The 72,089-nt window shown below is 39.4% G+C and overlaps 2 protein-coding genes across 3 annotated transcripts; one reads left to right on the plus strand and one right to left on the minus strand.

Annotated features, from left to right (window-relative positions):
• The first annotated feature begins 29,588 nt into the window (after positions 1 to 29,588).
• On the plus strand, positions 29,589 to 41,570 carry EMC7 (ER membrane protein complex subunit 7). Of its 2 annotated transcripts, XM_024755799.1 has the most exons (5): positions 29,589 to 29,902; positions 33,462 to 33,581; positions 37,393 to 37,531; positions 38,827 to 38,907; positions 41,102 to 41,570. In XM_024755799.1, exons 1-5 carry the CDS (start codon positions 29,670 to 29,672, stop codon positions 41,252 to 41,254), a joined length of 726 nt encoding a protein of 241 aa, XP_024611567.1. In that variant the 5' UTR covers positions 29,589 to 29,669; the 3' UTR covers positions 41,255 to 41,570. The 2 variants fall into 2 exon arrangements, with proteins under 2 accessions (XP_024611567.1, XP_024611568.1); XM_024755800.1 differs by lacking the exon at positions 33,462 to 33,581 and having other exon boundaries at positions 29,617 to 29,902.
• Positions 41,571 to 56,858: 15,288 nt separating this feature from the next.
• On the minus strand, positions 56,859 to 58,460 carry CHRM5 (cholinergic receptor muscarinic 5). Its single transcript, XM_024755791.1, has one exon. It carries the CDS (start codon positions 58,458 to 58,460, stop codon positions 56,859 to 56,861), a length of 1,602 nt encoding a protein of 533 aa, XP_024611559.1.
• Positions 58,461 to 72,089: the final 13,629 nt, after the last annotated feature.

Below are 72,089 nucleotides of genomic sequence, written 5' to 3' on the forward strand. Positions count from 1 at the left end.
TTTAAGAACAAAATGGTAATGTCAATTGCCTTTGTTGAAATAGAATCACAAGCAGCTGACTCAACTGGAGTGATCTATTTGGATACACTACTTATCTTTCAACACAGACTTTTATTTTCTAGATTATTTTCAGATGAAAATAGTATTGCTGGACATTTATTGGTAGGTATTTACTCCTATGTTATTCTTTCTCCCTTAATTTTTAATTCTTCTAGCTATGGAAATTGTCATAGAACTTTGTGACACACTCTTCCCCCTCCTTTTTCATTCTGTAACAGGCACATAGAATAAAAAGTTCATCCTTAAACACTGTATGGTTCTAATTTGTAATATAATTTGATTGATTCAATAACAGCACCAAGTATAACAATAAAAATAAATACTGCATATCATAAAACCAGGATACTGAGTACATTTTCCAATGCTGTACTTAATATATAGAATATTGTAGTCATCATAATTTTCTCTGGGTCAGATCATTGACTTAACAGTAAATGCTAAAATCAAACTTCAGTAAAAATTAAGTACAAATACAAATATATGCCACAGTATTTTCTCTTATAGACTATAATTAATCATAAAACATGAAAAGACATAGTTACTGTGTACCAGTAGTTCTGTGAAAGGGCAGCCCCACAGCTGCCAGTATTTTTTATAGCAATGCTTATTATATATTCTTTGATATACAGAATTACTATTCTCTGAACTACGAAGAAGTTTTCTGTTGGTAGATGCCATGAGTCTAGATAAGGAGTCAGCCCCCAAATGTATGTTGTGTTCAAGTTCTGTGCTTTATAGTATTCTGTATTTTCATTCAGATTTAAACCAGGATTTTTTTTTTTAAAGGTCCGGGACCTGGCCAAGACGGTTGTGACACTATGGATTTATACAAAAGCTCAGAAGAGTTGATCCAGCTAGAGTGAGAGTCCTGGGATACACTGAATTGCTACAATTACTAGCTTCTAGAATTACTGTATTGCATTTATTAACCAAACTTGCAACATGGGGCCTGGATTGGAATTAGACTTCACTTTCCAGAAGTCAGGAGCAGAATTTGCATCCATTTACTTTTCTACTTTCATTTGAAAAAGAAAGGGGAAGGAGGAGAAAGAGAGAGAAATGTAAAAACTTCATTAGACCTCTGCATGAATTAGTTGAACCAGTGAATGAGGACCTGCATCACCTCTCATTTGCCCTGCAGTAGCCTGCTGGTTCCTCTGTACACATGTAGCTTAGGCCCAACGACAGCAAGAGAAATGCAAGTTAACAACCTTCCTTTTAGGTAGGTTCCAAAGCTTACAAAAGGTTTAGAAGATGCTTATCTTCCCCCCCTTTGCCATCCAGATTCCTTTCCCCTTACTTAGAATATAGATGACAAGAAATCAGTGAAGGGGAGAAACCAGTTCACTTTTCAATCTCTTGAAAGCCCCCCCCACACCGCCTCTCCCTTAGACATAGGTATTCTTCAAGGTTCTTTCTTAGGTTCTTTTCTCCCTCTACCATTTCCCTGAAAAAAACATTGTTTATTCCCATGGCGTCCTTTGTCATCCACATTAATTGTTCTCATTTGGGGAACAGAAGGGAGGTCATTTTTTGACTGATCAAATAGGCATGGATCTTTTTTTTTTTAAGGTTGAGAAAACACTGAATTGTATGTTTATCATTCTCAAATGTATATCTTGCTCTAAACCCAACTCAGCGCATACACTATATATCCAATTGCCTACTGGAAACATCCACTGGGATTATCTTGTAGACATCCTAAATAAAGTGTATCCAGAATTGACCTCATTCTCCACCTCCACTCCCTTGCCCCGAACCTGCCACCAACCCCCTCTCCTGCCACCACTCAGGGAGATAAAAGTGTTGTGTCTGGGTGTTGGATTTCCATTCTCATTGAGTATTCCTAATATCAACAATTATCAAGCCACAACCCCATGAGTCATCTTTGAATCATCTCCAAATCGCTCATCACATCCTGTTGGTACAGCCCCCTAAATTTCTCTCATTTTGCCGTATCCCTCCACTTCTGCCATTACTTAGTCCACATTATTCCAGCAGCCTCCTGACTTCCCTCTCTGGCATTCGTCCCACATCCCTACAACCTATTCTCCACACGTGCTCCCCCAGAATAGTCTATAGAGCACAAATTTTTACCGTGTCACTCCTTAAGGCCACTTAGGAGAGAGTCTAAACAGTATCGTTTACAATCTCGACTGCCACCTTTCTCCCTTCCCCTCCCAATGCTCTAGCTAGAATGAACTTGTTTCAGTTTCTGAAAAACATTACACTTCCTCTGCAAGGGTTGTTTGCCTGAACACTCTTCTCCCAAAGTTCACCCATTTATCATGTTCTTAGCCTTCAGGTCTTAGCTTAAACACAGTATTTCTCGGAGACTTCTCTGAAGCCTCTTCAGCTGTTAGAGGACTCTGCCACAAGTCTTTCACCTCAACCCTGTTTTTAACTCTATGTAGTGTATTGTAATTGCTTACCATCTGTCTTCCCAGGTAGACTGATAGCTTTATGAGGCCAGGGTCTGTGTTCTCTGTCATATCCCCAGTACCTAGCATTTACCTAGCCTACCAGTAGTAGGCATTTAATTCTTAGGAATAAAAATGCAAGGGTGTGGCATCTTTGGGCATACACTGTGGGAGGAAGTAATTTAGTAGTCCAAAGCTATTGTGCGATAGCATAGCAGCTAAAAATGAGTAGTTATAGAATCAAAATATCCAATTTTCTTCTCTTGCTTTTTTGTTTTATGAAATTGGTTTATAAATGTTCATGCTGCAACAAAATACAACCTTAGCTAAAATGTGTTTCTTTTTTTAATTTATTTTTGGCTGTGTTGGGTCTCGTTTCTGTGCAAGGGCTTTCTCTAGTTGTGGTGAGCGGGGGCTACTCTTCATCGCGGTGCGCGGGCCTCTCACTGTCGCGGCCTCTCTTGTTACGGAGCACAGGCTCCAGAAGCGGAGGCTCAGTAATTGTGGCTCACGGGCCCAGTTGCTGCACGGCATATGGGATCCTCCCAGACCAGGGCTCGAACCCGTGTCCCCTGCATTGGCAGGCAGACTCTCAACCACTGCACCACCAGGGAAGACCCATGGTTGATTCTTAAAAGACGTTACATTTATTTCTCTATGGTATGGTTTTACACTCCACACAAGACCCACGCAAGTAAGGACCATCTATAAAGTTCAAAATTAAGGTATTTTCATGTAATGCGTAAAATACATTAATTTTCCTGGAATTGATGTTTTGTGTTTCTCTTCTGCTTTTATCTTAAAACAGCTGAGAATCATGTGAGGTTTTTTTTCTATTAGTTCCTTTTTAAATTACAATGGTAGTTCATACTTACTTTTGAAAATAGAATAAGAAAAAGAAGAAAATTAAATACCCATAATCTCATCCACCTAGAGAGGAACCACTGTGTCTATCTTTCCAGATTTTATTCCATATGTATGCATATTTTTAATGCAAATGGATTCATACTCTACATACTGATGTTTGGTATATTGTTTCCTACTTTCCATATCCTGGAAAAGCTTGAAGGTAACTGAAAAACTTTTTTTGCCTATTAAAGCTATGTGTTAAAAGCTATTAATTTCTTTGGGGAAATTGGAAGAGGTGAAAAAATATTTGAGAATTACCTTTGAAGAATTTTTACTATAAGATTCTGTTTTGTTTGACCATTACTAATCATTATGTACTTTTTAAAAAATTTTATTTTAGGAAGGGAGCTTATAAGGAAAAAGAATATAATTTTCTGTATTTTGAAAAGAAACATAGGTTTGTTTAAATGATTCTAAGTATTTTGGAACAAAATTTCAAAATTTCAACTTCTACTGTAGTGTATTTCCCCTAGCCATCAAACTTAATTTTCTGAATAAATAGTAGTTTAGTCCTTATTTATGAAACTGACATAACATTAAGCAGTACTATAAATGTTGAGTCAGTATAGAACTAAGATTTGATATTTAAGATTCAGCCCTATCCAAATAAATCAATTCCAAATAACCTGACTCTCTCTTAAAACATTTTTGACAAAGAGTCCATCTAATGAGGTGCTTCTAAGTGAATAATTTTCTCTTCTGCCTAAATAATTGTTCGTTAGATTCTGTATTCTTAAATAAAAAGTAATCATTGCACTCTGTCCAGGAAGAAAATCACTTAATGCTGGAAATGGAGAAAAAATTAATGGTGAGTAGGAACAGAGGTAGGTAAAGCTAGTTAATTATACATACACACATATATATATATAATGTGAATATTACCCTATGCCTAGGATCAACCTATTATCCTATGCTGTGATCAACCATAAAGATTATTATATCTTTATGCAGAGTAAAGGGAGGGAGGGTTTCTTACAAATGGACACATAAATGACTTTTATTGAATGAACAGTCTCCAGTAATGGTTTAGTGTGTTTACACTGCTAACTAGGTGAAATTCCTTAGTCTTCATCAACTCGCAAGATCACACTTTATATTGGCTTGCTTTCACAAAGAGCCATTTAAATGTTTGTTTTAAAGAACAGCAATAAAATTTTATTCTCCACATTATTTGAAAAGTTATTGGTGATTTAACCTAGTATAGTTTTGAAACGTTGTTGGTGATTTAACCTAGTATAGTTTTGTTTTCTTCGACTTGGCACTTTTAAAGCCAATTAACAGCAAAAGAGATCAATAGAAAATTATTTAGTACCCTTCTAATTAATAATTTTTGAACATTCGAATATAACATTTTGTCATTTATGAGCTTTTTAAAATAAAGACAATTTTTAAAGGTGACTGGATAGCAACTGAAACAAACCTAACATGTTAGGCTTTCAAGAATGTCTGATAATATTGATTCAGGGCCGGGCTTCCCTGGTGGCACAGTGGTTGAGAGTCCGCCTGTCGATGTAGGGGACACGGGTTCATGCCCCGGTCCGGGAGGATCCCACATGCCGCGGAGCGGCTGGGCCCGTGGAAAAAAAAAAAAAAAGGAATATTGATTCAGGTCCATGTTATTGTTGCCTTAGTCTAATAATTTAATCAGTAATTTCTGCTTAGTCAGAATGTAGTTAGATTATTGTGTATAATGACTTCATTCTACAAGTCTTCAAACTATGAAATAGCAAAAGTTTGCTTTAAAAGTTTCTCATGATAACTAGAAATTATAGATTGGTCAAATTATTTAAAGTAATTTTCTGTAAATTTTATTATTTAAATATTGACGTAAGTTTGGATTTAAATAGGGAAAACTATAGTTATAATAATCAACATGTGTTTGTGTAATCTTCAAGAGAGTAGCTAATGTTTTAGAAAAGTATGAAACCATATACTTAAGATTTTCTTGGACAAATGATACACTTTTGCAATTTGAACTAAATGAAAATAATGACTTTCTTTTTCCGCTTTTATGAGGTAGTAGGACCTATTAATTCCTTGCAAATACAAGTCGATACGGGAGGACTCAGTTATAAGATTTGTGTTTAAGTGACACAGCTTAGTGCTTTTTTTTTACATGTTAATTCAGCTGTTGACTAGTGTATTTGAGGAACTGCATTATATCTTTGAAATCAAATACTTTAATTAAAAGATATTTATAAAATATACACAGCTTCCATGAGCTGCTTGTAGCAGCTGGCCCACCCCCATTTGTCAAATCACATGTGTGAGTTTCATGTCTGCTACTTTTACCTCTTGATCATTCTTTTCCACCTCTTTTAAGTAAAAAGCAACAGCTGACTATATGGAAGGAATAGCTTCCTCAAATACATACTAGTAATATTTATTAGTAGTGATCTAAGTAAATTGTAACACTGATAGTTTAGAAATATATGTACACAACCACTATAAACAAAATGTTTACAAATACCAAAGAAACATTTGGTTCAACGTTCAACAATTAAGTTGTTAACAAGTGTTTAAATTTTTATAAAGTAGAATCTGTGGAATATTTTTTTCCTCAAGAAAGACTAATACAAATTTTTTTTCTCCTGTTACTCATTCTGATTAAACAGCTCCCTAAAAGTCATATTTCAAGTAAGTTTCCTAAAACTTCTATTGGAAAATTAAAAAGTTGGTTTTATGTCCCAATGGATGCTGACAGGTATGATTGAGGCTATGTCTAAACAATGACTATATGTCATTGTTTCCAGATGCTAAACAGAGGCTTTAAGCTGTCAGATACCCAGTGGGTAATAAGATGTCAGCTGATTGAGGTAGTGAGGCCATCCATAATCAACAGGTTACTTGCTGTATGCTTGTTGATGTTAAGCAGAAAGGTTAGATACAGTCCCTGTCCTCAAAGAGTTGTTTTAAAAATACTATATAAATGTACCATGATTCTAAAACCATACTATTGGGAAAGACTTTGAAAGATTTAGTTATTATCTATACGTTTTAGGGTGACTGACATGTAAGCAATTTCATACTCAAATGCATAAGGTAGTATATTGAACATTTTAGTGTTTTTTTCTTTATGTAGTGTCTGTTACTTTTTACTAGATGACTAGCTGCAGAAGAGGGAAGCTATTTGCCCTGGTGTCAATAGATGACTCAGACCTTTATAATCGAAACCCAAGTAATGATTAAGCTTAAAAGAGAGTTTTGTATACCATGGCCATTCCTGTTTATTTCTAAGTTAGATGTATGATATTTATACTTATGTATTATTCTGCTGCTTTCAGCTGAATGCTCTGTATATATCAGTTAAATCCATTTGGTCTAATGTATAATTTAAGGCCAGTGTTTCCTTATTGATTTTCTGTCTGGATGATCTGTCCATTGATGTAAGTTGGGTGTTAAAGTCCTCTACTGTTATTGTGTTACTATTGATTTCTCCTTTTATGTCAGTTAATATTTGCCTTATATATTTAAGTGCTTCTATGTTGGGTGCATATATATTTACAATTGTTATATCTTCTTGAATTGATCCCTTGCTCATTATTTAGTGCCCTTCTTTGTCTCTTGTAACAGTCTTTATTCTAAAGTCTATTTTGTCTGATATAAGTATTGCTACTCTGGCTTTCTTTTAATTTCCATTTGCATGGAATACCTTTTTCCATCCCCTTACTTTCAGTCTGTCTGTTTCTTTTGAGGTGAGTCTCTTGTAGGCAGCATATATATGGGTCTTGTTTTTGTATACATTCAGCCACTCTGTGTCTTTTAGCTGGAGCATTTAGTCCATTTACATTTAAGGCAATTATCAATATGTATGTTCTTACCACTGTTTGTTAATTCTTTTGGATTTGTTTTGTAGGTCTTTTTTCCCCCTTTTTTCTTCTTTTGTGATTCAATGACTATGTTTAGTGTTATAATTGATATATAGAGAGCATCTTATCCAAAACGCAACAGAATATACATGAAATGTCCTCCAGGATAGATCACATGCTAGGCCACAAAACAAGCCTCAGTAAATTTAAGAAAATGAAATTATATCAAGCATCTTTTCTGGCCACAATGATGTGAAACTAGAAATCAGCTACAGGGAAAAACTGCAAAAACATCCCCAAAACAAATATGTGTTGGCTAAGCAATATGCTACTAAAAAACCAATGGATCACTGAAGAAATCAAAGAGGAAATCAAAAAATCTAGAGACAAATGAAAACGAAAACACAACAATCCAAAACCTATGGGATGCAGCAGAAACAGTTCTATGAGGGAATTTTATAGCAGTACAAGCTTACCTCAGGAAACAAAATTTTCAAACCACCTAACCTTACACCTAAAGCATCTAGAGAAAGAAGAACAAAACCCAAAGTTAGTAGAAGGAAAGAAATCATAAAAATCAGAAATAAATGAAAGAGACTAAACAATAGAAAAGATCAATGAAACTAAAACCTGGTTCTTTGAAAAGATAAACAAAATTGATAAACCTTTAGCCAGACTCATCAAGAAAAAAAGGGAGAGGGCCCAAATGAATAAAATGAGAAATGAAAAAGAAGTTACAACTGACACAACAGAAGTACAAAGGATCTTAAGAGACTACTGTGAGCAACCATATGCCAATAAAATGGGCAACCTAGAAGAAATGGACAAATTCTTAGGCACAATCTCCCAATACTGAACCAATAAGAAATAGGAAATATGAACAGACCAATCACAAGTACTGAAATTGAATCAGTAATTTTAAAACTTACGTCAAACAAAAGTCCAGGGTCAGATGACTTCACAGGTGAATTCTACCAAACATTTAGAGAAGAGTTAACACCTATCCTTTTGAAACTATCCCCAAAAGTTGCAGAGGAAGGAACACTTCTGAACTCATTCTATGAGGCCAGCATGACCCTGATACCAAAACCTGACAAAGATATCACAGAAAAGAAAATTACAGGCCAATGTCACTGATGAACATAGATGCAAAAATCCTCAACAAAATACTAGCAAACTGACTCCAACAGTATATTAAAAGGATCATACACCATGATCGAGTGGGATTTATTCCAGAGCTGCAAGGATTTTTCAATATCTGCAAATTAACCAGTTTAACAAAAAATTAAAACCATATGATCATCTCAACAGATGCAGAAGAAGCTTTTGCTAAAATTCAACATCAATTTTTGATTAAAAAAAAAAACCTCTTCAGAAAATAGGCATACAGGGAACATACCTCAACTTAATAAAGGCCATATATGACAGACCCACAGCTAACATCATACTCAATGATGAAAAACTAAAAACATTTTCTCTAAGATAGGAACAAGAGAAGGATACCCACTCTCACTTTTATTCAACATAGTTTTGGAAGTCCTAGTCACAGCAATCAGAGAAGAAAAAGATAAAACAAGAATCCAAATAGGAAGGGAAGAAGTAAAACTGTCACTGTTTGCAGATGACACAATACCATACATAGAAAATCCTAAAGACACCACCCAGAAAACCACTAGATCTCATCAATGAATTTAGTAAAGTTACAGGGTACAAAAATAATATACAGAAATCTGTTGCATTTCTATATACTAACCATGAGATATCAGAAAGAGAAATTAAGGAAATAATCCTATTTACCATCACATCAAAAAGGATAAAATACCTAGGAACAAATCTACCTAAGGAGGAAAAAACCTGCACTCAGAAAATTATCAGACACTGATGAAAGAAACTGAGGGCAACACAAACAAATGGAAAGAGGTAACATGTTTTTGAATTTTAAAATGACCATCCTGGGACTTCCCTGGTGATGCAGGCAGTTAGGAATCCGCCTGCCAGTGCAGGGTTCAAGCCCTGGTCTGGGAAGATCCCACATGCCGCAGAGCAACTAAGCCTGTGTGCCACAGCTACTGAAGCCCGTGTGCCTAGAGCCTGTGCTCCGCAACAAGAGAAGCCACCGCAATGAGAAGCCTGCAAACCGCAATGAAGAGTTGTCCCCGCACACTGCAACTAGAGAAAGCCCGTGTGCAGCAACAAAGAGCCAACACAGCCATAAATAAATAAATAAAATAAATTTATATTTTAAAAAATGATCATACTACCCAAGACAACCTACAGATTCAATGTAATCCCTATCATAATACCAATGGCATTTTTAAATAGAACTAGAACAAATAATTTAAAGATGTGTATGGAAACACAAAAGACCCCAAGCAGCCAAAGCAATCGACAACAAAGAATAGAGCTGGAGGAATCACACTCCTTGACTTTGGACTATACTACAAAGCTACAGTAATCAAAACAGTATGTTATTGGCACAGAAGCAGGCACATAGATCAATGGAACAGAATAGAGAGCCCAGAAATGAACCCACCTTTATATGATCAGGTAATCTACAGGAAAGGAAGCAAGAACATACAATGGAGAAAAGACAGTCTCTTCAACAAGTTCTGGGAAAACTGGACAGCTACATGTAAAAGAATGAAATTAAAACATTCTCTAACACCATATACAAAAATAAAGTCAAAATGGATACTATAAAACTCCTTGAGAAAACATAGGCAGAACAATCTCACATAAATCACAGCAATGTAAAACCAGATAGTATAAAATTCCTATAGGAAAGCATGGGCAGATCACTCTTTGACATAAATCTCAGTGATATCTTTTTGGATCCATCTCCTAAAGCAAAGAAAATAAAAGCAAATAAACAAACGGACCTAATTAAACTTAAAATCTTTTGCACAGCAAAGGAAACCATCGACAAAATGAAAAGACAGTCTACTGAATGGGAGGAAATATTCGCAAATACTGTGACCTATAAAGGGATTAATATCCAACATATAAACAACTCACACAACTTAACATCAAAAAAACCCCACAATTAAAAAATGGGCAGAAGAACTGAATGGACATCTTTCCAAAGAGGAAATGCAGATGGCCAACAGGCACATGAAACAATGCTCAACGTTGCTGATCATAACAGAAATGCAAATCAAAACCATAATTAGATATCACCTCACACCTGTCAGAATGGCTGTCATCAAAAAGAACACAAATGACAAATGTTGGAGAGGATGTGAGAAAAGGAATCCCTCACACACTTCTGGTGGGAATGTAAATTAGTGCAGCCACTGTGGAAAACTATGGAGGTTTCTCAAAACACTAAAAATGGAACTACCATATGACCCAGCACTTCCACTCCTGGATATATTGTATATCTGAAAAAAAAAAAAACACTAATTTGAAACAATTCATGCAACCCAGTGTTTCTAGCAGCATTATTTGCAATTGCCAAGATATGGAAGTAACCTAAGTGTCTATCAACAGATAAAAGGATAAAGAAGATATGGCATATATATACACACACATACATACACACACAATGGAATACTACTCAGCTACAAAAAAGAACTAAATTTTGCCATTTGCAGCAACATGGATGAACTTGGAGGGTATTATGCTAAGTGGCGTAAGTCATACAGAGAAAGACAAATACTGTATGATATCACTTATGTGGAGTCTAAAAAATAAAACCAACTAGTGAATATAACAAAAAAGCAGACTCAGATATAGAGAACAAATTATTCGTTACCAGTGGGTAGAGGGAAGGAGGGAAGGGTAATGTAGGAGTAGGGGAGTAAGAGGTACAAACTATTGTGCATAAAATAAATTAGCTACAAGCATATATTGTATAACATGGAGAATATAGCTAATATTTTATAATAACTAAAGGAGTATAACCTTTAAAAATTGTGAATTGCTGTATTGTACACCTGTGACATACAATATTATTCAGCAAGTATACTTCAATTAAAATAACATATGCCTATGTATTAGTTAATTGTCCATATTGATGTTTTTGAGTACTGGCTTTGAGTACAGGTGAAGTACTGGCATTCAGTGGACTAAGGTACAACTTTAAAGGACATTTTGTCTTGGGTTCTTTCCACCCTTCCCTGCATACCATGACTTGTTTAATGAGTAGATGCTGGGACGTTTTCCTTACAAGAATTTGACCCAGAAGAACTCTTGGTTACATTTCCAGATCATTTTTAAACTTATTTTAATTTTTTACATCTTTATTGAGGTATAATTGATATACCAAAACTGCACATATTTAATGCATACAATTTGATGTTTATCATACCACAATCAAAAAATAAGCATCCATGGGATTTCCCTGGAAGTCCAGTGGTTAAGTCTTCACCTTCCAATGCATGGGGTGCAGGTTTGATCACTGGTCAGGGAGCTAAGATCCCACGTGCCTTGGGGCCAGAAAAACATAAAACAGAAGCAATATTGTAACAAACTCAATAAAGACTTTAAAAATCATCCACATCAAAAAAAAATCTTAAGAAAAGCATCCATCACCTCCAAAAATTTCCTTGTGTCCTTTGTGTGTGTGTGTGTGTGGCAAGAAATACACTCTTATCAAAATTTTAAGTGCACAGGACTTCCCTGGTGGTGCAGTGGTTAAGAATCTGCCTGCTAATGCAGGGGACACAGGTTCGAGCCCTGGTCTGGGAAGATCCCACATGCTGTGGAGCAACTAAGCCCGTGCGCCACAGTTGCTGAACCTGAGCTCTAGAGCCCACGAGCCGCAACTACTGAAGCCCGCACACCTAGAGCCCGTGCTCCACAACCAGAGAAGCCACCACAATGAGAAGCCAGCGCACTGCAACAAAGTGTAGCCCCCGTTCGGCACAACTAGAGAAAGCCCATGTGCAGCAATGAAGACCCAATGCAACCAAAATTAATTAATTTTAAAAATATTTGCAGTGCACAGTACAGCATTATTCACAATAGCCAAGATAAGGAAACAAGCCAAATGTGCACTGACAGATGAATTTGCTGTATACTTACAATGGAATATTAACTCAGCCTTAAAAAAGAAGAAAATCCTACCATTTGCAACAACATGGTTGGACCTGAAGACATGCTAGGTGAAATAACTCATTCTCAGAAAGACAAATACTACATGATGCCAGTTGTATGAGGTATTTAAAATAATCAAACTTAAAGAAGAAGAAAATAATGATGGTTACCAGGGGATGGGGGGAGGGAGAAAATGGAGACTAGTTGTTCAATGAGTGTAAAGTTACAGTTATACAAGATTAATATGTTCTAGAGGTCTGCTGTACAACATAGTGCCTATAGTTAACAATAATTGTCTCATTTAACCATTAATATCTTTGGAAGCTGAGGAGAATGCGCCCTTAAAGAAACTAATTCAAATTTTTGCTAAAAATATTCTTTTCACCTTCCTTTTTGATATTTTGCTTTTTAATTTTTTTTCCACATGTCATGAACATCCTTGTTCATATTCATTTAGATTGTAAATTGCTAGGCTCCATGTGCCCTCAGTGCTTGTGTCCTGTATCATCTGAGTAAATGGCTGCTTGGTAAATTCTAAGTATCTGTTTTTCGCTTTTTCTTTCCTGAATTGTTGTATCAACATTCTTTCTAAATGGCTACTTTTGGCTCTTCAGAGAATAGTCCCATTTTAATTATAAATGGTTTGTAAAAGCAAAACTGTAGCTCTCCTTTGGGTTTGTCATGCCATTATCTTTTATAGAAAGTTATGTATAAATTAGGCAAAATCATAGCCTTTAAGTATACCAACAACTCACCTCCTCCCTGAGATAACTATTTTAGCTAAAATACCATTGCCTCGTGAAACTGGCATTGTACAGTGGTTATGCAATGACTGCAGATTGCATTCCTAATGCACAAGATGAAGCCGTATGCCAAAAGCACTCCCTCTGCAGGGGTGTGGTTAGCCTGAAATAAATACATTCCCTGAACTACCTCAAATGAAATTGCTGAACTTTTCATTCCAAAGTTGCTTATGTTCTGGGGAATTTGAGTTTTTCCTTTTAAGGATTCAGAAGGAAGCTGTTCCTTAGCACATGCAGAGTCACAAGTAGTGTGGCAGAGGGGAAAGAGTACTGGATTAGGATCAGGGGACCCTGAGTTTTAAACACTTGAAAACAGGCTCAGAGAGATTATCAGGTGAAGTAGTTTTCATTTATGTGGATTAGGAGAAATGGGTCTGACTTTAGCTCAATACCCAAAATAATAATTAACTCTGGTCCATGACAATTAGTCCTCAGCATGCTATACAACTTCTGCTTTGGCTCCACAGAGAAAAAATATCTTGATAAAGCTATGTCAAATTTGGTTTGGAAAGGCAGATTTACACACCGTTTTATATCAACTGAGACTTCTTTTTTAATATTTCTGAATGCTGTGCCAGAAAATGAGCTAAATCCTTAATAAGCTTAGCTCCTTCACTGTAGCCTGATCTTCCCATTTTTTGTATGTTAAGATATTAAAGACCTCAATAAATACACAACAGCTAGCTGATTAGTTTTAAGTTTCTGTATTTATAGAAATATTACAACACTTTATTTGCAAGAGTACTCAATAAATGCATTGCCTTCTAACAGGATTTGCTGAGTCACTTGATTCGGTTTGTGATCCCTTCAGCCCTTTTAGGGACTGCGTTGGGTCACCGTTGCTGTGCATGGGCTTTCTCTAGTTGGGGTGAGCGGGGGCTACTCTTTGTTGTGCGCGGGCTTCTCATTGCGGTGGCTTCTCTTGTTGAGGAGCATGGGCTCTAGGCGTGCGGGCTTCTGTAGTAGTGGCACCTGGGCTCAGTAGTTGTGGCTTGCGGGCTCTAGAGCACAGGCTCAGTAGTTGTGGTGCATGGGCTTAGTTGCTCCGCGGCATGTGGGATCTTCCCAGACCAGGGCTTGAACCTGTGTCCCCTGCATTAGCAGGCAGGTTCTTAACCACTGTGCCACCAGGGAAGTCCCTTGCAGCTTTACCTTAATAAACATTTTTCTAATCATTTGACTTCTTGTTGATATTGTGCATATGTATGTCTTATTGAAGATCAGAAGTGATAATGCTAAGGAACACAAATATTTCACCCTTTTTAGAAGCCCTTGTTTTAATTGAAGGCCCTCAGAAGAAAAAGTTTCTGGAGATGATATCTAACACTTACTGACTACTAACTGTGTGCCAAGCAGTGATCTGAGCACTTTACATGTATTGATGTTAACTCATTTTGTCCTCACAGCCACCATATGGTAGGTTCTATAATTGTCCTTATCAGGAAATGGAGGTACAGAGAGTTTAACTGACTTGCCCAAGACTACACAGCTCATAAGTAGCAAAGCAGGCAACTAGACTCTAGAGTCTGTGCTCTTAACCATAGAACTATTTTCCTCTCCTAAAATAGTAAGAGAAAAGAGGTGGGGAAAAGGGGTGGAGGTGGGGCAGTCTAAGCAAAATTTGACATTTGAATATGACATTTAATTAGGTATTACTATCATGCCTGACATATGTGAATTTTGTGATTCTTCAAAGAATGTTTTATTCTCCCAAAATATGTGTCTAATATTTTTATGATACATATTAATTACAGATGTTTTTGATCAGTTTCTGCTGTTTCAGTTGTTCTTAATAGCAGTCATTTCTCTATAAGATCTAAAATATATCTGTGTGTTCATACCTGTTATGTGTACTTTTAACCATGTCTCTCTGCTACTGCAGCACTACACAACATCATTCCTATGGTGCTATGCCTTTTCAGTTATAGGTGGAGCAAGAAAATTTCCATTTAAAGTTTATTGTGCTAAATATAGCAAGAAATCAAAGGTGTTCCTGCTTATATTTTTCCTTAACTATGGAGGTTGTAGTAGATATCAAAACCTCCTTTGCATCAAAATTGGCAAGATCAGGTCTAATCTGTGGCTAAATTATAATCTACCAATACCCTAATAAATATAAGCAAAACTATTTAAGAAAATTGATGCTAAAATAACTCTAATAAGCCTGTGCGTTGAGTTAAGGCAGAGAAAAGGAACAATTATGTTGCTATTATATCTGAAGTACTTTGTTTTTACCACAGTTTAATTTAGATAACTTGTCTCATTGTACATTGCTTGTGTATGTGAAACATATTCATTATTCAAATACAGCCATAAAGCAGAAAATCTGTAAAGAGTAATATGGAAAGTCCTTTTATCATTCATTCTGTTTCTAACTAGGACGCTGTATAGTAAGGGTCACAAAACGAAAATAAGGCTCCTAATTTACGAGTTATATCAGCCTGGATGAACTAAGATAAAGTGTAAACAATCCAAATGCTCATCAACTAATAAATGAATAAATAAAAGGTGTATATCCATACAATGGAATATTATTTGATAATAAAAAAGAAATGACACACTAATATTTGCTATAACATTGATGAACCTTGAAAATATTACACTAAGTAAATTAAGCCAGTCACAAAAAGCCACACTGTATGATCCCATTTGTATGAAATGTCCAGAACAGGCAAATAAATAGAGACAGAAAATAGATGATTGGTTTCCTAGGGAAGGGTTTTGGGGAAGGATTGGGAAATGATAGCTAAAGAGGAAGGATTGGGGGGAGTGGTAATGAAAATGTTCTAAAATTGATTATGCTGATGGACACACAACTCTATGAATATGCTAAAAGCCACTGAATTGTACACTTTAAATGGGTGAATTTATATAGTATGTGAATTAGATCTCAAAGCTGTTTTAAAAAAAAACAGTGGCTTAAAACAAAACTATTTTATTACTCTCACAATTTGGGGAGTCAGGAATCTGGGCAGAGCACAGCAGGAACAGATTATATCTACTCTAACCATGACTGGATCATAAGTGGGGGTGAATCGACTGTCTTGAGTTAGTTGGCATGGCTCAACTGTGATCACATGCAATGGTATGCTGCAACCAGCTTGCACCAACTTCTGGAATAGCCAGTTGTGCACATCCCAACTCCACCTTCCCTTCAGTGGCATGACATAATAATTGTCATTGGTCATGGTGAGAGTATTTATACCACAAATATTAGAAAATACTACAAATTAGGATTTCTTAATTTGAGTATTAGAGCTAAGTACAAAGAAAAAATGAAATGGAATGATATCAGAAGCCTCTCTAAAAGAAGCTTGCAATCATTTTGTGCTTTGTTGTTTTTGTTTGTTTCTACCTAAGATTTTAACATAAGAAATAAGTTGTTAATGTGTATCTCTCCCTAAGATGGCAGAATGAAAATTAAGCCTAGAACATTCTCATGTTGCAGTAGGCAGCCTTTTGCCAACCTCTGTCTTAGGTTTTCCATGTGACCTGCTCTTTCAGAAAAGTAAAGGATAGTAGCCTAAGTCGGGAGTACCACAGAGCACCATGAAAAGCCCAGGAATCTATCATTTACTCTTCTTCAAGGACAGCAATTATCATTTTGTTACCGAGTCAAACTTGGGTCTGCTCACCCATGTGTAGTACAGCCAATTTACTGACACCAGATTGTGGTGAAGGAAAGTGCAGCATTTTATTGCGAGGCCAAGCAAGGAGTACCAGCGGCTTGTGCTCAAAAGACCCGAACTCCCTGATGGCTTTCAGGGAAAGGTTTTTAGAGACAGGGTGAGGGAGAGGGTTGCAGGATGTGTGACCAGCTTGTGGACATTCTTCTGATTGGTTGGTGGTGAGGTAGACGGGAGTCAACATTATCAACCTTCTAGTTCCAACCAGTCTGGGGTCTACGTGCTGGTGGTCAGCATGCAGTTAACTTTTTCCACCTCGTGAGGGTTTCAGTATTCGCAAAATATTCTGGATATGGCCCAGAATATTATCCATAGCCCTTGAGGAGGAACTAAAGGTCCTTGAGTTTGTTTAATGGCTTAAATATTATTTTGCCTTATTTGACTGTTTCCTTTGTTTCTGCATTTTCTCACTTCTCTGATTAAATTTGCTCTTTGGAACTCAGGGAAGGCCTAGGAGGCTAAAGTTTTTCTACTAACAGGAGGCAGGCAGAGGACATGGAAGCATCTTTCCCGGGAAGGCCCCACAGGGTCCGATTACTTTAGTTTGAAGGAATCTGGGAAACATGGTCTCTATACTCAAATTGGCAATTTCAAGCAGTACATACCAAATACCAAATTTGTTCAGATGAAACCTTTATCAACTTACTGTGGATAGAAATTCTTTATGTGCTAATTGGAATAGTTTTATTACTGATGTCAACCAAACTGCTGTGTTCTTCATATTTTACAGTTGATTGGGATAGATGGGCTTGAGAAAGGTAAGGGGTGAAAGCTTCAACAGCTACAGTGGAAACAAAAATGCCTAACCCCCTTCAGTCTGGCTCAGAATCTGCTCAGATTTAATCACTTCAACTCAATGCTGCAACTGACCTCACTGGACCTTCCTGGCACCTTCACATGATTTTAGTAAATTTGAAAATACTAAGGTAAAACTTTATGAACCTATTTGGCAAGTTGTCTTTGAGGGAGGAGATGAAGGAAATTACTAAATCTTCTCCCTTATCTTTTGTAGCAAATAGCTAGAGGGATCTTTCTAACATGCAAGAAGATCAAGATTTGAAATACTTCATAGTTGTCCATTGCCTCAGGATAAAATTCTTTGGCTTACTAGGTCCCTCATGTTCTTGGCTTTGCTTTCATCTCCAGCCTCATCTCATCTTGACATCATACCCCCACTGGGGGCCAGTGTTTTCTTCAGCTAGTTCATCTGACACACCCTGCAATTTCAATTCCAAGCCTTCAAACTCGCTGTTCCTTCAGCCAAGAACACTCCTCCCTCCCCCTCTGTTTTTTCCCTCCAACCACCCTCTCCACCTCCTCTGAAAATAACCCTTCCTTGAATCTTTGCTTCTTAGCTTACTCTTCACATTTTTGTTTGTTTGTTTGAGCCTTGTGGCTTGGGAGATCTTAGTTCCCCAACCAGGGATTGAACCCAGGCCCTCAGCAGTGAAAGCACAGAGTCCTAACCACTGGACCACTAGGGAATTTCCCCAATTTTTGTTTATGTCGGGTGATCCTCTGTCTGCTTGGAGGGTATTCTGCACTGCTCCTACCATGGTACATAAATATTGATATGATTGGCAATACTTCATTTTATTTACTTTCTTGTCAGTAGCTCTTAGGTAGTATCAGTCTGTTTAACTCACCATTGTATCCTCAGCGACCAGCTCCATGCATCCTAAATAAGAAGTGTGTAATACAAATCTGTTGACTAAATGAGTAAACAAGGAACAAAGGGCTACTGGGTGTTTTTTACTGAACCAGAATATTCAGATAAGATCCAGGTGTCTGCACTTATCAGTCATCCATTCTTGGCTGTAGCCGCCTAGCCGCCAACTCGCACCTGTTTTTTTATCGGGGACAATTCATTCAGTAATAGAATTCCTGTAACAGGACCCTGCCATGTTGTCATGAACACATCTGCAAACCTTCCTCTGTTACTGCCATTGGGATTTGCTGCCTAACACATGGATCATTAATTGTAAGACTGTATATTTTGTTGCAGAATTAATGTAAAGTGCTTGCTCAATAAGGTACCCAGCACATTACCCTTTACAGTTTCATTGTTTGGTAGATGTGTGCTGATAATTAGGATAAAACCCAGGGGACCTCCAGCAGCTCATCCGTACTTCTACTAGTAGATCAGGCACGAATGTTGTTGGTCCCACCCTATCTGTTTCTCCTCTGACCGGTTCCCACACAGGGATGGGAGCAGGGAGCTCAGTAATTCTATTGTCAACACTATCTACCTATGTTCAGGGACTTCACTGTTAGCTCCTGGGCCTTTTCTGGCCTCACCTCACACCCTCTTCTACCCATGCAAAATCATAGTGTCTGGAAATGAAAAGGTGTTCTTTTAGAAAAAGATTGGGGACCTTTGAGAACCAGAGTTGGGTAAGTCTGGGATAGGGGAATTGAACTGCTCTATTGGAAATCTAGTTGCTGAAGACTGTTTGTCTGAAAATTGTTCATATTCATTTTAATGTAATGGGTCAAAGTACTCCAGCTGAAAGAACAATGATTAATGCTGTTTGCTGATTACTGTTATCAGTTTTCTCTCTAGAATTAGGACATAAGCCTCTCACCACTGTAAGATTAGTTTATTTTTTGTTTTAGAAAAGCATTCTGAATCTATAAAAATATTGCATCACTATGTTGTACACTTGAAACTAATATAATATTGTAAGTCAACTATACTTCAATTTAAAAAAGAAATTAAATGCTTAATTTTTTTAAAAAAAATTCTGGTTTTGAGGGAGAACTTTGGTCTGGGATATAAAATTAGTCTTCCAAATCTTGGATTTTCATAGCTTATGTCTGCTGTGTGGCCTAGAATATCACACAGGTGGGCATTTTAGGATATTAATTTCTTTCTGTAAAATGATCTCCTTATGTGACTATAGGGGAGTTTATTTCTAAGTGACACAAACAAATGAAGAATGGAAGGGATCTGATAAAATTAGTTTAATATAGATAAAACATTTGATTGTACTGTGTATAATGGAAACACATGTATGTTTCACCCTTCCCTGGAACAAATATATGGTCACAGAAAGCTCATTAAATTGATTCTATTTCTTACCCTGCATTAATCACAGCAAGGTCACACTGAAATCATCTAGGATTGGTCACCATAATAATAAGAGTACTTCCAATTATTAACTAGCTGTCACTTCCATTATCTCATTTAATCCTCATAACAACCCTGTGAGACAAGTACCCTAATCCCTGTTTTTTCCACATGAAGAAATTGAGACTCAGCAAAGTGAAGCCACTCTAGCAAGGTCTCACTGTTCGTAATTGGAAGCCAATACTCAATCCCTACTTTGACTCTAAAGCCTGTGTGTGCATTTTTTTTTTTTTTTTTTTGCGGTACGCGGGCCTCTCAGTGGCCTCTCCCGTTGCAGAGCACAGGCTCCGGACACACAGGCTCAGCGGCCATGGCTCACAGGCCCAGCTGCTCCATGGCATGTGGGATCTTCCCGGACCGGGGCATGAACCCGTGTCCCCTGCATTGGCAGGCAGACTCTCAACCACTGCGCCACCAGGGAAGCCCTGTGTGTGCATTTTTAACCCCTAAAGTGTTTTTTTGTTTGTTTGTTTTTAACTTTATTTTTGGCTGCATTGGGTCTTCTTTGCTGCACGCAGGCTTTCTCTAGTTGTGGCAAGCGGGGGCTACTCTTTGTTGTGGTGCGCGGGCTTCTCATTGCAGTGGCTTCTCTTGTTACAGAGCACGGGCTCTAGGCGCGCGGGCTGCAGTAGTTGTGGCGCATGGGCTCAGTAGTTGTGGTTCACGGGCTCTAGAGTGCAGGCTCAGTAGTTGTGGTGTGTGGGCTTAGTTGCTCCGCAGCATGTGGGATCTTCCCAGACCAGGGCTCAAAGCCGTGTCCCCTGCATTGGCAGGTGGATTCTTAACCACTGCGCCACCAGGGAAGCAACCCTATGGTGTTGTGTTGAGTTGGAGCTGGAGAGAAATTAGTATCCTGATATATGGACATAATAATTTCTGCTTCTGGAAATTTGCTAATAATTAATAGCTGCATAGGAAGCATTCTGCTTAAAAGAATAAAGCTCAGCATTTATATTATACTTTGTTGTCTAAGAGCTTTACTAGACTACTTATTTAATGCAAATGCTTTCTCCTGAGATAGGTCAGCAGCTCTCAAACTTGAGGTGCATCAGAATCACCTGGGGAGCTTGTAAACGTGAAAATACCCAGGGTCCCATCCCAGACCCACTAAGTCAGAATCTCTGTGGGTAGGGACTAGGCATCTGTTGTTTAAAAAGCTTCCCAAGTGATTCTGACACACATAGAGGTTTGAAAATCACTGATGTCTGTGAACAGTGGGAAGATTTTTTTTAGGAATGATAATTCTCAAGTTTGTAAATTTACTTAGGGCCTCACAGTAGTTTGGGAATGGCTAAATTATAACTCATGAATTCCAAACCATCATCCTGTCTAAATTCAGATAATAATTGTTAATTGGCAATGTCTATGTTATGACCTATCATAATGGAACTGATTGTCATCTCATTCTTCTTTTTTCCTCTTTTCTTTTTTCCTGATTGTTTATTAGTGATAATAACTAGCACTCTGTTTTGTATGTGTTGAGTCTTTTTCACTTGGTATGTGAAAGATATTTCCAGTAACCACTATTAATAAAATCTCAAGCAGTTTAAAACAACAACTGTTCAGACTCCAAATAAAGAATCACAAAATCCCGAGATTAAAGCCATCGTGTACAGCCATATGTTACTTGAATTCTCCTTTACGGCATCTCCACCAAGTGGCTAAGTGGCTTATTTCTGCTAGATAGCTGGTTCTTCCTGGGAACAGCCTGCTCTGACTTAGAAAAATTTTCCCTATAATGAAGTGAAATCGATTTCTCTAGGGCTTCCTACATTGGTCCTAGTTCTAAACCCCTTATCAGAAATTCTTAGTCAAATCAAATCAGCCAAAACAAAACCTTTGCTCAAGAAAGTCACTCCCTGATTGCTATTTTCTGAAAGTTCACAGGATGCCTCTCTGAGACTGTGTTTGTTCCATGGTCAGGTCATCATCTGTCAGACTATTTTCTGTAGAGTTGTACTTAGAATTATAGGACTCATTACATTCATTGATTCATATTGGTTTTTTAAAAAATAAATTTTAGTAATTCTATATATGGCTATTTATTTATGGAAGTATAGTTGATTTACAATGTTGTGTTAGTTTTAGGTGTACAGCAAAGTGATTCAGTTAAATATATACATATACATATACATATATATATATATATACACACATATATATATGTATAATTTTTCAGATTCTTTTCCCATAGGTTATTACAAAATAATGAGTATAGTTCTCTGTGCTATACAGTAGGTCCTTGTTGGTTATCTATTTTATATATAGTAGTTTGTATTGGGGGTAGTTAAATATAGAGGCCCATATGACAGGAAAAGAAATGTGATCTTACATTTTGTTAAAGCATTTTAAGTGTTCCATTTTATGTTTATGTCATTAGCACGATATATTAGATGTAGTAGCCAGATTTAAAGTTTAACACGTTGTTTACTTTCTCTGTGAGTTGTTCAGAACCTTCTAAAAACCTGGTAGTTGTTAATACGTCTCTTCTAAACAAGAAGTATACTGTACATCAAGTTCCTATGATTCATTTGTTCCGTTGAAGCTCAAAAGAAAAAGAACGTTTGTGTCCTCACTGCCCAAGAACTTCTGATTCTAACATTCCTTCTTTGAGATATACGTTTCCTTTTCACCATCCTTTCCCATAGACCAGAACTTGATCTGGAGCCCAAGAGAAAAACAGCAAATGCGTCACTAGCCAGTGGTGCAGTTGCCACCAATGTTAACTTATAATGGTCTGGATTCAATGAGAGTCAAATACAGGTAGAAGCTAAGATAGTAAGTTAGGTCAGTGTTGGGAAGAGACATTTTCCTAGGACTTCCTTGCTGTAGGTACTCTTGGATATAAGGTCCAAATTTTAGGAGATAAGCAAGACAGATGTTAGTTACTAATATGACCATTCAGATGGGCTGGCCAGGGTGAAAGAAACTTTAATACACTAATCACAGATGGAAACAACACTCTATATTAGCATATACTAGCACAGAAAATCTGCAGTTCAATTACAATTTATGGTAAAGGTTAGCTGTGTCCAAGAGACAGTCCCTTCTCCAATATCCTTTTCCTGGGGCCAGAGTGAGAGGCCAGCATTCTCCTCTATCTCCCCTGATGCGTCCAGACTTTCGTCCTTCCATCATGGATCTTCTTTCCTGAAATTATTGTGATCTCTTTTTGTCACTTTTAACCAACCTATTCAAGATATTTTGCCACCACCTTTTTAGCATCTGGTTCTCTCTAGACTCCTACCATCATTGATGACATTTTCAACATTCAAGTTGATTCTTCAGATGTAAAACAAAGTACAAGAAAAACCATTTTGTCACTTGTATTTATTTTATGAGAGAAGAATATGAACTTATGGACAAGCTCTGACAACCGAAAATTATACCGTGGGAAACTATACACCTGTTTAGCAAAAAGGGACTGAACTACATTTGAACTATAATAATAGGTATCTTATCTTAAAGTCTGATTTTTGGAAAATTATAGGCAAAAATATATTGATTTGTATCATTAAACATTCTGGGGTTAATTCCCACACAAACTAACAGATAAAGTATACTAACAGTAATTTATTATAAGCAAAACGTAGGATGAGCAACAATTGAAAATTATGACGAACGCACAGCACTGATAATGTGTTTCAGACAGCATCCCGTCTGAAAATTGTAGGAATTCCAACTATCTGCCTCTGCTCATTAATTGTGGGAGCTCAACAATCTGCCAAGTATTGTATGGCTGCCAGTCTTCCTCATGGAATTCTAATTTAGAATCTATGGTAAACCAAGGCCAACTCATGTATTAGACACAGTAGACACAGTGCCTAGGGCCCAGGATACTCTTAAGAGCCCACAAAAGTCTTAATATCTTTTAAAATAGAAGAAAATAAATAAGATAATAATGATTCCACAATAATGAATCTTCCTGGATTATATCTGTCTTTATACCGATGCAGTCATAAAATAGAATTTAAAATTTTTTTATGGAGGAAGGGGTCTACAAAGGCAAGAGTGCCTAGGGTCCCCTAAAATCATGATAAGGCTCTGTTGTAAAGTCTAATACTCTGCTAATGTTGCTCACGGATCCACATTTTAATGGCTCTTAATAACTCACAAAACATAGCAATTAATGCTATATGAAATTCTATGGAACTGCTTGTCACATGATAAGAATTAAAGAAAGAACTTGTATTTCAGCATCTGAATTGGAAGATTGTCATAGACAACCCATGAACAGAGGGCCATACTTTGATGATCACAGCTCTCCCCCACACCTTCCTACTCAAAGTGTAGTCCATAGGACAGCAACTTAGGCCCTACCCAGGACTTGGTAATCAGAATGTTCATTTTACAAATCCTCAGGTGATATGTATGCATGGGAAAATTGAGAAGCACTGTTAGTTTTAGAAGATTCTGTACCTAGGAAATATTCTGCATTCTAACAGGGAGGACTTCTCCAGAAGTAACACAATTGAGTTTTAAAAAAAAATCCTTAATCAACAGCTCTACCCATCAAAAATGAGTAGTTTAGATTTTACAAGAAGCAGAGAAATCATCCAGAAAATGTGGAAGATGGTCAAAAAAGACAGTAATAAAACTCTTAGAAGAAAACACAAGGGAAAAGCTTCATGACATTGGATGAGGCAATGGTTTCTTAGAGACAACACCAAACGAAAGTAAAAATAAACAAATTGGACCACATCTAAATTAAAATCTTTTGTAATACATCAAAGGACACTATCAACAGAATGAAAAGGCAACTCATGGAATGGGAGAAAATATTTGTAAGTCATATATCTGATAAGGAGTTAATATCCAGTTATATGAAGAACGCCTACAACTCAACAACAAAAGAACAAGTCTCTTGAAAAATGGGCGAGGGATTTGAAAAAACTTTTCTCCAGAGAAGATATGCAGATGGCTAATAAGCACTTGAAAAGATATTCAACATCACTAGTTGTCTTAGTCCCGCTATAACAAAGTTGCACAGACTGGGTAGCTTATAAACAACAGAAATTTATTTCTCACAGTTCTGGAGACTGGTTAGTCCAAGATCAAGGCACCAGCATGGTCTTGCTCTGAGGCAGTCCTGCTTCCTGGTTCATAGATTGGCCATCTTCTCACTGAGTCTTCACATGGGGGGAAGGGTTAGAGATCTCTGTGGGGTGTCTGTTTTAAGTACACTAATCCCATTCATGATGGCTCTATCCTCATGGCCAGATCACCTCCCAAAGGCCCCACCTCCTAATACCATCACCTTTGGGAGTTAGGATTTCAACATATGAATTTTGAGGTGACATTAACATACAGACTATAGCACTAGTCAAATCAAACCCACAATGAGATACTGCTTTTCATCCACTAGGATGGCTATTTAAAACAACAAGGACAAAACAGAAAATAAGTGTTGTGGAGGATGCAGAGAAACTGGAACTTTTGTGCATTGCTAATGGGAATGTAAAATGATGCAGCTGCTAGGGAAAACCGTATTGTGCTTACTCAAAAAATTAAATGCATAATTACCATATAATCCATCAATCCTACTTCTGGGTATGTACTCAGAAGTGAAAGCAGGGACTTGAATACATATTTGTACACCCATGTTCATGGCACCACTATTCACAACAGCTAAAAGGTGGAAGCAATCCAAAAGTCCATCAACAGTTGGATTAAAAAGAAATGTATATAAATACAATGGAATATTATTCAGTCTTAAAAAGGAAGAAAATTATGACATACTACAATAAGGATGAACCTTGAGGACATTATACTACGTAAAATAAGCCAGTCACAAAAGACACATACTGTATGATTTCACTTACGTGAGCTATCTAGAGTAGTCAAATTCATAGAAACTGAAGGTAGAATGGTGGTTCCCGAGGCTTGGGCCTGGAGGAAATGGGGAATTATTTGATGGGTATAGAGTTTCAGTTTTGCATGTTCAAAAAGTTCTGGAGATTGGTTGCACAACAATGTAAATAATACACTTAACACTACTGAACTGTACACTTAAAAAGGGTTAAGATGGACTTCTCCGGCGGTGAAGTGGTTAAGAATCCGCCTGCCAATGCAGGGGACATAGGTTCGAGCCCTGGTCCGGGAAGATCCCACATGCCGCGGAGCAACTAAGCCCGTGCACCACAACTACTGAGCCTGTGGTTTAGAGTCCGTGAGCCACAACTACTGAGCCCACGTGCTACAGCTACTGAAGCCTGCGCGCCTAGAGCCCGTGCTCCGCAACAAGAGAAGCCACTGCAATGAGAAGCCCGCACACCGCAATGAAGACCCAATGTGGCTAAAAATAAGTAAATATATTTTTTTTAAATGGTTAAGATTGTAACTTTTATATTATTGTATTTTACCACAATTATTTTTTAAAAAGGCAGTTAGACTCAAATCAAGGCATGAAGACTATCCAACTTTCAGGCTTATTATGCACAGATGTAAATAGAAGGCTACTGCTTTGTAAGGGCTGGCACGTGAGGCAGACAACACAGAGAAGGCACGAGGAGGACTTTGGGATGACTTGTTTGAGCCTAGAGTTCAACTACCGTTACTTCTCAGGTACTGTGACTGGTCTTGGAGCCAATCCCTTAGCCTTGGTTCCTGTGGTGCATTGAACATTCCTACACTGCAGCCACAAGCCAGTGGGAAGTGGGTCTACCAGGCCTGAAGAACCCAAAAGCACAGAGGGCAGTAAGTGTTACATAACACCTTTATTCTAGCGCTTTGGCTTCTTTTTCACTATTGTTCAAATACACTAACTAGCAGTATGTATATTTTAGCATTGACAAAACACTTTTGCTAGAACATCACCGGATGTTTAAATTTTTGCCTCTTTGCCTTTGCTTAATATCAAAGATGATTGCTTTCTCCTCATGTTTATAAGTTGTTTAGCGTATCTTCACACTTCCCTACTTTATTTTACTTATTTTTTCATAGAATTTGGTAGAAGGGATGAGAATTTAGGGTAAAACAAGAAAAGTGAAATCTTTCCACTGTAATTTATTTTTGTAGGACATTAAGGCAAGTTAGATGCCTCTTGAACTCCAAGTCCATTTCAGAAGGCTTCCATAGGGAACTTGAGAAAGCCAAACCTCGGGTCCTAGTGGATGATAGGCATTTTTAAATTGGCTCCAGTTTACTTGAGTGAAAAAGATTAGCTAATCTACTTGAAGTAAATGAGGTTTGAAAACTCAAAGGGCAAAAATCACTTAAAGTAAGTAGCAGGGTTTTTGGGGATTAGCATAGCTAAAGTTTCCCAAGCATTCAGGTAGTATTACTCTATTTTTAAAAATAAACCCACTCACTTAAATATAAGCAAAGCAGCTAAGGGTATGATCCCCATTACTTTTTAGTCACACCTTATAACCTACTATGACAGCCAAAGTGTGAAGAATAGTTTGAAAAGCACCGTGACACTGAGAGATGCTGACAAGCCGAATACTGAGACGGGGAAAAAAGATCAAAATCATCACCAAAGATGCCACTTTAAGTGATCATCAAAACTCTAGGTAAGAATGGCAACTGTTTTTTGGCTGATTCAAATTTTAAGAGTTCAAAGTAAATTCTATTATATATAATTTAGCAACTTTAGCTTTTATTTTTAAAAATAGCTTTATATTTTAATAATTTATATATTTATATTTATGATTATAAAAATATTTCAAAAAATCAGACACATAACTCTTTGAAAAAGAAAAGAAAGATTACCTGTAAAACCCAGAGTCAACCTCTGTTGGTATAATCCAACATTTATAAAAATTCCTTGTGTAGTTTTTTGAGTGTTGTCTCTGTCCCTATCCTTGCTCGCCCCCTTGTGGCCATGATATGAAGAAGCCAAGAACCACGGAGCAAAGAAGGAAGAGAGAGAAAGCAAAAATCCTGAATGATAAACTGATCACCTCTCACTTTAACAATATTTTCCATAATTAAGATAACTAGGTCTGCCTGAAATCCACATGGATCAGGACCTTTGAGGAAATAGATGGAAGACTTAAATGGTGATTGTAAATTATCCCTTCATTAAACTTTCTTGGAAGTATGGGCATTGGTAAGGGAAACTAAAAGGGATGTCCTACTCATACTTCCTATTGGCTGAACCCAACTGGAAGCACTCAGAGGGCAAAGGAACCAAGCTTTTGCAGTCCTTCAAGGTCCAGAGTTCCAGGGCACAATGCAGAGTGAAGGGTAGAAAGTGGATTTGACTGGGCAAACAGAGCAAGTCCAGTACAAAATCTTTCTAAAATATTTCATTATAATTATAGTTTCTTTCATAAGGCACGAGTCCAATAACTCTTGTATAATTTGGAGCTGAATATCTATGCAATTCCTGTGGTTTACCTGGAAAACACGAGAGATAACAGAATTTCACACCACCTGAAAACATTACTTAGGCTTCTCTCCTGCATCTAACGCCTCTGGGGAGGTATAAGCCTGGCAATTGAGGGGTCAAATCAGTGGATACTTTTGTATTAGAATGACTATAAGGTAGGGGCAGAAAGAGAAAGGCAGAAATGGGGATACAGAGGGTTCAGTTCCTGTGTGCTGCTGGTCCTCTCCCACCATTTGCCCCACAGAAAAAGTAAACTTCCCAGCCTCTACCTGGAGTATTAAGACCAACACTGATGACCTGTTGGTCAAACTGAACATGTGCCTTAGACACCAGCAAAGCAGTGTCACCAAAAATATGTGAAAGAAAATGAGAAAAATTTGGGATGAATCTATTTCTATTTCTGTGTATTTGTTATCATTTTAGAAAAGTGAAATTTAACTTTATAATTTAGCATAGTTTTGACGGTTGGTGTTGATGGGGAGGGTTGTAGCACATGATCTTTTTTAGAGCATCCCTCATCCTTCCAAAGATTAAATGTGAAGAAGTGCCCATCTTCAGAAGACTCGGGGAAAGTACCCCTAAAGCAGCAGATGCCGACGGTCAGAAGAGAGTATGGGGTGGTCCCCGAGGGCTGCGTCACTACCCCACGCCAGGGGTTCAGAGTCCTCGGCACTTGTATCTTTTTTTCAATTTTTGGTTACTCCTCTCTGGGAGGCTAATTCTAAGTGGCAATGTCTAAGGCCAACAGAAACCCTGGTCAAGCCACTTTCCTATCATCAAGAAATTTAAGGATTGGAGCAGATGTTCTCTGAAATCTTGGCTTAGCCCTCATGATCAACATTGGCAGGTTCCCCCCACTCATCTGTTATCACGGTAAAGCATTCAAAACTGGACGAATGGTGGATTATAGATAAATAAATGCAGATAAATGTCCTCCAACTCTTTCCCTTTTCACCAGACGCAGCCCTTAGTAAACAGTTTACGTATTTTTCCAGCTATTTTTCTATGCACAGGTGGTATCTCCTTCAAACACACAAGCGGGAGCCTTTTCATCTTATACGTCTTGGGGAATCTAGAAGCTTTTTAAACGCTCTCTTCCGGACTTGTTTCCACCTAAGTCGGCGCCTCGTTTGCAAACGCTACTTAAGATCCTCGTTCCTCTCAGTTTTAATCATCTTTCACTCGCATGAGCTTCTCAACCCCCCGGCGGCCACAGCAACACACACCTCACTTTCACTTTGTGGGCGGTCCCCTTAAGCGGCACTCTTCACACCGCACTCCAACCCGGAACGCGCGGAGGTCTCCGCAACACTTCCGCCTCGCAAGTGCATTAGCTAAGACTTCTGCCCTCGGGTTTGAGCCCACAGCTGGTGCCCGAACCCGACGCGCAGGGATGACGACATCAGCCTGCGGAGACGGCGACGGCAAGAGAAGGGGAGGGTTTCCGGGGCTCCCGGCCTAACCGCCGAGAGCTGCAGTGATGGCGGCCGCTGTGTGGGGCTTCTTTTCCTTCCTTCTGCTGATGCTCTCAAGGGATGCCCAGAGCTCGGAGGTGTCTGGGGCTACCTCCGAGGGCTCAGGAGGGAGTGGGGTCAGTATCGGAGATCGCTTCAAGATTGAGGGGCGTGCGGTTGTTCCTGGTGTGAAGCCCCAGGACTGGATCTCGGCGGCCCGAGTGCTGGTAGACGGAGAGGAGCACGTCGGCTTTCTTAAGTGAGCATCCTGAGGGCAGCGCGAAAGTGGTTGGGTTGGGAGCCGGGAGGGAATTCCCCATAGTGGAGCTGAGTGTCAAGACCTGACTACGTCGCTGTCCGAGGGTAACCCTTGCGAGGCAGTCGACGCTTTCCCCTTCCCGGTCCCGTACCTCAGAAATGAGGATGGCTGGCGCTCGTCCCAGGGCCGGAGCAGTGGAGTCGGTTATCCTCAACTCCATTTTGGCCCTGAATGGGGACGACCACTCCTGGGCCCTGGGCACAGATGGACCCCTTATTTGTCTTTTGCTGAATTCTTTCTTTTGCATCTCATCTGGTTTCCCTGGAATCTGCCCCCTTTTTGCATCCGTTTCAGTCTTTTGGTAGCTTCATGTTGTGTAGAAAGATACTAAGCAAGTGGGAATTCTCAAAGCCCACAGGGCTTTTAGTGATGACACAGACTGGGAGGCTAATGTTGCTGCTTCTAAAATTAATGGGCCCTGAAGTCCCTAATCAAAGCACCTTTTTTGCCTGGAGGTGAGATTGTTCTTCTTTTTTTACACTTGAATTCATCGAGGGATTTGCGACATCACTGTTGTCATTTCTGTGAGACTCTACAGTGCTTGCTTACTCCCTTCTGTCCTTTCTAGCTGTTAGTAGAAATAGGATTTGAGCCTCAATTAAAAGACGTGGTAGATTTATTAGCAGTCCAGTTCTGCAGCAGCCTGCTTTTCAGATGTCTAGGCACAAGTATAATGTTGTAAATCTTTCGATTGCTGCTTGGAAAGTGAAACTTTGAACTGAAAATTCATTTGGTAAAGGAAGCGTTTCTCTGGTAGGTTTGTATACCAGCAAGTGGTATCTGAAAACCAGACAATTTAAGTGTGGACATTTAATTCTAAATCTGTTTTGGAAATATTCAGAGTATCCAGGTGCCTTTGAATGAGAATTTCAACCTCAGGTTTAATAAATAGTGACAAGCTTACAATCATTTTTAAAGTGCTGTATATTATTACAAATATGGCATTAGGGCATTCTTTAAGTTTTACCCTAATAAATGAACTTTTAATAATAAAACTCATTAAGCTTTAGAAAATTAGCCATAATTAACCATTTGACCTCTTTTTTTTCTTCTGCAGTATACAGTTTTTTAAAATAAACATTTGTTATTTTTATTTGAAAATAATATATATGTGATATGTCTATTGAAGAAAATGTAAACAAAGTAGAGATAACAAGCCTTAACATTTTATTGTATCTCTTTGGAATCATATGACCTACGTTTTTAATAGTAATATACAATATACAGTGCTTTGTAACCTGCTTTTTTTCATTTAATATTTTGTGAGCAGCTTCTGATACCATTTCATGTTCTTTCATTTGTATGTAGAAAGGTTAGTTGAGAATTAATATGAAGAGCTTATGGTGGCAACCTTTTTGGAAGAAGGATAGGTAATTTGTCTTGTACCTGTTATGCATAAGTAACATGCAATTTTGACCATGTTTATGCTTATTGGAGGTGGCTTGGGACTTGGCTAAATGGAGATCAGGGGAGTTTCAACTGAGGACTCCCATGCCACTTCTTGCTCTCATCACTGTGTATGTAAACCATAATTTATTTATCTGGTCCTCTGTTTGGGGGCACTTAGGTAGTTTTCAGTTTTTTGAAATTATGTGCTATGCATTATGTACTATACGTAAGATTACATACTATAATTTTTTGAACTTTTCCTTATGGAAAATTACAGACATACACTAAAATAAACAGAATAGCTTAGGAACCCATCACAATTTACTGTTTGATTTTATATCTCCTCTGCACCTCATTAATTTCTTTCTGGAATATTTAAATATGATGATCTTAAACATAATATAACTTCACTTGTAAAAACACTACTATGTATCTCTGAAAGATAAGGACTTAAAAAAAAACCCACAGTACCGTTATGGATTTGACAAAAGAAATGATAATGCCATAATATCATCTAATACCCAGTCCATTTTTATGTTTTCCCACTTATCTCAGAAATAGTTTTATGTGATTGTTCTTTCAAATCAGGGTCCAACAAGGTCATTGTATTGTAGAGTACATTTTAAAAGCCAAGTTTTAAAATTTCATTATACAATGTCTATGTTATCTTTTAAAGCAAAATATTTACCTTAGGAGGAAAAATATATTTGCTTTTTCTTTACGCCATTAGTTCTGCTATTATTTGTGTTGTGCTGGAATTAATTCTCTTTTTTCTGGACCTAGGAAAATGTTTTGAAATTCATTTAGTTAGGATCCCATCAAGAAACTGAATAATTAGAATAATTCAAGGAAAGTTTAATGAAAGGATTAACCAGGGTAGTCATGGTGTAGGGAAACAACCAGATTATGCAGTACTCCAGAGTTTACAACCTCAAGGCTATTGTCACCTCTAAGCCTGAAGGGAGGCGGGGAAGTAAAGGTTACTGGAACCTAGAAAAGAGGAAAGAACTGCCTTGAAAAGAGCTGTGTCCCTTGACAAAACCAGTTAGGGGCCTCTCACGGAGAGAGCTGGGGGAAAAGTATACTAAGCTCATTTTCTTCCCTTCCTGCTGTGGGGAGAGACGGGTGGAGAATGATCTGAAGGGCAAATAGAAGACATCCAGCTCAGGAAGAAGTTAACTTGATGTTTGCACTTCGATTCTGTTTCAGCTCAGTGTGTACTTTGAAGTAGTAAGGAACTTTTTCCTCTTACTTTTTAGTAAACATTGTGGATGTGACAGAATCAGCTATTCCTTTAACTGTGAAAGAGCCTAATGATTTAAGGAGCATTATTTTAACATTATTGTGAGACTGGCAGTTCTCTGATAAAGTCAATCCCTTTAGAACCATTTGTTCTCCTGAAACAGAAACTTCTTTTTCCTCGGAATGGTAGTTTCTCATTAGCAAAACAAAACAAATTAATTTTGGTCTGTGAACATGAAATTATCAGTTCTTGATGGGGTGGTTTTCTAAGTCTAGAAGTTTAGAAGAAAGCAGTAAGGAAAAGGTGGATGGTTTTAACTACATAAACATTTAAAATTTCTACATACCCAAAAAGAAGTAACCAAGGTAGATGGGAACTATTTGTAACAAGTGGAACAAACAGTACTTAATTACCTTTTCCGTAAAAAAGAAAAAAAGGAAAGAAAACAAAATGCAAATTAAAACTAGGAAAAAAGGCCATTTTTAATTAAGAAATTGTTGGAGGGGATCTGCAAAATTGGACCCCTAAACTTGTAGGAATGACATATATTATTCATTCCCTTGAATAAAGACATGGCTTTAGAATTGGACCTGTGCTCCTGTCACCTGTCATCTCTATTTCACAGAAGGAATAGAAATACTTTATATGTCTGTGGAATGGTCTGGGGCGTTTTCAGAACTCGTGCAGTGTTAATTATGGAAGCTGAAATGTGGGACAACTCTTGCCAGTTTGGGGTTTTTTTTTGCTAATTACTCTGACTGTCATTTTGGGAGGTGTTGGTTTGGGAGTTAACAGATGGTTTAAAACATAAGAAAAGAATAAGCTATTGATCAGAAGTGACTAAATATGATAATTTCATTGTTCCAGGACAGATGGGAGTTTTGTGGTTCATGATATACCTTCTGGATCTTATGTAGTGGAAGTTATTTCTCCAGCTTACAGGTTTGATCCTGTCCGAGTAGATATCACTTCAAAAGGCAAAATGAGGTGAGGACAACTGATTTAATTTTTACCAAAGGCTAGGCTACTGAATACCTCATTATATATATTCCTTTTAGAAGTTAAGGTTGGAAAGTTTCCTATTTAAACTACAGGTATTCCTTAAAATATTTAAAACATCCTTATATTGTTCTAATCTGAGCATTGATAATATTGTACAGTTGAACTTTCTCCTGCTCTGGCTTAATATTTATTTTAAAGCTCCTAATACGATTATATAGAGAAGAGGTAAGGTTACTTACTATAGGAGCAAAAGCACTGTGAAAGTTTTAATTGAGATGTGATTATTAAAGTTGGAAGTAATTTAAGTTTTCTAAGTTGAAAATACTCGTCATTGGGATATTTTGATGATACCTCTTAGTATCTATTTGATAGTATGTTGATCTAGAAATTTCTATAGTTTTTCCTGTCTGGAACATTTAGTGTGCAATGGAAATTTAGTATTTCTTTGGAAAACGGTAGATTACATCATGGAGTTTACTTCAAAGTGAGGATCATAATAAAAAAAAGAAAAGTACAGTATTAGAGGCTGGAAGACTAGGGAAAAGTTGCAGAAGTTCTAAGTAGATGAACACATGCTTTGAAGTCGAGGTGAAAAGAATTTTGGACTAATTCAGGCTCTGATCCTGCAATACCACAAACCCATGTGAAGTTAGAATCAGTTGTGTAGATGTCCACAGTGTTCAGATTCAGCCTTATGCTCTTATAACCCCAGTTTATTTATTTGTTATTAGTCTCATGCCAATAGTGCTCTCTTTAGTCTAATCTGACCAGGAAGTATAGGAAGCAGTTTTCTTGCTTGCTTTATTGAGGTGTAATTGACAAATACCAAACAATTTTAAATGGTAATATCTCTTCTTTGTTTGAGCTATCACAGAATTACTTCATGTTGCAGTAATAAAAAAGAAGTCATGCAAAGGCAAAAATAATTTGGGGGTTAGAGGAGCTGTATTTTACTACTGACCTTTTCGTTATGTGCCTAGCATATTTAGGTTGATTTGTAGAGACCCCGAATTGAGCTGACATAAGAGAGATGTTCGGTTAGTACTGTAATATTTATATTTGAGTTAGTGTTTACTCCTAAAATGCTTTCCCTCTTCCTTTGTCTTTTTTTGGTCATTGAAAGTTTTTAAAGTGTAATGTGTAAATATGCTATAATTAAAATAGTGAGTCATATATTGAGCTGCGTCATCCTTTAATATCAGCTGCATATTAGTCCAGTGAAGTCAGCTCATGTTGACAGTTTTCTTTTTCCTCTTTTAGGATATGTAGTGAACAGAGATGGTTATTCTGTGGTAATTTAAATTCTTGGTATTATTACGAAACCAATACTGTGATGCTACTAAAAACACGTTCTTTAGAAACAAACTACTTTCCCCTCTATTTTTGAAATTAAATTGTCTTAGAATATTCTACTTTATCCAAATGCTAATATTTCTTGCTATTGGCTCTTGAGAGTAAGGTGGAGCATGAATTAAAGGTAATAGCTTGCAAATATGTTTATAAATATTTTTGATGTAATAAATGGGTTGTTTCAAAGTAACTGAACCACATTAGCTATTGACTTTCTCATGTCTTTTTAGAGGCATAAGAGTTTTTAAAAATATATGTATAAAACTCTAGTATGTTAAAATCTAAACTGTAAAGGACTTATCATGACTTTTTATGTATTTTAGAATTGCAAGCTTGGAGATGGGGGTGGTTTGTAGATTTACCATATGAACTTTATATAGGTTTAAAAGTGTTTTAAAAATACCGAAAATACTGGGAGTTCCTTGGGGTACAGTGGTTAGGACTCTGCACTTTCATTGCTGTGGGCCCGGGTTCAGTCCCTGGTTGGGGAACTAAGATCCCACAAGCCGCGTGGCCTGGCCCCAAAAAACAAAACAAAACAAAACTGAATACTGGAGGGAATGAAAGTTGTTAAAGGGGGATACTTGTCGATTAAAAACTATAATTTATTTTTTTTTATTCTTTTTACTTTGAATTTTGAATAAAGTAAGCAATTAGAAATATTTTTCTAAATATAAAGTTTTATTTGCTTTTTCACTTTGGGTAAAGAGTACTTCCTGCTTTAGTATTTAAGGACTGGTTGCAGCAGTTGGATTCATGTTCTCAGATCCATTCCTGATGATTGGATGCCTGAAGCATAGGTAAAAAAAACAAGGCCCTTATCATTTTAATAATTGGGGAGGACAGAGTAGAGAACAAAGAGGGATCCATATAAGATACTAATATTCTTGACCAATATTTTGTATTCTTGACCAATATTTTGCATAAGTTAGTTTCAAATATATGTGAGACTTATATTTCTGACATTTTGTCAGAATGAAAATTTTAGAAATGCTGGGTAAAGCATGATAAACATTTCCTTTTAAATGTATAGCTCCCAAAAAAGTAAGGGAAATCCTCAGAGGATAAACTGTAAACTACTTTCCTACCTGGGGGTTTTGTTATTCTCTCACCAAAAGCCTTAGATTTTATTAGCAGTGTGTAGGTGGGAGGCAAGCCTTGGGTATGCTTGGAGTCAGAATTGGATCTAAGACTTGGTTCCCCCTTTGACCCTTAGCCTGAAATCCAAAAGATCAGATTCCCTGGCTTTTGGAGGGAAAAATCTATCCTGAAAATTGATAGTCACACCCTCATTGAAATTTGCATATGAATTTGTTCTTGCATGATCCAGAAACTTCCAATCTGAACAATTAATAAGATGGCCCCTGGTCATAATCCCCCACTCCTGGCAGAGACAAATGCATAACTCTATGTCCAGTCCCATGCAAAAATAAAGTCTACTTAACTTATAAAATACCCAAGAAAACAAAGTACGTGGAGTCAGCAGATGAATCAGACCTCTGAGAACTCTAGTTAGTAGGCTTTTGGATATAGACTATAAAATTGTTTAAAGTATATTTAAAATGCTTTAAACAAATAAAAGAAATGCTTTTACCATAATACCAAAATAAGCCATAGATATTTGAAAAAAGAATAAAATTGAACTTTTACACTCAGTATATGCTTTGGAATACAAAACTCAGTGGATGTGCTAAGCAACTGAACAGAGGTTTGATGAGCTGGAAGACAGATCAGAAAAATTAACCAGAAAGCAATACAGGTAAAAGAAAGGACACTGTGAAAGTGAGAATTTAACAAGATGTGGAGTAAAGAATGAAAAGGTCTAACATGTGTCTAATAGAAGTTCCAGAAGGAAATGATAGAAAAAATAGGGGAGGCAATTTTCGAAAAGTAAACTGGAATATGTCTGAACATGGGTGATTAAAATTACTGGCATGTCTGGTAAAAATGTAATGTTACCTATGGCACTGTTGCAGGACTTTCTTAAATCATTAAGTTTTTCTTGCAAAATACCCTTTAAAATTAGGTGTACTCAACAATGCATGTTTCAGACAATCAAAAAAATTCCAGCATTTTTGTATATTTATAACAAAATAAATTTATTATTAAATAGAATCAAAGAGTTTTAGAGCTAGAAGAATTCCAGGAGAACTTAAGAACAGTTAAGAACTTAAGACCACAGGCCTAGGTAATAACAGAGCTATAGCTAGAAACTAGGTCTCTTGATTCCAAATCTAGTGTTCTCCCTCTACATTTTGCTAAGTATTTTAGACATACAGATAAAGCTACTTTGATCAGATTTTCAAGATCAAAAGTTTAGATGCCAAAGCATTTTGGAAAAAGCTAAAGGTAATTATAAGGCATTGCTAATATATTATAAGCATTTCTTTTAACTAGTAATGCTTTTAATAGGATTACTGATGCTTTTTTCATGTTGCTTTATCAGAGCGAGATATGTGAATTACATCAAAACATCAGAAGTGGTCAGACTGCCCTATCCTCTCCAAATGAAATCTTCAGGCCCACCTTCTTACTTTATTAAAAGGGAATCTTGGGGCTGGACAGACTTTCTGATGAACCCAATGGTATGTATCAGGCTACAATAAAGTATCTTTACTAATCTGTAATTTGCTTCCAGGCAGTTGAAAAATTCTAACCCCTGTGAAAGGAAAGCTAGAGTCAGATTGTTAGATCAAAGGATTACTGTGAACAGTTCATGAATTTCATGAAAATAGTAGCTTTGGGAATACATAATGAAAAAGATAGTAGTGAGAATGGCACAGTAGATTTGACATTGAAATGTGCAGCAGAAATTAGATAAGTACTTAGGTTTAAAATTAAAATAGAGTAAGAGTATGTGGTAAGTCACACATGGAGCTAGCTATCTCATCCTTCATACTACCTGAATGTTAGTCCATTGATGAATGTGCCATCATTTAATAAATTTCCCCTCTTGATGGCACAAGTAAGGTTTTTACAAAGTCTTTTTTTTTTTAAGTCTTATGAGCAGAGAAGTTATTCTGTAGTAATTTAAGTACTTGGTATTTTCATGAAACGATTTTATGGTATCCACTAATATAAAATACTAATAGCATATTTAGAAACAGCTTGACTTTTTTTTCTTTGCTGTTTTTGAAAGTTGAGTTATTACCTTAGAATTATCTAAATGTTGATCATATTTCTTGCTGATAGCTATTTAGAACACAAATAGGGATGTTTCAGGCTGTACATCCTTTGAGAGGAATAAATTAGTATCTGGAATCTGCAGTTAGGCATAAAGAGGCAGGAGGGTAGAGTGGATGGGTGAAGTTAGCGATGAGACTCCAAAGCTAATTGAGAAATATCTTCCATGTTCTCATTTCTGAAATTCCATGGGAACATATGCAGTGGTAGAAGCTCCTAGGTCATTTTTTAAAACTTGTCTGCTATAGTAGTTGCCTAGTGGTATATTGTACATTAGAGGGGGGATGTGGTGTTTTCTCCAAGAACCACAAGTCATCTGGAAAGACTTGTGGATCCAACTGGCCTTCAGGATCACCAATCTCAATGCCAGACTGCAGACTGAAGAAAGTGAATGAATAGTTCAGTTTGCAAACTATTTGTGTTAGATAAAACTCTAAACTCTGCAAAATGGTAGGTAGCACAGATGTGAAGCAAGGTGTCTATATAAAGTCCACACACTTATAGGTAAGACTCTTACATTACAACAGTCAGATACTGAGGAGCACCTTGCTGTCACCAGGGCTCGTTCAGTAGAATTGAAGTGGTGGCTGCTAGTTTTATTCTGTTTACAACATTTAATTCCATCATTGGTTGTTAAGTGCAGATTTTGTTCTACAGTTAAGTAGGAAAAACATTTTCTGAATTTTTTCTTTCACAGGTTATGATGATGGTTCTTCCATTATTGATATTTGTGCTTCTGCCCAAAGTGGTCAACACAAGTGATCCTGACATGAGGCGGGTAAGATGACTGAACCATGTTCTGATGCCTGGTCTGTCCGCTGTGGCTGAATGGCTTGGGTTTGTTCAGCTTTATCCTAATTACCAAGCCAAATTCATCTACAGGTTGTGTTGATACAGTATTATGTTCCTGGCATTTAATTAATTGTTTCCACTGGACCAGATAAATTCAGTTGGTTCTGCCTGATAAAAGCCTGGGTCTCTTCATATAGTTAAAACATTCTGCTTAGTACTTGCCTCTTTGCACCTCGCTTGTTTAATAGTTGAAAAGCATAATAATTCTGGTATACCTAATCCAAATATTTCGCAAAATGGTAGCTTCTTATAATCTATCTTTACTTTACAAAACTCTTCAGAGTACACATTTAGTTTATGTGTTCAGACACACAGAAAAAATTCAGATAGACCAAGGGAGAAAAATAGAATAGTGGTTTTCAAACTCTCTACCACAAGATCATACTGTTTGGCAAAGGGGAGAGGAGTTGCCAAGTAAGATGCTTCAAATTTTTAGTGCCACCACTTTGTCTCTTTTAAATATTTGCTTCCGTATAAAATCTTCAGAATTAAAAAAAAAAAAATTATTCTTCCACCCAAAAACCATCAACAAATATCTCTTGAATTCCAGGTTTTTCTGTTGTATTTAATATATATGTATTTACACTTTATTCATCACTGAATAAACATTTATTAATCAATTTTTAGGTTCTGGATACAGGGGACACAAAAATGGATTATATGTCATCCCTGTTGTCAACAAGCTCATAGTCCAGTTAAATGTAGGAAGTAGAATGGATTTATAAAGCACTCTTCTTGCCATCAGAGGATTGTGTGTGTATGTGCGCATGTGTGGGTTTAAATGGAAAAATAAGATATACATAAATAAAAAATGTTTGCTGAGGTACTAGGTGATTAAGTTCTGTAGAAGGTAAAACACTTATCCCAAGCTGGAATGGCAGAAAAAGCTTCATGAAAAAAGAAAACTTTATGATGTTTCAAAATGTTTTATTGTTAAATTTTGGTATCTTTGCCTCAGTGTTGGTCAGAAAGTGTACATCCTATATCCTTGTATCTGTTAAGGCAGTTAACTCTCTGTGGTATCAATAGAAGGAAACATTAGAAGTCACATTGGATTAAAAATTCATTTCTTGCAAAATGCTTTGCATATAGTAAGCAGTGTAAAAACTTGTTCATTCAAGAGCTTCAGATTTGAACAGGTTCAAAAATAGAGTTGATGATATATTTTTGCGGGGACTCAAGACCTGTTATATTTAAAATAAACATTTAATTCTTGATTACTAGGGCATGTTAACATAATGTTTCTTTCCTGGCCATACTTGTAAAGGTGCTTTCTCCCTGAAAACTCATGTATATATTCTACATTTGGGGAGAAAGCCCAAGCTAATAATTGAACAAAAAATTCAATTTTAAATAATAGATAATAGAGTATTTGCTATTTTTTTTCATGTCCGAACTAATACAATTTTAAGGTCACTTTTGGAATGTCACATATAATTCAAATGAAGCAGACATTACATTAATATTGTCAAAAATGGAACAGTACTTTATAGATTGTTGGCTCAGTAAGGGGGAGGACAAGAACCTCAAAATAAAAATGCCATGTCCTTAGGTCCTGCCAGTGACTGTTTGTAACATTTTAACATTGGTGTTGCTTGCTTTAGATGCTGTAACTGAGGTCACCCAAGTCATACAGTATTCATAGATTTACTACTAAGGCCCTTAAGGATCAAGTCTTGGAAATACTACAGTTACCTTCCAGACTTTTCTGATACCTTGATACACGGTTAAAGAGTGATGTTCCGGTTATATGCATCTAGAAAAAGCATGAGTTTAAGAAAACACTTGTTAAAACAATAAGAAAGCACTCTGATCAGAAAACAAAATAAGGTGGCAGGAATATGATCACATATGTCCATTATCCGAGAAAATGCCCTTTATAAAAACATAAGCCAAATCAAACCCCAGGCAACACTTAACGGACATTTACTAAGGATTGAAATGCTTAGTGATATAAAGGAGGCGTGAAACATGGTTTCTGAAATGCTATTGGGTATGACATTACATCATTGCTCAGAACCAGTACCTTTTACCTGTTCTATTTCTCTCCTTCCTTAAGGGAAGTGTTAGTTGTTAAATGACGTGTGCCTTTCATATCATTGTGCTTTGTCTTCCCACAGGAGATGGAGCAGTCAATGAATATGCTGAATTCCAATCATGAATTGCCTGATGTTTCTGAGTTCATGACAAGACTCTTCTCTTCAAAATCATCTGGCAAATCTAGCAGTGGCAGCAGTAAAACAGGCAAAAGTGGGGCTGGCAAAAGGAGGTAGTCAGGCAAGCCTGAGATGGCATTTGCACAAGCATGGCAACACTGGGTGACATCCAAGTCTTGAGGGAGAACCGTGTGAAGCAACTACTGTAAACTTGAGTCATCCTTAAAGTTGATCTCTTATAACTGTTGTATGTGATAACTCTTCAGCACATGTTTTGTATTTGGTACACAAGAAAACCCAGCTTTCATCCTTTGTCTGTATGAGGTCAATATTGATGTCACTGAATTAATTACAGTGTCCTATAGAAAATGACATTAATAAATTATATGAAGTACCTATACATTATGTATATTAAAATAAGTCTTAATCCAGAGATAAAATTATCTTGTCATTTTTTTTCCACTTAATGTTTCCTTTCTTTCTTTTTTTTTTTTTTAACGTCTTTATTGGGGTATAATTGCTTTACAATGGTGTGTTAGTTTCTGCTTTATAACAAAGTGAATCAGCCATACATATACATATGTTCCCATATCTCTTCCCTCTTGCATCTCCCTCCCTTCCACCCTCCCTATCCCACTGTTTCCTTTATTTCTGACAATTTTCTTCTATCTTTCATTATCTAGGCTTGAAATTGATTTTTCCTGTTTAAAAAGAAGTGGTTGATATTTTTAGAGCAGCATGCACCGTGGGATTTTGTGTAACTAGACCTTTCAAAATTCTTAGTCCTGCCCTGCCATTTAAGATTCCCTGATACTTGAAGTAGAACCACATGTTCCTGATGTAGTTTTAATTTTTATTATTACAGTTAGTTTCAGAGTGTGGATATATGAATTAGGATAGGTGTTACCAATTTTTAAATTCTGGTTACCATCTCTGGTTTCATTTTACAATTATTGAATATCAGCTATATGCTGTGATTCAAGGTAAGATACAGAGATGGATAGTATCCAGTGCCTGTCCTCCGTAGAGCTTATTATGTAGGGAGGAAGCACAAATAATAACAGGGAGTGAATGGCCAGCGGGAAGAAGTGCAGCAGTAGGAGAGCCTTGTAGAGTCTGAGGATGGAAAATCAACCTTAGAGCTCCATATTGTAATGTTGGTAGTATAGCAGAGGTAGCTTATAAATCCCCTCATCTTCCCCACTATTGATTCTCAGAGGTGTTGGAATATCCAATCAGGATATCTCAAATATCAGGAGTGTCTCAAAACCTTTTTATTTCAATAAGTTACACCTTTTCTTTTGGATTTTGTTGGGGTTTTTTTTTAGCAATCTTTTAAATATTTATTTATTTATTTATTTATTGGCTGTGTTGTGTCTTCGTTGCTGCACGCAGGCTTTCTCTAGTTGCCGCGAGCGGGGGCTACTCTTCGTTGTGGTGCGCGGGTTTCTCATTGCGGTGGCTTCTCTTGTTGCGGAGCACAGGCTCTAGGTGTGCAGGCTTCAGTAGTTGTGGCTTGTGGGCTCTAGAGCACAGGCTCAGTAGTTGTGGCGCACGGACTTAGTTGCTCCGCAGCATGTGGGATCTTCCCGGCCCAGGGCTTGAACCAGGGAAGCCCTGGATTGTTTTAATTAAAGAACTCTGAGGCTGCAGTATTGCTTCTATTAGGGCTCCTATCCTCTCCTATGTTAGAGAACTCCCCTGTTGCTTTCTTAGGGTTATTAAATAAGCAAAAACAACAACAACAACAAAAGATTGGTTCCAAACTCTTATTTTCCCTTTTATTATCCTATTATAGGTGCCATTTTTCATTTTGAAATCAGGTACATGAGTTTTCTTTTAAAGAAATGAGTTCAAAAAAAAAAAAAATCAAAGGGAATTCGGGACTTCCCTGGTGGCACAGTGGTTAAGAATCTGCCTGCCAATGCAGGTGACACCAGTTCGATCCCTGGTCCGGGAAGATCCCACATGCCGTGGAGCAGCTAAGGCCATGCGCCACAACTAATGAACCTGTGCTCTAGAGCCCATGCGCCACAACTACTGAAGCCTGTGTGCCTAGAGCCCGTGCTCTGCAACAAGAGAAGCCACCGCAATGAGAAGCCTGCACACTGCAACAAAGAGTAGCCCCCTCTTGCCACAACTAGAGATAGCCCACGCACAGCAACGAAGACCGAACGCAGCCAAAAATAAATATTTTTTTAAAAAAGGGAATTCAATTGCGGTCCAGTGGTTAGTACTCTGGGCTTCCACTTCAGGGGGCACAGGTTCAATCCCTGGTGGGGGACCTACAATCTACAATCCTGCATGCTGCGTGGCGCTGCCAAAAAAGATAAAAGAAATAAGTTCCAATGCAGGACGTTTTAAAAGCTGTATCTCTGATTATATTACATACACTAAAGTAACCACACTGGTTAAGCTATGAATGAATAAGGTGGGTAAACTGGTTAATGGTTAGAATCTTTTAAAATAGTTATTTACTGAAAATAACTAAAATATTAGAACACAGATTGCATGAAAGTTGGAATTCAGAGCAGCCAGAATATAGTAAGAGTCATAGTTGTACAACCAGAAATCATATTCAAAAATTTCAAAATTTGGGTTGTCAAAATTCGCACATGGAATACCTAATAAACTAGAAATTAGAAAGCACTTCCAAGGAAATTACCATTTCATTTGCTAATTAAAAAACTGTCGTTATTTTATGTAGATTTTAACACTCTGAATATAATATAAACATATATTTATACCTTATTACAGAATGTTATTACATCAATTGTATATGAAAATCTTTGCACAGCTCCTTCATCAAATGCTTAGTGTATTTTCAGGTGCAGAATAGATTGTATATTATTAGACAATTTGGAGTTGAGTGCAAACAGCCCGTTTAGTTGCTAACTTGCTTTGTGAATTTGGGCAAGTCACATTCCCTCTTTGGACCATGTCTTGTCTTGTTCATTGTTTTATTTCCAGCATTGAGCATGTAGGCACATAATAAATGTTTGTTGAATGAATAAACAGGCCTCAAGTTTCATCATCTATAAGTTGAGGGATTTGGATTAGACCTGTAAATTCCTTTTCAGATCCAAAATTCCAGTATAATTTTAACCCAATACTATTACTTCCTACCCTTGAGAACCGTATGATTGGTGCCAACTTTTTTAACTTCCTTGGGTTCTTTCTGCTGTTCCTCTCTCGGAGACAAAGTGTTTTGCTCTTCCTTAGGGTATTTGTTAGATTCAGTTTACATGTATCTCCTTTTAAATGTAAGCTTTGTGGTTAAAATTTTTTCAGTTCTGCTAAATTAAACCTGAGTAGTAACTTTGTGCAAAACAGATCTTTGTGGCCCATTCTTGCCAGGAAGCCCTGAGTGCTTGGAAGCCCTATGGATGGATCCATAGTTCCCAAGTTTCCAAGCATTTTTTTAGGAGTCAAAACCTCAGGACTCATCTCGAGTCTGGTTAACATTTTGAAAAAAATGGGCATTTTACCTAACATGCCCAGAGTAGTGAAGTCTGTTATTTTTTTTCTTATGTTTCCTCTGACAAGAGAGAGGAAGCAACCATTCAGCATACTTTTCAGTAGCTGGAAGAGTTTCAAGGTCCTGATGAGGTCAATGATAAGACCTTTTTCATTTAAGTAGTTACTCAAACTTTCAGGAAGTTTGGGGTTTTTTTTAGTGTTCAACTAAAAATCTATTGAAAATATTTTTATTAAATATCCTAAAGAAAAAACTAAAACAACTATTTTCGTTTTTTAGAATTGCCTTCTAGGTCACATATAGTCATATTTTTGCATGGTTACAATCAGTTCTTTAAAAATTGGGCAAAAAGTTCACCTTTTAGGATGGTTTACATATGCATTTTGTATTTTAACCCAACAGAAATTCTGCTAAGCACTAACCTTAGGGAACACAATAGAAGCTAGCGACCCAGTCCTTTAGTGTTGTTCAAAGAGTATGTTGAGGCAGGACCTAGTTGTGCTCTCCTTTTAGCACTTTAGGTGTGATTATTGTCACAGTCAATTATTTTTTAATTTGAAAAGTATATGAGAATATCCAATTGGTACAAATGTTTATAATTATTTAGGAGAACTTGAGGGTAGGTTTTGCAAAATTCAGATGTTGCCTATAAATTATGAACATTGTTTTAATATTCCTGAAAAAAAGATGATGAAATACTAAAATAGCTATTTTAGATAAAAATCCCCCCTCCCGCAAATAGCACCATGTATTAGTTTATCTCCTTTCCCACAGTAACACAGCTTCATCATGGGAGCATAGGGAATTTAAGCTTTTCACAGCGGCTGCAGTCTGATAGCATTGAGCCAGCCTGGGCAAACCTGAGAAGAGGGAGGAGTAAATTAATAATGTCAAGTGGTAAACAGGAGGAATGGGTAGAGCCGTAAAAACTATCTGGGCACAGCATTTCCAATAGAAAACTTTGACAAGGCATTTAATTCCACTAAAATTTAATGAACTAGTAATGACTGAAGATTTATGTCTGTACCTCCTTAGTAAACAAAAATTTCCATATACATATGGAAAATATGTATATATAAAGTATTCCCACTCGAAGTAATCCTGCTCCTACTACATATATTTGGATATTTTTAAGCATATTTCTAAATAACTGTAGTAAAAAAATTAGAAAAGCTTCAGAATTAAGTGATCATGAAAATTTGGCATGAAGATTAAGAAACGGAATCATTCTAAAAGTTTTATGAGGTGATTCATAAGGGACCATGAGAAGATATGTAAGAAAAGCTTCCTTGCAATCATTGCTGTCATGGTATCTTGTGCATTATACACAAGAAAGAAATTTCATTTTGCACTTGTCTCTTCACAGGCCTGGATGGACCTGCCTTCCCATCCACAGCTGGTTGGACTGAGGGTGGGACTTGAGCCAGTCAGTTGGGTGGTACTGTATCAGAGAAGGCGGTATGTTGATCCTGAGCCACAGGTAAGCAGAATCAACAGTCTAAGGAATCTGGCCCACAAGGAGAGTATGGTAGAGATTGGTGGAGCAAGTAGCTGCTGGACAACCTTTCAAGTCCATGGAGGTTCAGCTGCAATTCGTGCAGGGATTCAGTGAAAGCCTCTTGAAACCCTTCCCCCACCATCTCCAGCCTAGCCCCTTACTTATCATTTATCCTGATTTGGAGAGTACTGTGTTCAGTTTTAGCCTCTATAATAAGATATGTAGAGCAGGTCTAGAGAAAAGCTGCCAGCGATTAACATTCATACTTTTCTATACAAATGATTCTACTGACCTCATGACTATATTAACTAGATATACTTTAAGAAGGATTAAAGTGGCTGTAATTTTTAGTTTGGTAAAGAGAACGCTGAGGGGATTTTTCAAAGGCTTGATAATCCCTTTAAAGCAAATTCTGATGAGCTGTGTACCACTCTGAAGTCTGAGAAAGGAAATGGACTTAAATACAGCAGAAGGAATTAGTTTCTTGTGAAGAGGAATTTCTTGGCATAGTAAACAAAATTGTGAGGTGCCAGTGACCGTGAGATTTACTTTCCTTGGCGTTGTTAAAAAATTGGGCAGAAGTCACCTCTTAGGAGGTTTATATATGCACCTACCTGATGGTCTCTCAAATTTCTTTCTATCCCCAAAAGTAAATTATTTTATTCCCAGAATGTGAGGAATGGTAGGATTGAATCTTTATGGAGGAGAAAATGAGATATATTAACACAATTGGAAAGTGGGGAAGGGCAGAGAAAAATCTAAACTCTGACAATGAGAGCCTTCCTTCCTTTAATGTACATCTGTTGAGCTGTTGCCCAGCTTACCCCTGTAACTGGTTCTCCCCTGAGAAGGGGGTGCAAAGATGTTGTCCCAGCCACCATATTTGTGCTGTGCAGCTCTGCTTTTATGGGCATCTCATCCAGGTTAGGCCAAAGGCTGTTCCTGGGGAATTTAAAAAAATGAAAACTCAGGGACTAAACGAGTAGATTGCAACATATAAACTTGCAAGATGTTCATGGCTCTTTATTCTACCATGTACACTATAGAAAAGGAGAAAACAGGTTCCAAGCTGAAGTGGAAGATGAAATCTGAGAACTGTACCTTCGTTCAAATCCTTTCCTGAGGTCGCTGCGTTCTCGCCCTTGCGTTCCACGGAGCACTGGTATATCCTCTAGTATAGTGTTTATGTGTTTTACTAAATCTAGTTCCAGTAGGTGTCTATCACTTGAACCCAGTGTCCTAACTTATGCACTTATCCAGAACTGATCAAATGATCTCCAACCTGCTGAAAGCCTTCTCTTTTTCCCTCAGTCAATGCAAAATTGGCTGTGTTGCCTCCATATCCATCTTGAATGAATGGGTCAGAAGGAACTTTCTAAGTTAAGGGAGCAATTGGGTGAATACATGTCCTGGCTCCGTCACTTACTAATTGTATGATCTTGGGAAAGAAACCTTTCTGAGCCTCAGTTTCATCATGAGTAAAATGGGGGAAATATCTACTTCATAAGTAGAACTGTTTAGAACACTTTACATGTATTATCATCCCACTTAATATTAATACTAACCCTATTCATATAAGTGTTCAGTGAAAGTTCATAATTATTAATATTCTTACTTTTCAGATGAGGAAACAGAGGTTAAAATTTTCCCAGGCTCACCTGCTGGTAACGTAGAGCAAGTCCTGTTAACTACTTCCTACAGTGCTTCTCTCATAAGCTAAACTAAAAAAGCTAAACATTCACATACCCATGATCAACACACAGCCATACATCTATTCACTTGCCCACCCTCTGCCTACAGCTGCTGGCATGATCTGGGGACTTGCCTCTCTCCTTCCAAACACTCCTCAGAAGGGGTGGTGTAGTCAAGAGAAACTGACTTCCAAGGCAAAGCAGTTCTAGTCCTAATGTCTGGTGCCTAGAGTTTCAGACACTGTAAACCTAAAGATCCTTCTAAAAGGCAAATCCGATGGGGTCATTCCCTTATTAAAAACCCTTTGTAGACTCTCCATAGACTTCAAAATATGGGACCCTGACCATGGTCCCTCCAGATTCACTTCTTGCCACTTTGATCCCACTTACATCTTGAGTTTTCCTCATTTCCCCACTCTTAAGTTCTATATGTTTGCTCACCTCTGGACCTTTTTGATTATTTCTTCCTCTCAACTCTCTACCCCACCCCCATCCCTTTTCCTTGTCTACCTCTTACATTTTCTTCAGGACTTAGTGTAGAAATCACCTTTGTCAAAAATCTTCCAGATGCCCCAAAGTCTTGGATAAGAGACTCTTTTTTGTCCCCTTTTGTGCCTGTGCTTACACCGTTATAGAATTTCATTTTATCGGATTACCTGTTTACTTCTTTGACTTTCCTCTCTGGACTCTAAGCTACCTGGACTGGAAAGCACTAGTAATACAACAGTCCTGTTCTCAAGGAAGGGTGGGAAGAATCTTAATTTCTCCACTATAACAGTTCTGGGTGGCTGCCACATACAGCTTCATCATTTTTAGGGATCCCAGCTCAAATCAGACAAAAATGGAGATCAGAGACTCGTGGTGAATTAAGCTACTTCTCAGGGAAGCACAAAGATACTAACCATGCTAGAAGAAAGCCCACAAAACCCAGGAGTCTTACCTTACAACCATCGCTTATCTCAGGTATGCACTTACTATTTAGTAAAGACTACGTTGTGAAGCACCTATACTCTTTTTTTTTTTTTTTTTTTTACCCCGAGCAGGAGAAAGCAGGGAGCCCCGCCCACTCGGCAGGACCCACAGTGCATCCCTGCTCCGGAAGCACCTATACTCTTGAATGTGCCAAAGGCTATTAGGTGAGGGGACCCAATGGTGAGCAAAATAGCATGACTCTGGCTTCAGAGCTTAGAGTTCAGTGGGAGAAATAGACATGAATAACCAAACACATAAATATATGTAATGAAAACCTTGATAGGTGCTCCACGGAAAAGTTCTGGGTGCTATAAAAGCTCATAACATGGGAATCTGGATGAGAGGGTAGAGGGCCAATGTAGGACCACTTTGCTGAGAAAGTGACCTATGAGGTAAGACGAAAGACTACATAGGAATAAACTAGGCTGAGGCTGAGAAGAAGGGATGAGAATGAGGGGCTTCCCAGTGTGAGCTGAGGTGGGAGGGAGGTCGGCCCCTGAAGGAATGGAGAGAGCCATATAGCTGGACCACTTTTGGAAGAGGGGAGAGGAGAAGGCCTGGACAGGTAGGCAGAGGCCGCCTGGAGGCCTTGCAGGCTTGAATTCGCCTTATCTTCTCGAGGACACACCTCGCTCCTCTCAGGACAAACGGTAAGGGAAAATCCTGTGTATGGCGTTCCATGGTCACCTGGCGTGACTGATTACTGTTAACCAGTCTCTAAACTAACTGTGGTATATGAAAATCACTGCCCCAAAGCCTAGAGTCTTTAGTAGAAACCTCAGGTACCCAAAACCTTTGAGATAATATGTTAATGGAAGAAAAACAAGCTTTGCCTTCCCTCCTGACTTGCTCTCCGGCCCAACCTCACATCTTTAAATGATGTGGCCCAGCAGATGTCTGTGACATAAAGCAGCTTCTCTTTCCCTTCATCTTCTTTGGGGCTGGTAGGGATTGGTTGGGAAGGAAGTTCCTGCTCTTCTTCAAGGCATCTCGAAGGACTCTGAGCTCCTGGTAGGCTCTCAGCCCTCCCACTCTGAACCAACTGCTTGAGGCTCTTTTCCATCCTCACTGCTTCAAGTTTTATGTATGTAAATATGTGTGTGATTGTATGTATTTGATTTTGAAAGTGTCCTTGCAGAATCCTACTGACAACTTCTCCAATTTCTGCATTCCTACCTGACCTCTACCTTGAGAAGGGATTGGATTATGGAATAGGAAGGTTAGGCTGTATCCTGACAGGGCAAGACTCCTTTCTGAAAGGCCTGGGAACCAGACTGGATAAAAAAAGACCAGAGGATTGCTTGTGAGAGCTTCTAAGTGGAATATTGGATATAATCCACATTCATCTTACTACTCTTCACTCACTTTCTCTTTTCAATCATATAAGGGTTCTACCCTCTGCAGTTCAGATTTTGGTGCTAGTTTCCCCTTCTGCCAAAGAGCAGGGAAAAAAAGAGGCCTAGAGAAGGGAAATGTTTGTGCTTGGGGAGGAGGAGAGCTGGAGGCCTCCAGCCATCACTGGAGTGATTCTCTTTGTACTGTTGTCCTGTCCCTCGTTCTGTTAGTCTGTGTTCTTGGAGGCCGGGACAGTGTCTTATTCCCCTCTGAAGTCACATGGTTCCCACAGAGATAAATAATTATCTGCTGAACAAATGAGTAACCAAACAAAGGAGTAATCAGGTTGCCTGGATGGTGGTTCTTGGATCTAAAAAGATGGTGAAGGAAAGAGGGTACAAAGATTTGGGGCATTTGGAGAAGGTGGCGCCAGTGAAAAATAGAGGAAAGAAAAACAAAAACAAAATGACTGTGAGTAAAAATGAAACAAGGGTTACTGATTTTTTTTTTTAACATTAAAAAAAAAATAAATTTGTTTATTTTTGGCTGCGTTGGGTCCTTGTTGCTGTGCATGGGCTTTTTCTAGTTGAGGCGAGCGGGGTTACTCTTTGTTGTGGTGCATAGATAGGCTTCTCATTGTGGTGGCTTATCTTGTTGCGGAGCATGGGCTCTACGCGCGCGGGCTTCAGTAGTTGTGGTGCATGGGCTCAGCAGTTGTGGTTCATGGGCTCTAGAGCACAGGCTCAGTAGTTGTGGTGCATGGGCTTAGTTGCTCCGTGGCATGTGGGATCTTCCCGGACCAGGGCTTGAACCTGTGTCCGCAGCATTGGCAGGCGGATTCTTAACCACTGCACCACCAGGGAAGCCCCTGTTGTTTGAATTGCAGATGTCAATATGAACTCATTGTTTTTAGTAAGTATACACATATACATATTTTTTAATTCCATCCACTGAAAGGGCCTAATAGCAATGAATACATCCTGATTCTAGAACTGAGTCAGGTACCATTCTCTACTTAATGAAACCAGGGCTCCTTGAAGAAATGGCTGATTCTTGGGTTGGGGTGGGGAGAGTAAAGATGAGCCTGGAATATCTTCTTGTACCAGAAAGTAAGGGAGTGCTCAACAAATGTTTGAACTATGTCAAAGGGTCACAGGAATCATCTTGAAGGGGCTCTTACTGCATAAATTTGTGACAATTTTAACATTGAAATAATGACAGTAATGGGTTTTAACCAATTATTATGAGTTTGTTAGTCTATAATAGTAATAAATTAGTAAATAAATAGATAATAAAGAGGGAACAAGTCTTCCTTACAGTGGAATGCCAACCACTTGGCAATCATCATAGGAATAACTTGATGAGAATAATAAAGATATGCTACAATTATTGAGTGAAAACCTGATGACCCATAGGATGTTTATAGAGGCTTAAAATCTCTTTCTCAAAATTATTAGTTGCAGAGGGAAAAATAGTAAATTTATAGTGGAGAAACGTGGAGGGGTGGATGGAAGGTACACTTTAACCAAGCGATCCATGTTAGCGTCACCACTACTGGGATAAAACATCATGTCTTGCTAATGTGAGGCACTGAGGACACAATATCACATTTGTGACATTCCTGTCCAAATCAAAACAAACAAACTGAATCTGATGTGAAACATCAGACAACCGCAAACTGATGGAAATTCATTTTTTTTTAAACTAACCCTTTAATTAATTAATTAATTTTTGGGGGCTGTGTCGGGTCTTAGTTGCGGCATGCGGGATCTTTGTTGTGGTGCACGGGCTTCTCTCTAGTTGTGGCGTGTGGGTTTTTTTCTCTTCTTTAGTTGTGGCGTGCATGCTTAAGGGCGCTTGAGCTCTGTAGTTGTGGCGTGTGGGCTCCAGAGCGCGTGGGCTCTGTAGTTTGCGGCATGGGAGCTCAGTAGTTGTGGTGTGAGGGCTTAGCTGCCCTGTGGCATGTGGGAACCTAACTCCACGACCAGGGATCGAACCTGAATCCCCTGCATTGGAAGGCAGATTCTTTACCACTGGACCACCAGGGAAGTCCCTGGAAATTCTTTTTTAAAAATTGGATTGAATGTACGCTAAAGAAATGACCATATCATAAAAGACGAAAGAAAGCTGAAGACCTCTTCCAAATTAAAAGAGTCCAAGAGACATGACAACTAAATGCAGTGTGTGGTCCTGGATTAGCTCCTAACTGGAAAAGAAATTCTTATAATGAACATTGTTTGAACAACTGGTGAAAGTTGAGTATGGACTGTATTACATAATTATGATTCACATAATAATATTACTGCAATGTTGAATTTCCTGATTTTGTATTTGTATTGTGGTAATGTAAGATAATTTCCTTGTTCTTAAGAAATACCCACTGGAGTATTTAGAGGTCAGTGGATGTGATGTCTGCAACTTACTCCAAATGGTTGAGAAAAAAAAAATGTGTACACACACACACACAGCACAAATGTGGCAAAATGTTAACAACTGGGGAATGTGGGAGAAGGATATCAGAGTTCTCTGTACTATTATTGCAGCTTTTTTTCTAAGTTTAAAATTATCCTCCCCCCCCAAAAAAGTTGTATGTTTTTTTTTTTTTTTTTTTTTTTTTAAGTTGTATGTTTTAAATAATTTTTCTTCTGGTTCCTTTCTGGATGCTTAAAAAAAGTATTTCCCTTCTTCCTCTCACTCTCAATCTGGGGCTCTTATTGGAAAGAATTATATAATCTCAAACTTTACTGGTGATATGAGTAGGAGGAGATGGGAATTAGTATCCCTTACAATGGGAATGAAATGACTGGGGCACCAGCTCTTTGAGCAGTTGGAGAAGAAATGCTGCTGTTCTGGTTTGTTGCAGGTATTGGCTAACGTGCCCTGGATTGAGGTCTGCCTCACCTCTCTCGTCCTGGAGGGTGATGGGATCATTTTAGTCACAGGAATCTTGTCATCATTATTTCATCTTAATTTGGTCATTTGGTAACTGAGAGGAAAGGGGAAAATCACAAAGGTGGCAAGAGGGACATGTATCTACATTGTATATCAACCCCTACCACCTTAAAAGGCCAGGCAATGCGAATGTGTGTGGAATCTCTAACATAGATGGATCTGTCAAGCTCACTGAGACCATTTTCTTTCTTTTTTTTTTTTTCAAATTTATTTATTTAATTTATTCATTTTTGGCTGCATTGGGTCCTCGTTGCTGCATGGAGCTGTTCTCTAGTTGCGGTGAGTGGGGGCTACTCTTGGTTGCAGTGCGCGGGCTTCCCATTGAGGTGGCTTCTCTTGTTGCAAGAGCACGGGCTCTAGGCACGCAGGCTTCAGTAGTTGTGGCACATGGGCTCAGTAGTTGTGGCTTGCAGGCTCTAGAGCGCAGGCTCTAGAGCCCAGGCTCAGTAGTTGTGGCGCACGGGCTTTGTTGCTCCAAGGCATGTGGGATCTTCCTGGACCAGGGCTCAAACCCGTGTCCCCTGCATTGGCAGGCAGATGCTTAACCACGGTGCCACCAGGGAAGCCCGAGACCGTTTTCTTATTTAAACACTTTGCGTTGGACTACTGTGTGGTTAAATTTCTTTAATATCTAGAACAATGCTAGTATGATACAGAAAAGCAATCCAGTCCCCACATCCTTTGCTGTGAGTCCAGTATTTACAGTAGACAATGGGATTTTTCTCTCCAGAGATTAGGTGCAGATTTCACAATGACAAAGAGCCAAACATCAGCATCACCCTCAAAAGACATTCACCAAAGGAGCAAAGCAGAGACCAGGAATACTGACAAAATGCTTTAACCAAACATTGTACTGAAAACAGATTCCTCAATAAGCCATCAAATTCACAGCAAGGAGAACCAAACCACAATATTAGCAACATAGCAGTATCCAACAGGCCACTAATCAAAGATGCACATAGTGTACCACAAACAGAGCTTTGGAGAAGCTCTTAGAGCTCTAAGCTCTAAGAAGGCCTAAGATCCAAAGTCAGTCCACACCCTACCCATCCACGCATCAGGTCCCTGTAGTTTACAGTTGGATCTGTTCATTCTGAGGACCCCACCAGAGGCCCTATTCTAAAGAAGTCTACTTTCCCCTAGTAGTTTGGGGCATTCTTTTTGTCTTTGTCAAGGGGCATAGGTAGTCTTCATAACTGGTTGCCTCCCAAAGCCCGTGATGTAGGAGGCATAGGCCTCTCAATGAATTTCACAAAAGACAAAAAAAGGCTTAGTTCTAGGCAGTTGTGGGGTGAGAAAAGTGTGCCTCCACCAGCCCACCCCCTCAGTTCTGTGTTCTTTTGTTTGAATTAGGTTGTATCTCTGTCTACTGTGAACAGTGAGTGAGCTCAAAGTGCTATCCTCTTGGAGGGATTTTCACTTTTGTCAAAGCCTTAAACTCAAAGAATCAACTGTTTATCCAGAGCTTATGAAGCCACATCCTGTTGGCATCTTGTAGACCTGGGAGTCTCTGTCTTGGAGAATTGAGCCAGTTAATATTCTCTACCAAATTCTTGGTGGGTGTCAACCTGCCCTTCATAAAGCCTCAGCAGCTACATTGCTTCAAAGATGTTTCATCTCAACATCAAGTCCCTACAGGGCTGGAGAGGCCTGGGTTTCCACTTCCCTGAAGCGTCCTTGGTACTCTGTAGAAGAGGCCAATTCACTCTTCAGTGGAAAGCTTGAAACTCTCCTATACTCAAGTACATACCAAATTCCCAGGACAACTAAACCAGCTATTTTTACATCCCTTTAGCAAATGAGGCTGAAAAAGAACTGGCCCACATTAGGTGAAAAGAAGTCCAGAGATTTTTATATACAACTGCAGATGTAATTAACAGGTTAAATAATGAGTTTCTGTCTGACAGGAATGTTTCATCTTTAAAATCCTTGTTGTATGCTATACTGCTGCTTTCTTTGTGGACTGTTCATTAATTTTATGCATTATTGTATTGTTTTGATTTCTTGCACATTGGTTTATTTTCAGAATTATCAAAGAAACCTCTTAGATTTGGTCTGTTTATATACGCAGAGATTTCAGTTAAAATTTGGTTTTTGGATAATCCTGATATTTAAATGTATGTTGATAACTTTTATTTTCATACATTATTATGGCCTACATTTTGTTTTTAAAGAAAACATGGTCATTTTTAATGACCATAGCCAGCATTACTGGACCTCAACTGTATTTTTCTGGGCTTCTCATTTTTGTGAATTTGGAGAGGAATGACTAAGTAAGTCATTTCTTTTTTTTTTTTTAAATAAATTTATTTATTTATTTATGGCTGTGTTGGGTATTCGTTGCCGCACGTGGGCTTTCTCTAGTTGCGGTGAGCTGGTGCTACTCTTCGTTGCGGTAGGCGGGCTTCTCATTATGGTGGTTTCTCTTGTGGAGCACGGGCTCTAGGTGCGCAGGCTCAGTAGTTGTGGCTCGCGGACTCTAGAGCGCAGGCTCAGTAGTTGTGGCACATGGGCTTAGTTGCTCCGCGGCATGTGGGATCTTCCCAGACCAGGACTCGAACCCATGTCCCCTGCACTGGTAGGCGGATTCTTAACCACTGTGCCACCAGGGAAGCCCAGTAAGTCATTTCTGAGCCATGATTTGGAGGACCTATTTTTTTTTAAAAGAGCCTTTCCCCTGCTGTCCCTCTAAATAGCATTTCTGGCTGGAGACAGCAAAGTGACCTGCTTGTGTCTGGGTGTGAATTGAGGGTCTGGATGAGGGCCTGCAAAAGGGCCTGGAAGAAGTTCAGAAGCATGGAGTGAAACCAAATTTGTTTTGCACATTTTGCCTCAGGTTTGCCTTGTGAAGAGATTAGAAAGACCTCTGAAAATAATTTAAGAGAACCATGATTAAACAGACTGGAGAAGGTCTTTACCCAGTGAAGAGCTGTCATACAATTAGTCTTCCTAAGGACAGAGCATAAATAAATGGGTTCAAAGGGCACAAACTACAATACATAATATTCGTTTACATAAAAGGAAAAAAGTCCCCACTGGTAAAAACAAAATAAATGACTGTGGAGACCTGATCACCTTTATTAGCAGAATAGAGGCTTCTCTGTAGGACTGGGTGTGGTCAGGTTCCAGTGTCCTTTCAGACCCAGGACTCTGAGAGGAAGGGTGGTTCTGTGGGGACCAGCCTGGCCTCAGTGGGTACCAGGAATTGGCATCAGTTGTGAAAAGGAAGAGCAAGAGCTTTGCTCAGATGTAGGGACAGGAAAGCATACCACAGTACAGAGCACATAATAGCTGCATAATAAATACTGATCAGTTCATAAAGAAATAGAATCTTAGAAGCCAGTTGAATATCACTCTTGTTAACAGGTGACACTGACTTACGTTCTCCTCGTTCTCACTGAAATGAGACAACTTCATAGACACATACATACTGCACAAAACTCTGTGACAGGTTTCCACCGGTCCTGCTGTTGCCCACAGAAGGTTGGACAGGAGCTCCCTCAGTTGTTGTTCGCTGTGACCAACTGCTCCTCCTCCTGTGAAGGGTCATGAGTCTGTCTCTTTACTTTGGTGGCAAACACTCCAGCAGCATCAGGCGACCCTGGTCATGGAAAAGAATCGTTCAATATGGCAGTAACTGTGGCAGCTGTGACTCTTTCCTTCTGGCGACGGACCTCGAGGCTTTCCATGTCCTCAGGGACTCAAAAGGTCTTTTTGAAAAGTAAAGCAGAATCAGCTCACCCGTCCTCAGAGGACCTTGACCTTGGTCATTCTTTTGAGGGGAGTCGTTACTTTTCAGGGGAGCTTGCTGTTCCCCTGCCAGTACAATTTCTCTTCCACTTTTTTCTTTTTCCATCGGCAGAGAAGCAGCATCTTAAAGGTCTTCCTGAAGGTTCTGTTGCAGAGGGCATAGCAAATGGGGTTGACAGTGCTATTGACATAACACAGCCAGTAGCCCAGGTGCCACAGGGTGACTGGGACACACTTGTCGCAGAAGGTGGAAACCAGGACCATGATGTTGTAAGGGGTCCACGTGATGATGAAAGCCAGGAGAATTGCACTCAGGGTCTGGGCTGCTTTCCTCTCTTTGACGAGGACCATCCTCTTTCGTTTGGTCATCTGATGGCTGAGGTTGGGATCAAGGCCTTTCGTCGAAGGATCCTTGGACACCGGGAAGGAGCAGGGCATGATTTTCACCTTGCGACAGCCGTTGTTGGTATCCTGGGTCCCATCAGCTTTCACCACCAGTCGGAACTTATAGGCCATACACTTCTGACTCTTGGGTCGATGAGCAGCAGCTGAAGACAGGAAGTATTTTTGGGTGTCATAGTCATTTTTTTCAGTTTGAGCGTTCACAAAAGTTTCCTTGACCTCTTCAGCACTGAATTCTTCCCTTGGGCTTTCCTTGGCCTGACTCTTGTAGACCACTTGAAAGACAGGGTCAGTGGTGGGCTTGTCTTCATCTTCTGAGGAGGGGTAGCTGCTACAGGTGGTTAGCTGCTCAGCTTTGCCCCACTCAGTGCTCGGGCCAGTGGCTCGGGATCGCTTCCCAGTGACGGAGGTGCTCCTGCAGGAGGATGGCCAGGAGGCTTGGTTCCTTTCCCTCTGGGCCAGTGTGGGCTGGGGGCAGCAGCTAAAGCAGGACGTGAGCAGAGCCTCGTGAGCTGGCCTTCTCTTCTCAGTTTCAGCCACGCAGTCAGAGCCCTGGAGGTCGGCCAGGTCCTTGGTTCGCTTCTCTGTTTCCCGGTAGATTCGGCAGTAGAGGATTGTCATCACAGAAACAGGGATGTAGAATGCAGCGATGGCAGTGCCAAAAGTGATGGTGGGCTCCGAGAGGAACTGGATCTGGCACTCATCTGGTGGGACCGTCCGCTCCCCAACCAAGTACTGCCAGCAGAGGATCGCTGGGGCCCAGAGGATGAAGGAGATCAGCCAGGCCAAGCCAATCATGATGCCAGCCCTCTTTGGGGTACGCTTGGCCCGATACGTCAGGGGTCTTGTGATAGAAAAGTATCGGTCAAAACTGATCACCAGAAGGTTCATGACAGAAGCATTGCTGGCCACGTAGTCCAGTGCAAGCCAAAGGTCACAAGCCAGACTCCCGAGAGCCCAGTGTCCCATGAGGATGTAGGTAGTGTAGAGGTTCATGGAGAAGATCCCAATAATGAGATCTGCACAGGCTAAGCTGAGCAGGTAATAGTTATTAACTGTCTTCAGCTGGCTGTTGACTTTGAACGAGATCATGACTAAGACGTTGCCCACGGTGGTGATCAGGCTCACCACAGCTGTCACAGCTGCGATGGTGATGACTTCCCACAACCTGTGGCGTTCCAAAGGCTGGTGGTTCACTGGGGTGCCATTGACGGTAGTAGCATTGTGGTAAGATTCCCCTTCCATCCTGGTGCAAGAGTTTACATTAGGAGTAAGTCTTAGGTTCTAGACTGTTCTCTTTTCTATCTCATTTCTCTGGCCAGTTTCTGGAAGAGAGGGAAATACATTAGCTCCACTCACCAGCATGAATTTCTTTTCCACTCATTGTTTATAATTTCTAACAGAACATTAAATGTGGTCCCACACCTATTCAGAGCAAGATGCTGAAATCTCTAAAGTTTTGATAACACTTTTTATAAAGGCATCTCCCCACTTTGGTTTTTATGATTACCAATGCCTGAGGCCTTTCTTGTACATGAGTCTGCTGCCCTCTTGTGGTTCTAATGGGCAATTTTTAAAAAAGGGCTGGGAAGATGACAAGGGCAAACAAAAAGAAAAGAATCAGATTGTTGGAAAGCAGGGAAGAGGGGAAAACAGGTGATGTTAAGTTATCTTAGACTATGGCCTTGAGGTCAGACCCTCTGTTTTTTGTTTTTTTGTTTTTTTGCGGCACGCGGGCCTCTCACTGTTGTGGCCTCTCCCGCTGCGGAGCACAGGCTCCGGACGCGCAGGCCCAGCGGCCATGGCTCACGGGCCCAGCCACTCCGCGGCATGTGGGATCTTCCCGGACCGCGGCACGAACCTGTGTCCCCTGCATCGGCAGGCAGACTCTCAACCACTGCGCCACCAGGGCAGCCCCAGACCCTCTGTTTTTTAAGCTCCTGGTGATAAGTATCTATTTTTCATTCACTTGGGAAAAAGACAAGTTGTATCTACTTTATAGTCCAAGTTTATTGAGTTTAATTATAAATTCAGTTATTAAACATTATCGAGGCACTGTTGTGAGCCAAGGCTGTATTACAGCACTTCTCCCTGACTTAATGCACACACTCCCCATGAGTACCTAGTTTTCATCTAGAGGGTTTAAAAGTTGCCCCAGCTGCTGAAGATGTTGATCCTCCCTCCATTTTGGGGCTATTTGCATTGTCACAAATATTTTAAATTATCTTTTTTTCTGATTTTAAAGTAATATGCTCCTTGTAAAAGTTCAAGCAATGTCAAGATATATAACTTAGGAAGCGAAAGTTTCTTCTAATTCCATCTTGCCAGGGTAATCAATGCTAACAGGTGTATTTTGACAGCTTTTCCCTATGCATATACATGCTAACAGGTATTTAAACACATTTTTTTCTAATGGGTGGATTTTTAATGTTTACACTCTAAATTTTGTTTTTTACTTAAAGAATCATCATGGACATCTTTGGATCAGTACATCTTTTGGATCAAAGCTATCTTTTAAATTTTAATGACTACATTATCCCACTTAATGGATGTACTATAATTTATTTAACCAACAGCCCATTGACAAATTCCAACTTTTAAAAATAAAATAAAAAATTTTCTTTTCTACATTAAAGATTTATGTACATGATAAAAAGCTTCAGTGGGTACAAAAGTGTAAATGGTAAAAGATAGGTTTCCCTCCCACCTCTGACCTCCAATCTCCTAATCCCCCTTTTCCAGAGGTAACCACTGGTACCATGACTTATCTTTCCTTCCAGAGATATAATATGTGCATACAAATTATATGTGGTGATATACGAAAAGTACCATTTTAATTACATTTCAGGTACCTTGACATGGTGATAGATCGTGAAGGAGAAGAGTCTTTTTGATGACCCTCAAAGCACATCATATAGGCAATACCGGTTCTGCCTACTGGCCAGTTTTGACACTTCTTTGATAACAGTAATTGATATAAATAATTTGTGAAGGACTGTAGATCTTCTTGGCTTTGTTTTATATTTTCAGCTGTATTTTTAGATGCTTTCCTAATACCTCCAATTCAGTATGGAATTGATGATATTGTCTTGTACCAGAAATCAGATTCTCCCAGCTTCCTGATCTTGCACCCTTCTCCTTCACATCCCAACGAATGCAGTCCAAATTAACCATGAAACATCCCTTTATGGGTCCCTTTCCATTCCTGCTGCTACCATCCTGGTTCAGCTTCTTGTTACTTTACACCAATAACTTCCTGGTGATATCAGTGTCCAAATGACGGCAAAACAAAACCCCAGGATGCCAGGTCACTCGATAGAGACTCCCTAGCACCTGAAATGACCAAATTTGCTCTACCCCCTGCAGTTCCCTGGGCAAATTTCATCACAGACTGTTTCTAATAGTCAGATCTCAGTCATGCAGTGCAAGATAGGCCCTACAGAAATTCCTTCCTTTTTCCTTCATACCTCCTTTTCTTCCTTCCCCCAATAAATATTTATTGAATATCTTTTATGTGATACACTCTAACACTAGGGATACCATTAGTGGGGATATAGATAAATAAATAGTACATATCAGGGGTTGGTACTGCGTGCCATAGGGGTGCATGGGAAGGACATCTAACCCGGTCTGGTAGGGGCAGGGGCATTACCTGAGGAAAAGATGTTTCAGCTGAGACTTAAGCATGACTGGGCTTTAACCAGGCAAAAGGGGTGTGTGTGTGTGGAGGGGTAGGGGGTTGAGGAAAGAGTGCCGCAGACGGAAGAGCTTGTTTGCAAGCCCAGAGGCAAAAGGAGGCATCAAGTTGAAGGAAGCCTGAGAAGTGACAGGTGAGACTGGAGAGGTTGAGGGGGTGGGTAGGAGGGACAGGAATGAACTTGAGAGTAAGTCCGCTTTTGCGGAGAAAAGTGTCAGCTATTTCCAGACTCCCCATCTGCTCTGAAAGTAGTCCCCACATCCAGCATGTGGGAGCATTAGCCTGGAGAGAAGTAATAAAATGGACTGTTTGCTGAATTTTTCTAATCAAGTCTTCAAAATAAAAATAAATAGTGTTTTGGAGGGATTTAATTTTTCTACTTAGTTGTATTAGAAGGTAGTGAGCAACTTATGAAAGGTTCTGCGAATGTGGGTGTGCATGTTCTCCTGTGAACGCATGTGTATCACTGGGTGCCTATCCTTTCTGATCTGTTTTCTCATTTGCAAAATAAGGAAATTGGACTATGCAACCTAGGATACCTACGTTTTTTAAAAATTTTTGTTTATTACATAGTGTGATGGTTAATTTTAAGTGTCCACTTGGCCAGGCTACAGTACCCAGCTGTTGGTCTAACACCTGAGTCTAGGTGTTGCCGTGAAGGCATTTTGTAGATGTGATAACATTTGAATCAGTAGACTTTGGGTAAAGCAGATTGTCCTCCATAACGTGGGTGGGACTCATCCAATCGGTTGAAATCCTTAAGGGAAAGGACCGAGGTCCCCAGAAGGAATTCTGCCTCCAGATTGCCTCCAGACTCAAGACTACAGCGTTAACTCCAGCTGGGATTTCCAGCCTGCTGGCCTGCTCTGCACACTGCAGACTTGTTAGCCCTCACAGTCCTTAAACATTTCTCCAAAAGCTCTCTCTCTGTCTCTGTGTCTCTCTGATAAATGGAATACACTCTGATAAGTGGAAAAGAAGATCATTTATAGTGGCAACGTCATGTCATAATCACATAACTGAACCTGGCATTGGGCAGCTTCAGGTTCAAAACCTAGTTCCACTACTTACTGTATGACTTTGGACATGCTACTTAACCTCTTTTAAGTCTCAGATTTTTAAACTTTAAAGTAGGAATACTAAGAGTCCTTACCTCATAGGATTGTTTTAAAGATTAAACAAGATGATCCGGGTAAGTGCTTTGCCTAGTGCCTGACACAGGGATTTGCTCATTACAAAGTGGCAAACCAGCAAGAAGGACATCACAATGACTTCCTATTGGGGGAATGGGTCTGAGGCACGGTCTATTAAGGGACAACGTGGAATAAAATGATGAGGCCATACTTTTGCAGCCTTGAGCTGACTGTTTTAGATGTTTTGTAGTCTAATGATACTTTTCCCTTTAGTTATTATAGTTGGTGCCCTAATTCTGAGGGCATACCCTTGTTTCCAACCCCTCAAGCAGAGTAGCCTACAGTCCTCCTCAAGGTCTGCTTATTTGAATAGGACTATTTCAAGATTCTTGACTAAAAAAAAGTGGTTCCAGGCTTCCCTGGTGGCGCAGTGGTTGAGAGTCCGCCTGCCGATGCAGGGGACACGGGTTCATGCCCCGGTCCGGGAAGATCCCACATGCCACGGAGCGGCTGGGCCCGTGAGCCATGGCCGCTGAGCCTGCGCGTCCGGAGCCTGTGCTCCGCAACGGGAGAGGCCACAACCGAGAGGCCTGCGTATCGAAAAAAAAAAAAAAAGTGGTTCCATAGTCAAATAAGTTCTGGAAATGCCATATATTACATAAAGCTCTCAGAGACTTGGAGGACACATGAGCCCAGTGAAGGCCGAGAAGTCCTGAGCTCAAGGACACTATTGAATTTGTTTTAACCCACATGTGGCTTAGCATATCTAACCTTTTTCAGTGGAACATCTGTTAGTATCTTGTGGAATCCCACAAGATGGATCATGCTTGGGAAATGCAATTTAGTGGGAAACATACTGAACTAGGAGTGTGGAGATCTGAGTTCTCATTTCAGCTAAAATTTGTGGTTTGAGACAAATCTCTGGGCCTCAGTTTCCTCACATATAAAATTAAGAGATTGGCATTGGTGATTTATCCTTGAAAATGAGTTCAGGTTTTTCCTATAGACTCACAGTGGCAAACACTGGATGTTGTATTAACTTTAGACCTCAACTTTACGCTATTCTCAACCAGGAAAATAGCAGTTATTTAGCTGCGCCCTAAGTTAGTGTCGTGAAAGCAGCTCTCAGCTAATTTTCTTATCTGTTAAACAGGTATAACAATATCTGCTGTATCTACCTTACAGAGTTGTTTTGAGGACTCCCAAATGAGATAATGTAGGGAAACCACCAAGTCCTATTCTAATGGCAGTTTGGGGTTTTAATTATTAAAAAATGAAGAGTTAGTCTAGGTAAATGGATCTCACCACTGGCCACTTGTTAGAGTCATCTGGGAGCTTTTGAAAAATCCTAATGTCTGGGCCCCACCCCAGACCTGTTAATTCCGAATCTATGTAGGAGAGACTCAGGCTCATGTTGTTTTGAAATTCCTCAGGTGATTCTCACTTGCAGCCAGGGTGGAAAGCCAGTGCCTTCTCTAGATCCTTGCTACTCAAGGTGCAGTTGATAGAGGGGCAGTGTCGGCATCACCTCAGAGCACATTAGAACTGAAGGATGACCAGGATCAGTGCTTCTCAAAATGCTCATGAATTACCTGGAGGATCTTGTTAAATTGCAGAAGGGCAGGGCTTGCAATTCCACATTTCTCAAAACCTCTCAATGCTGCTGAGCCATGAGCCATACTTTAAATAGCAAGGCTGAGGGTAATTTCTGAACTTCTTAGAAAAGGGGAACCATAGCTTACAATGTGCTGTTGAAACCAGCTGAAATGTTCAATAACAATTCGGATCCCCCTCTGCCTTCCGAGGACAGTTGAGGGACTTCCCTGGTGGTCCAGTGGTTAAGACTCCGCACTTCCAATGCAGGGGGTGTGGGTTCGATCCCTGATGGGGAAACTAACATCCCACATGCCGCGCCGCCAAGAAAAAAAAAAAAAAATTAATCACAAGGACAGTTGAGTTCTTATTTGAAATTAATACGTATTTCCTTTCCAGCTTTGCTTCCCTCTATTCTTTCCTTTTTTTTCCCTGCCTCATTTTTGAGAGTGATTTTCCTGATTCCTAAACTGCTGGGAATGGACAGACTTTCCACAGACAAAGGCATCTGGGACATGAGGTAGGTTCCATGACTGAGGATTGATTTCTTTTTGTTCTGATAGCTGGATGATAGTTGAGGGTGAAAACTGAGTTTCAGGCATCTTAGTCTTCCATAAAAAACTTTATGAATCATTAAAATGTTTTTGACTGAAAGATATTTATGGAGGGGAAACTCAATGTTTTTGTGTGTGTTATAGAGGCAAATGAAATAGAAGTGGTTATCGGGAGGAGTGAGAATTCTTCTGAGTTCTTATTTGGTCACTCAAACTTTAAAAGTTTCCATTTTTCACCATACTGTGGAGAATATGTTTATTTCTAGGGTGCCTGCATCAGCAGAGAACAGATAATCATCCCTGGTTTATTTTCCACTACTGAACAGAAAACAAGAATCTCAGAGTAATAAAAGTGTCCTTGTTCCCAACCTTGGTAGATTGCTTCTTGCTTCTTTGTTGTCAGTAAATTACAAATGGAGCAAAACAACATAAAACCCGAATAAGGTAACGCTGTGTACCAAATGAGTTCCTTTCCTTGTGGAGTGGCCTTGATGACTTCTGGGGCTTTGCTTTTCTGAAACACCTTTTCTCTGAGAAGCTTTATGCCCAAACCACTCTTCACTGTTTCCATAGCAACCACAGTGGAAACCGTTAACAGCGTCTACAATCCGGTGATATCAGGACACCATCCTCACCAGCTTGTGTTGTTTGCAGAATGTTCATGTGCAGCTCCTCCTCTCCTTCATTTTCAAGGCTAAGTCATAGAAAGTAAGCTTAGACTCATGGTACCATCGGGTTAGATATCAGGAAGAACTTCCAATGACGCAATGTGTGAGTAAGGGAGGCTCTGGACTTGTCTTTTTTGGTTTCTACTTTCAAGTAAGATCTATCTAACCTTTGACTGATAGAACAGAATGCTGTCCAAAAACGTATGGTGATTAAGAAAGGACTTCTTGGCCACTCTCGCCTCCTGAGACAGACTGCATCTGCCTATGGGATGTGTATCTCTCTAAATAAACCTGCTTTCACATAAAAGAAAAAAAAAAAAAGACGATGTTGCTGAAGCCATAATATCTGGCACAGAATTTTATTCTGACATATTTTTAAAAATATGTTGTGTTCACCACTGTGCTAGGTGCTGCAGGGCATGTAAGAGGGATATACAACAGGCCTTGAACTGAAGGAGTTAAACTTCCACAATTCTAAGCAAAAGAGTATATAAGAATTACTGAGTCTTTGCACCACATTTATGCGACAGAGAAGTCTATGACCAAGGCCATCAAATGACTGTATTTTCATTGTAGCCCAAGAAAACAGAGGTGGGTTGCTTTACATGAAGGCATAAATTGGAGCCATTCAAAGCACGTGTTGTGACCCTCAGGCCTTGGAGTTGCCTAGGTGGGTTGTCTTCTGTTGGGGTCGGTCTTGTCTCCTTATCCCGAAGTACGGGGCAGGTGTTATCATCTTTTTACGTGTGCCTGGACATGAAAACGTCTGGGCGGTACCGCCACAAATGGATTTATGTGAGACTCTGGAAGTCCAGAAGCTCTTGACGGTGTTGTCCAAGTCTTCCTAACAGACTTGGCGGCATGGACCATATATTCATCTTTGAATTCCCAAGGATAGTGTGTCATTCTGGAAGCAACAAGGGAATGCTTCAAGGAGGGGGGGGTAGTCAATCAACTGTATCGAATGAAGCTGATAAAACGAGAAAGATTAAGACCGAGACCTGACTAATGGATGTAGTTACATGGAGAACGTAAGTCATGTTGGTAAAGTGGTGGGCATGAGAGCCCTGTGGGGTGAATTCAAGGCTGAATGGGAGGAGAAATGAGACAGTGCCATAGATGACTCTTATGAGGAGCTTTGCTGTAGAAAGGAGTAGAGAAATGGGGCAGAAGCTGGATTAGAATGTGGGACCGAGTGTTTTAGTTTTTGTTTTTAAGAAAGGTGTAAATTACAACATGTTTGCAGCCTGATGGGAGCGGTCCAGTCATTAGAAGAGAAAAACTGATGTGTAGGAGAGAGGAGGGTTAGTTGCTAGAGAGATGTCCTCCGATAGGTGAGCAAGGATAGGATCCAGCGCCATGCTAAAGGCACTGGAGCAGAGGCCCCTCTCAGGAACAGGAGAAGAGGAAAGGTATATGTGTGCAGGCACAGGTAAGCTGGGAGTTGTAGTAATGGCAGTGGTGGAGAGTCTTTTCTGATTGCTCCCATTTCTCTGTGAAACAGAAAGCAGGAGTGGGAGTGAGGATGGAGGGAGAGAGGAGAAGGGATCAAGTCATGAATTCTGTATGTTCGGAGTTTGTTCCATTCATCTTTGGGAGTTCTCTACCCCTGACACCAGCTCTGGAAGCCAAAGCACCATTGTGAGCTGACAGGCGGTTCACTTGCCCTCATCGTCCCCAGGTTACAGGCTGGGGAAACTGGCCTGAAAGAATGACTCCTGTCAGACTCCCTCCCCCTTCAGCCAGAGAGCACCCCTCAATGGTGCATGCTGCTGTTCAAAACACAAAGTAAATAGACAGACGTAAGAGACCTTATCAGTGTTTTCCAATCTGCATTGTTCATAGACTAAGCATCAACTAGACTGTAGAAAATCTGCCTGCCTATAGAGAAGAATCAGGAAGACGCTTTTTTTCCCCATAAGAATTATATTTGCAAGGGCACAGTGCCTTTTAAAAAAAATCCTATCATAACAGCTACTTTCTGACAAATACCATATGATATCACTTATATGTGGCATCTAAAATATGGCGCAGGCGAACCTATCTACAAAACAGAAACAGACTCGTAGACACAGAGGACAGACTTGTGGTTGCCAAGGGAGACGGGGGAGGGAGAGGGATGGACTGGGAGTTTGAGGTTGGTAGATGCAAACTATTACATTTAGAATGGATACACAACAAGGTCCTACTGTATAGCACAGGGAACTATATTCAGTATCCTGGGATAAACCATAGTGGAAAAGAACATAAAAAAGAATGTCTATATGTGCATAACTGAGTCCCTTTTCTGTACAGCAGAGATGGGCACAACATGGTAAATCAACTGTACTTCAATAAAAAAAAGTTGAAAAAAAAGAAGAAAAATAACATCTACTTTCATCAAACAGTGAGAGTTTATAAAATCTTGGACTAGGAATTAGGAGGTATTCTTGTGGTGTTTAAATGCCCAGTACTACCTTGAGATGGTGAGTCTCAAACTTGGGCACGCATCACGATCACCTGATGGGTTTGTGAAACTCCTGATTGCTGGGTCTTATCCCCAGAGTTTCTGATTCTGGGGTGAGGCCTGAGAATTTGCATTTCTAATAAGTTCCCAGGTGATGCTATGCTGCTGGTCTACATTTGAGAACTATTACCTTAAGGAATTGGCTTCATTTAAAAAAATTAGGTCATATATATTTTATTTTATTTATTTTTGTTTTGCGGTATGCGGGCCTCTCACTGTTGTGGCCACTTCTGTTGCGGAGCACAAGCTCCAGACGCACAGGCTCAGCGGCCATGGCTCACGGGCCCAGCCGCTCCCCGGCATGTGGGATCTTCTCGGACCGGGGCACGAACCTGCGTCCCCTGCGTTGGAAAGTGGACTCTCAACCACTGCGCCACCAGGGAAGCCCTGGTCATATATATTTTAAAATATGCAACAAGTGTGGTTTATTTTCTTAGGAGTTACCTATGTAATTCAGGACTTTGTTTTAGATATCTCATGAATACTACCTAAGGGAAAACTGAATTTTTTATTCATGCAATGGCGTATATTTAAAATCAGGACTATCATGTCAAAGCAGTTGCAGAAAATCGTCCTTCCCTTTGTTATTTATAAAACTAAAAGCTGTTTGTTTTTTTTTTTTGCAGTGCAGTAGGTACTTGTGTGCCATTTTCATCCTTGATGACACATTTCCCATGTGGATCAGAATCAAATTAGTAAAGCATTCTCAACATACTGGTTAAAAGAATTTCTGTCTGTGATGTCCTCCAATTAGGAAGTGTTAGCAGGAGACCTTCAAATTCTCCATATCCTAAACACTCCTGGTTGAATTGAAAAAACCTTGAACTCATAGATGGGGAGGTCAGAGTAATGTAGTCCCTGGACTTCTGATGGCATCCGCAGCATAGACATAAGGGCACAGATTCTGAAATCAGAATAGGAATAATAGTATTTACTTCATAGAAATATTAATGAAGATTAAATGCGTTAGTGTGTGTAAAGTGCTTGGAATTGTGCCAGGCACAAAGTAAATGTTAAATAAATGTTACCTGTTACTACCCACAAACAAGTCTCACTGCTCGAACGAAGTTGGCTTAAGCTGAAACCCACTGATCTTATTTCCCCGACCAGGGATTGAACCCACGCCCTTGGCAGTGAAAGTGTGGACCCCTAATCACTGGACTGCCAGGGAATTCCTGCTCCCCCCACCCCCACTGATCTTTTCAATGTCATGATTTTGGAGGCTTCTTGAGGGATAGTTATACAGTTAAATCTATTTTTGCTAGTGGTTCTCATGCAGGGTGATTTTGCCCCTTGGGATAAATGTCTGTAGACATTTTTGGTTGTCATAACTGGGGGGAGGGAGGGTCGCCAGTGGGTAGCACCTAGTGGCTGCAGGCTGGGGATGCTGTTAAATTCTACAATGCTCAGGACAAGCCATCACCACCACAAAAAATTACCAAGTCCTAAATGTGCCAGAGTTGAGAAGCCCCGATTTGTGCTGTCTGGTGTGAGATTAATATGTGGATCTTCATCTTGGTGACAGCCTGAATCTGTGGTGTGTTGATAAATATTTAACAACCTGTTTCCACCCCCACTGATGGGGGTGGAAACAAAGTCCTGATTTGCAGAATTTTGCCAATTTCCGTGGTGTAAAAATTCCCACTGTAACCCGTTTCAAGCAACCAACTTTATGTCACTGCACGTAGAATTAGGAAGAGATAATGTACCAAACCATTACAGTTCCTGGCCACATAGAGGATGGGGGCCCAGGTTGTCCTAGGGCTTCTCCTATTGCTTCCTTTATGGGGTGCAGAGAAAAGGATAAAATTCTTGTTACTACTCCCATCTGCTTGTTTAGTGTTTCTCTATGGGTGGGATTACGAATTTGAGCATGAGGATGAATAACTTAATTCTGAGTGCCATTGACAGTGTTAATTTCACAATAAAAGATAAGGTAGAAAAACAGAGAAATAGGATGTGGAGGAATAAAAAAAGTGGGAAGAGTAGAGAGGGAAAAGAAAGAAAAATTGATGTATTGTGTGAGAAGTGACAGTCTATTGACAAAAATGTTAACTATTAAGACAATGAATAGAGAAAGAAATATAATACGGTGTTAAAAAAATACTATTATCCTGACACATCTCCTCTCCCAACCCTGTGTTTCCTCTCTTGACTAATAGTATCATTAGCTACCTGGTCACTCAAGCAAGAAACCTGGGCATCACCCCTAACTTCTCACCCTGACCTCCCCACTTAGAATTAGACACAAAGTCCTATCAGTTCTCCCATCTCCTATCTGTCCCATTATCTTCCTTCTTAGCTCTCAACTTAATTTAGGCCCTAATTATTTGTGGCTTGGACTCTTCCAGTAGTTTCCTGGTGGCTGCTGGAATTCTGATTCTCCTCTACAGAATGGTTTTCTGAGTACAGCGGTTAACAGCATAGAATCGGAAGCCAGACTGCCCTGGGTTCCAATCATTCCATTACTCACTAGCTGTGTGATTTGGAAGTTAACTTTACGTCTCCATCTTAGATCCCTCATCTGGGAAACAGGGATGACACTAGTAGTACCTCATAAGGCTGCTGTGAGGTCTAAAGGAAGTGCTCTATGGGAAGTACTCAGAACTGTGCTCTGCGTTACTGCGTTCAAGATTGCAGTTTACGACCCTTCAGCAGTTCTCTGGTCCCACTTATCAACCAGGCAAACTCCTGATCAACCATCAGGATTTGGCTCCTGGGTCTGTTTCTCATGAAGCCCTGGGAGACTCATTTAGGCAGTTTAACTTTTCTTCCTTCCAGACTTCACCTTGAATCTCTCACTGCACTCAGCACAAGAGTGCAATCACCTGCTTACAGAGCTACTATCTTCCTTCTGGGAAGTGAGCTATTGATGCTTGAGAGCAAGGACTGTGGCTTTTTTTTCTTTGCTTTTTTTCTAAATCTTCAAGACCAAGCACTGTGCCTAACACAGAGTAGATAATTAGAAGCAATCAACAGTGTTAACTATGTATGAATGTAAGAAAGGGACAGAAAGGATTGGGAAAAAAAACACCTGTTTTGCCACACTGATTGGATGATGGATGTTTTAACCCTTCTCTGTATTATTTTCATGTGGTTTCTATAATACAAAGTTTTTGTTTTTTTTTTTTGCGGTACACGGGCCTCTCACTGTTGTGGCCTCTCCCGTTGCGGAGCACAGGCTGCGGACGCACAGGCTCAGCGGCCATGGCTCACGGGCCTAGCCGCTCCGCGGCATGAGGGATCCTCCCGGACTGTGGCACAGACCCGCATCCCCTGCATCGGCAGGCGGACTCTCAACCACTGTGCCACCAGGGAAGCCCTAATACAAAGTTTTTTTAAAATAATAATTTTATTTATTATTTTTGGCTGCATTGGGTCTTCGTTGCGGCGTACGGGCTTTCTCTAGCTGTGGCGAGTGCAGGCTTCTCATTGCTGTGGCTTCTCTTGTTGTGGAGCACGGGCTCTAGGGTGTGCAGGCTTCAGTAGTTGTGGCTCGTGGGCTCTAGAGCGCAGGCTCAGTATTAGTCATGTCACACGGGCTTAGTTGCTCCACGGCATGTGGGATCTTCCCCGACCAGGGATCAAACCTGTGTCTCCTGCATTGGCAGGCGGATTCTTAACCACTGTGCCACCAGGGAAGTCCTGGTAATACAAAGTTAAAAATGGCTCCCATGTATCCATGTAACAAAAGGCCCTTTTCCCCCTTGGTTAAAATAGACTGGATCCATAAAAGGAACTACTGCTTAGCAATAAAAAGGAACAAAATATTAAATCATAAGATATGGGTGAGTCCCCAAAACTGTCTACTAAGTGACACTGACACACAAACATGAATAGACTGAGCTTGCCTGAATTAGAATGTCATTTCCACCACTACCGTAGCTGTGTCACATCAGACAAGTGGTTTAACTTCTCTAGGGGTATTTCCTTATCTGTAAAATAAGGATGACAGTAGTACCCACTTCACAGGGCTGACAGGAGAATTAAATGCTCATGTGCTCAGTAAGTGTGAGCTAAAGCAGCCATTTCCATAAAAATTCTTTTGACGTCCTGGGAGCCCCTTCTGTCCATGACAGGCTGCACTGTTCTCTCTACTCCCAGTGGCTTGTTGCAGGCCACACCTCTCACCTGAGGGCTGCCCCCCCTTCCTTCATACCTCCTCCTGAACCCAGAGGTATGAAGGAATTTTAATAATTACACCTATTCATTCTTGATGATCAGAAGACTAAATAGGAAAAAAAATGGAAAAATTAACTCACTGGAAGTCTCACCCCGCAGTTAACCACTAATGTAATAGGGAAGAACCTTCTATTCTATTACAAGTTAGTCACTAAAGGGCTGTTGCCTGTAAGCTTCAATTATACATAATGGCCTATCTCTGGGAACCCTGCCTCCCAGGTAGTGAGCATTAAGCTAAAATACCTTTTTTTTTAGCTCACAAGATAACATCCTGACCAGGCCCACCTGTGAATGACTGCAGGGAGGAAGAGAACATGTTTGACTTTGCCCTCTCCCGTTTTAGTATAAAAGAAGCCTGAGTTCCAACGCAGGCAGCTGGTTCCTTCGGGGCAGAAGTTCACCCTCTTCTCGGTTTGCTGTCTCTCCAAGTAAGTCTACTCCTTGCCCCAACAAGTCATCTCTCGGATTCATTGGCCTGTCCTGCAGCGTGCACCAGGAGCTTGGACTCGGTAACACTAATGTTTTGGTATATACTTTTCAA

Source organism: Neophocaena asiaeorientalis, unplaced genomic scaffold (assembly GCF_003031525.2).
Source record: "Neophocaena asiaeorientalis asiaeorientalis breed wild unplaced genomic scaffold, Neophocaena_asiaeorientalis_V1.1 scaffold945, whole genome shotgun sequence".
In the NCBI taxonomy this organism is placed as follows: domain Eukaryota; kingdom Metazoa; phylum Chordata; class Mammalia; order Artiodactyla; family Phocoenidae; genus Neophocaena; species Neophocaena asiaeorientalis.

Excerpts from the sequence above, each read along its gene's own strand:
- EMC7 (XM_024755799.1), top strand. The coding sequence starts at position 29,670 with ATGGCGGCCGCTGTGTGGGGCTTCTTTTCCTTCCTTCTGCTGATGCTC. Across the intron at positions 29,903-33,461 it reads GAGCACGTCGGCTTTCTTAA|GACAGATGGGAGTTTTGTGG; the intron begins GTGAGCATCCTG and ends TCATTGTTCCAG. Across the intron at positions 33,582-37,392 it reads ACTTCAAAAGGCAAAATGAG|AGCGAGATATGTGAATTACA; the intron begins GTGAGGACAACT and ends TTGCTTTATCAG.
- CHRM5 (XM_024755791.1), bottom strand. The coding sequence starts at position 58,460 with ATGGAAGGGGAATCTTACCACAATGCTACTACCGTCAATGGCACCCCA.